Source organism: Suncus etruscus, chromosome 1, assembly GCF_024139225.1.
Source record: "Suncus etruscus isolate mSunEtr1 chromosome 1, mSunEtr1.pri.cur, whole genome shotgun sequence".
NCBI classification, from domain to species: Eukaryota; Metazoa; Chordata; class Mammalia; order Eulipotyphla; family Soricidae; genus Suncus; species Suncus etruscus.
In genome coordinates this window covers 143,866,258-143,938,346 of record NC_064848.1, presented here as the reverse complement: position 1 = coordinate 143,938,346, position 72,089 = coordinate 143,866,258, and the positions used below count along the sequence as shown (strand labels likewise).

Below are 72,089 nucleotides of genomic sequence, written 5' to 3'. Positions count from 1 at the left end.
TGGCTTTAATATATACAAGTTCCAGATTTTCCCAAACACACACACACACACACACACACACACACACACACACACACACACACACACACACACTTGTGGTTTTGAGGGGTAGAGAATCTAAGCTCTCTACTGCCACCCAGTGTCCTGTTAAACTTGGGTGCCACCACATTAATTTGTAAGAGAATGAAAATTTATTTACCACCACTTTATTAGACAACCTATTTTTGTCTCATATTTAATCCTGTGGCAGGTAGGCATTACCTTTGTTGTTGTTGGCTTTTTTACCTTTGTTATTTTGAGCCTCCTATTTAGCTTTCTACGATGATAATAATCCTTTAAAAGAAGAGGATAATAATAGTGACAGTATTACTGTAAAACTTGATCAAGATAGAAGATTAGACTTAATTTGTCAGAGGAGAGTAACCCCCAAGAGGAATTTGTTATACCTATGGGACAATATATTAATCAAAGTTAAATCAAATATTAAATATTTAAGCAATAAATTAAGGTATTAAATAGTTTATAGAGGTCAAAACAATAGTATAGCAGGTAGGGCATTTGCCTTGCAAGCAGTCAACCTAGGTTCAATCCCTGGCATTCCATATGGTCCCCCTAGTATTTCCAAGAGTAATTCCTGAGGTCAGACCCAGGAGTAACTCCTGATCATCACCAGGTGTGGCACTGAAACAAAAATCTAGTATATAATGCATGAGTTCATGTCATGAAATTAATCACTGACATGTCACTTTTACTGTGAATCTAGTCACCAAGCAAGCCCTCTTTCCTGATAATTTTAAATTGATAAAATACTTATATTAAATTTTCTATCTTGATTCTTTTAAGGCATATGGTTTACCAGCATTACAATATATTATATTGTTGGGCAACAGAACTCCAGATATTTTTCATCTTGAAAAACCTAAACTCTATACCCATTTATCATGTCAAATTTCCCCTACTTCTAGCTCTTGGCAACTACTTTTCTTATGTGTATTTTTATGTTTGTTTGTTTATTTTTTACTATTTAGATACTTTATTTGAGTGAATTTATGTAGTATTTATCATTTTGTGACTAGATTATTTTGCTTATCACCACGTTTGTAAGGATATTTATATTGTGGTATGTGACATAAAGACGCCTTTTAGAATATTCCATTCTAAAAAACAAAAGAATGTTCCTTTTTTTTTGAATATACCATATTTTCTTCACCCACTGTTTTTCAGGATATGTTTCAGCTGCTTCTATTTCTTGGATACTGTTAATATCATCACAATAGATATGGTTGTATAAATATCTCTTTAACATTTAGGTTTGGGTTCTTTGGGATATATGTTCAAAGTGGGATTTCTGGTTCATATGGTATTTTCTCAAATTTTTGAAAATCCTCCAAACTTTTCTATAATGTTTGCATACTTTAATATAGTCACATTATTTGTCTACATTCTGTCAGTACTTGCTATTTTCTGGCTTTGTTGTTGTTTTTAATATTAGTGGCTCTCTTAAATGACCATGAGGTGCTGTCTCATTGTAGTTTAGATTTGTCTCTCCTATAACTCATGGTATTGATCATCTTTTCATATATATATATTTTTTGAGGGAATGTCTGTCAGTCTTTTGCTCACATCTAAATTTGGTTATTTGCGGTTTTAGTTGCTGAATTGTAGAGCTTCTTTAAGTATTCAAAATAATAATCTCATCACACATATGTGCTGCAAACATTTTTTCCCATTCCATAGTTATCTTTTTACTTTATTGATGCTCTTTCACAGAAGTTAAAGTGTGGTATAGTATCAGCTATCTATGTTTGTTGCCTGTTTTTAGTAAGTCAAAAAAAAATCATTATCATGGGGCTGGAGTGATAGCACAGCGGTAAGGCATTTGCCTTGCATATGGCCAACACAGGATAGATACGGGTTCGAATCTTGGCATCCCATATGTTCCCCAAGCCTGCCAGGAGTGATTTCTGAGCACAGAGTCAGGAGTATCCCCTGAGTGCTGCCGGGTGTGACCCCCCCCCCCCAAAAAAAAGGCTTACATTAAAAAAAATCATTGTCAAAACTAATGTTCTGAAGATTTCCCATAGGCTTTTTCTAGGAGTTTTATAACTAATCTTTAGATATTTTAGACCATTTTAAGTCAAATTTCTCATATGCCTTTAATATTTCTTATTTTTTACAAGTGTCTTCCAGTTTTTTCAACATTATTCAGTTTCTAAAAAAATGGTCCTTTCCTCATGGTGTTATCTTGACAAGAGTTGTCAAAAAATCATTTGGATATAACAAATATACCTGGATTTAAATCTCAGTTCTTTGTTCTTTTCCCCTGTGACATCAGTTGTAATGTTCAACTTCTGTTTCTTGTTTTAGTTATTGGAATGTCCTTCTCTCTTTTTTTTGTTAGCCTGGGTTAGATCTTGCCAATTCTATTGATCTTTAGAAATTAACAACAGTTGAGTTTGTTTAAAATGTTTTATTCCATAACAATGTCATAAAAATTTTACCAATATAATATCTATCATTCACTTATTTCATCTAACTTTTGGTTCGGCTTATTCTTGTCTTTTTTAGTTCCTTAAATAGTAAAAAATAATGTTGTTGTTGACTTGAGGGTCTTGTTTTATTTTGTCCATACCTGATGGTGCTCAGGGTTTGCTCCTGTCTATGTACTCAGGAGGACCGTCTGTGGTGCTAGGGACCAACCCCAGTTAACTACACACAAAGCAATCTGTACTATTTTGCCAGAATTTTAATATTTTTCATGTAAATATTTCACACTGTAAAATTACTTGTTAGTACTGCTTTCACTATATCATATAAATTTTGTTTTGTCTTTTTCTCTAAATATTTTTAAGTTACATTATGATTTCCTTTGGCATAGGTTGATAAGGGTGGACCATTTATTTCCACATTTAGTGGATGTTACCATATTTTTATTTTGAATACATTTTCAGTTGAATCACCATGAGATAGTTACAAAGTTGTTTATGATTGAATTTCAGTCATACAATGTCCAACATCCATCCATTCACAAATGCACATATTCTACCACCAATGTCCCAGTTTCCCTCTTGCCCTCCCCACTGCCTGCTTCTATGGCAGTTTTCTTTCTGCAACTGATTTCTAGTGTCTTTGAAGGTAGTTGAATAAGATGCTTCAGCATTGATAAGGGCTTGAGTCATTGGACCACTCATCTCTCCTTGAAGACCTGTCCTATGTTTCATACATATCAACATGGCCCAAGTTGGCTTTTGTCAACTTCTCCAATCTCTTCCCATGTTGTTCCACTGCTTATTACTATATTCAAACTACACTGACCTGACCTCTTCTTCTTTTGTTTTGTAGATTGTATTTAGTCATTATAATTTACATTACTTGTTTATCATAAAATTTATGGTTTGGATGTACAGTTACTATACCTCAACACCACCAAAAGTGCCCAAGACCCTTCACTCTTATGTTACTGCTATTCTGCCTCTCCATTCCCCTCCAATCCCTTCAGTTTTTATATATAATCAAATTGTTCTTCACTGTTCATTCCCTGCTTTGTCTTTTTATATACCATAGGTAAATGGGATAAACTAGTATTTGTCCCTCTGACTTATTTTGCTTAACATGACACCTACCACAGGAACTGCAAAATTTTATCTTTTCTGGGGCCGGAGAGATAGCTTGGAGATAAGGCATTTGCCTTACATGCAGAAGGATGGTGGTTTGAATCTTGGCATCCCATATGATCCCCTGAGCCTGCCGGGAGCAATTTCTAAGCATAGAGCCAGGAGTAACCCCTGAGCATTGCCAGGTATGACCCAAAAACCAATATATATATATATATATATATATATATCTTTTTTCTTATAGTTGCATAGTGTTCCACTATGTAAATATGTCATGACTACTTAATCAATTTATCTCTTGTGGTACATTTGGGTGGTTTCCATACCCTGGCTATTAAGTACTACAATAAACATAAGTGTACATATATATTTTTGATGTTTTGTGTTTTGAGGCTGGCTGCAAGAAGTGAAATCTCTGAATCTGAAGCGTTATTACTTATTTGATAAATATACATACTGTTTTCCATAAAGCTGATCTGTTGGTCTTATTCAACATTTTTCTGTCTCAACTCATAGGCACACATACACTGTTTATATCTCTTTTTTCTCTCTCTCACTACAAACCCCATTATTCAAGATATAATATATATAAAATATTTCCTAAAAGACTTCCATAAAATCATTTATATTTGATGGTTTTCATTCATAAACATGACTATATATATATTCATGACAGTTTGTTCTGAATGTATATTGACAGGGTATTGAAACCTAAATTACTTTATAGAGTAGCTTGTTAGTTTAAAATTTTTGAAAGCACAGTTTGATTTACAGACTGAATTTTACAAACATTTGAAATGGCCCAGTCACTGAGCCGCCGCCGAGGACTCAGCAGCCTCCCCCTCGAGCCCCCTCGCTTCCCGGCGCTCCGTCCCCCCGCCCGCCTTCTCCCGCCGCCGCCGCCGTCCGCAGGCCGTTTCCACCGAGGAAAAGGAATCGTATCGTATGTCCGCTATCCAGAACCTCCACTCTTTCGACCCCTTTGCTGATGCAAGTAAGGGTGATGATCTGCTTCCTGCCGGCACTGAGGATTATATCCATATAAGAATTCAACAGAGAAACGGTAGGAAGACCCTTACCACCGTCCAAGGGATCGCTGATGATTACGATAAAAAGAAACTAGTGAAGGCGTTTAAGAAGAAATTTGCCTGCAATGGTACTGTAATTGAGCATCCAGAATATGGAGAAGTAATTCAGCTACAGGGTGACCAGCGCAAGAACATATGCCAGTTCCTTGTGGAGATTGGACTGGCTAAGGACGACCAGCTGAAGGTTCATGGGTTTTAAGTGCTTTTGGCTCTCTGAAGCTTAAGTGAGGATATCATTGCAATGAGTAGAATTTCCCTCCTGTCCCTTGTCACAAGTTTAAAAACCTCACAGCTTGTATGATGTAACCATTTGGGGTCTGCTTTTAACTTGGACTAGTGTAACTTCATGCAATAAACTGAAAAGAGCCATGCTGTCTAGTCTTGAAGTCCCTCATTTAAACAAAGATCAAGCAGTAGGTGTCTGGCGGTGTCCAGCCTGAAACAGCAGTAACATGATGTTTCAGCCAAGTTCAGAGCCCCAAGATCACTCAGCCATGTCTGGCCAGAAGCTCCTCGGCTCTCCTACCCTGAGTGAATGTCACCACAAGAACAGTCCTTCCTGAGCGAAGCCCAGAGGCCAGTATGGGGTAAGGCAGCTTTGGTAACTGGGCCGCTAGAGGGCACCTTGGGAGGTAGAAGAACGCTGCCCTGGTGTCTCCAACCTGGCCAGGCAGGCAGAGCTTCCAAGTGACCATCTTCCCCCTCTAGTAAGGTGACAGGACATCCGGCTTGCCACAAAGGTCTTTGACTAGACGTCATCATTAGTTGGTGTCCAGGCACCAGAACGTGAGGCCAACTTTCTATCAGTTAAACTTTTGACAAGGGAACAAATTTCCAACCAATGTGTCATGTAGCTAGCTGTAGAGCTTGCAACTCCCCAGCGGCAGCTGCCCAATGCCATGTGAAGTTAACAGGCTGGGTTTTGGTTCCCCCTTCAACTTAAATGTTATGTAATGTATTTAAACCCTTATTTAAATAAAACTTGTTTTCAGAAACACCAAAAAAAAGAAAAAAAAAAAAAAAAAAAAAAAAAAAACATTTGAAATGGACCTGGAAGGAGTCTAAATAAACAGAATTGTTCATTATAATAAAAAAAATATTAAAAGAGGGGGCCGGGAAGGTGGCGCTAGAGGTAAGGTGTCTGCCTTACAAGCGCTAGCGTAGGACGGACCGTGGTTCGATCCCCCGGCGTCCCATATGGTCTCCCCAAGCCAGGGGCGATTTCTGAGCTCATAGCCAGGAGTAACCCCTGAGCGTCAAACGAGTGTGGCCCAAAAACCAAAAAAAAAAAAAAAAATATTAAAAGCATATCTTAAACTTTATCCCAATGATGGGATAAAAAGCATTTACCCAGATAACAAGATTGTTTAACATTTATTGAACATTGAGAAAAGTATGCTAAATAATATGCTAAAGTATGGCCTATGCCTCTGAAGACATGTGGAATTGTTCATAAGAAAGAAACAACAGAGACAATTCTCAGAATGGTGAATTGAAGTGACTTTTCTACTTATGTTCGTGGTTACACAGCTACAATGAGTCTCTAAGTAAAAAGCAAGAACACAACTCATTATGTCATTGTTTCCAAACCACAATAGTTGTTTCTAAGGTTGCTATGGGACTAAAGGATACCAGGCCTCCCCTACCTTCCTGTCCCAATAACAGAGTTTCCATTTCACCACAATGCACATGATGACAAACTATATCGACAAAGATAACAATTTAGCTTTCAAGGGGAGGTACATTTGTGGGATTCTGAAGAGTAAGTTTTCCTGACCTGTGGGGCACTCAGCATCATGCAGTGAGGATTTGGTTTTATTGAGGTTTCCTTTTGATTGAAGAGACAAGGGAAGAAGGGACATTCAGGTTGGTACATCCCAGGGATCCAAGAAAACCTAGGAATCCTGATATTAGAGGACAAGAAAGAGCAGCAAATTGCAAAGCAGAGCCTGAAAAAAAGAACGCTGGTGTGTTGACATTCTAAGTGGCAATGCTCAGAAATACCGGTATCACCGAGACAAATGTTCTGGGAAGAAAGAATTGAAGAAGAATAAAGATGAAGTTGAGGAGATCACCTCAAAGACAACTGAAATAAAGAGATGAATGAGGATATGACAGATGAGGGTAGAATCAACAGATCTCACTAAGCTGGAGGGAAGTCCAGGGCAACAGCCAGGATGCTGGCTGAGTATCTGTGTGCACTGGCAGAATATAGAGCTGCTGACAAAGCTCTAGCTACCAACAAGGACTTGGTAATTAAAAATGAGTTTATGTTTTTGGTTAACAACTGTTCGTCTCTCTCCTAGGTTGCATTCACACAGGAAGTCACTCAGTCTGTATTTACACCTTATGTTTATAAATTGGCTGAGCTCTGTAGTTACATAATCAGAGAAAGATATCCTACACTTAATTCCAGGCTCTTTGAGCATGACCTTTTGTAATTAGCCAGAGCTAGGTGTACAGTCAACTCCAGAGGCACTTATGGACCCCAGACTCTAGGGGAAAAAATCCAAGTTAAATAAAATTATTAAACACCAACAAAAAGATTAGAAAATATCAAAATATCTAGAATTTTAGTGGAAAATTATAATGTTACCTGTCATCCAATTCAACATCTTGGGATGCTTCAGGAGTAAAATACTTATAAACTAATATTAACTTAATGTTAATGGTTGCTTGTAGAACATGTTAGAATGTTCCATAGAACAAGTACTGCCATCAATTAATGGCCTCATCATGGTCATGTGAAGGTGATTCTTGTCCTTTGTACTCCACTCCATGATTTAAGCTCAATGTCTCCATTGAAAGAATAGACTTTATACAAACTTTACAATTAATCCAAAAAATACAGACTCCATTTTCAATTTAAATTAAAAATTTTAATTTTAATTTTAAAAGTACAGATTCCCTGGGCCCGGAGAGATAGCACAGCAGCGTTTGCCTTGCAAGCAGCCGATCCAGGACCAAAGGTGGTTGGTTCAAATCCCAGTGTCCCATATGGTCCCCTGTGCCTGACAGGAGCTATTTCTGAGCAGACAGCCAGGAGTAACTCCTGAGCACTGCCGGGTGTGGCCCAAAAACCAAAAAAAAAAAAAAAAAAAAAAAAGTACAGATTTCCTATGAAAGTCAACATGACATCAGATCTAGTTTGCTCTAACAGAAATACAGGACCGTGTGGTCAATGGATCTTCTTCCAATAGCTGGGTGACAAGAATGAATTCATGAGGAATTTTTTGTTTGTTTGTTTTTGGGCCACATCCGTTTGACGCCCAGGGGTTACTCCTGGCTATGCGCTCAGAAATCGCTCCTGGCTTGGGGGACCATATGGGACGCCAGGGGATCGAACCACGGTCCATCCTATGCTAGCGCTTGCAAGGCAGACACCTTACCTCTAGCGCCACCGCAACGGCCCCTAAAATAATCTACCCGCGAATTCTTGAGTAAACTCTGCAGCAACACAACACCAGCAGCTGGAATTGTTTCACTGTAAGAAACAATTCTTTTTGGTCATCAGTCACTGTAGTTCTTTTAGACAGGCAAGTATGTTAGCTCTTAGGGGACTTCCTTATGTCACATTCTGAGCTCTGCTGGAATTTTTACTTATTTTGCTTTTGCAGAGGATTACAGGAGCATGAAAAAGTAATCTTGAAAAAGGTAGAGTTTCCTTCAAGAATATAGAATTTTTTTATAAATCAAAAGTGACGAGACTTTACTGAACTACCACATCATTCATAAAAGTCAATTTCTTTAGTACCTCTAGAATCCATTTGACTTCTGTATGGTGCAATGAGAAGCAGTAATCACATGCTGTTGACACACAGCAGTCCCAGTAGAAGAATGCATGAAAGAGCAGTAAAAGCTACTAGAATCACATGGATTCCAGCTGGGCCATGATACTGAACAGAGTGACATGAGGACACTTGAAAGGTGAATGCTGCCATTTGAAATTCAAGGAAACAGAGGCCCAGACATGTGACATTTAAGAGTCAAATAGTGACTATGGCACAAAGGAAGTAAAATTAACGTTTTACAGTAAGAGAAATAAATGACACACAGCATGGAGACTCTATTACTATTGTACTGCATATTGGAAAGCTGTTCAGAGGAGAGTTTGAAAGTTCTCATCACAAGGAAACAATTGTAAAACTTTGTATAAGACACATGCTAACTAGATCTACAAAAAGATGATCATTCTGTAGTGAAACAAATATTGTTGCTATACTTTATTCTAGAAACTAATGTTTTATGCCAACTATAGTTCAATTCTAGTCCATAAAGAAATAAAATCAGGGGCCAGAGTAATAGCACAGTGGTAGTGCATTTGCTTTGCATGTGGCCAACCCAAGATGGACCCAATTCCCATATAGTCCCCTGAGCCTGCCAGGAACAATTTCCAAACACAGAGCCAGGAGTAACCCTTGAGCACCGCCGAGTGTGGCCCAAAATAAAATAAAATAAAATAAAATTCATGACTATTTGTTCAGTTGACAAGAGGACAGTAGCCATAATCTTGTGGCTAATTTGCTGTATCAACAGACTAGCTAATTGTTAGTCTGATGCATTATCATTTCCCCAAGCATAACACAAATTAAGTATAGGACTCTTTTCTTGGCAATACAGATTTCATCAATTTTCCTCATATTAGAGACCTAAAGAGGACTGATATTTTAGTAAAAAGTTTAGGAACTGAGGTCTTCTCTTCTCTAGAAGAGACATGGTTGTGGTATTTAAGCATATGTCCATACAAAGTTTATTTCATTTCTTCTTTGTCAGTTTCTTTCTCCTTTCACTTTAGTTTTCCTAGTTTTATTTTAAACAATTCTATCCAACAGATAAGCTGAATAAATAACAAATACACTATGAGTCCTTCCTTTGTTCACCACTGATATCATTACTACCATTGCTTTTTGACTCTGGACTTATCCTATATTAAGGTCATTTTGTAGTCTCACTCAACTGTGGGATTTGAGAAAATAAAAGCTTGTACGGTAATAATACCCAGAGACAATAGAGATGAGGGCCGGAAGACCAACCCAAGATATAAAGTTTACCACAAAGATTGGTGAGTGCAGTTAGAGAAATAACTACACTAAGAACTATCATGATAATGGTAGTGAGATAAATAGAATGCCTGTTCAAAGACAGGCAAGGGTTTGGGGAGGAGAGAGATGGGGCTTTGGTAGCAGCAAGGTGGCACTGGTGAAGGGGGGTGTACTTTTTATAATCAAAAGCCAACTACAAATATGTTTGTAACCATGGTGCTTAAAGATATATTTTTTAAAAAGTACATTGTGTTGTAATCATTAAAATGAGCAGCAGTAACCACAACATCCTTTTTCTCAAATTCTTCAGCACCCAAATATCCTTTAGTTTTTTTAGGCAGCTGGTAGAATACTTTAATAGACATTCTGTTGATATTACCTACTTTTGTGAGTATTCATTTATAATTTCTAAATGTATCCCATTCATGGAATATTTTTCTTTACACCAAACCTCCGAAGGATGCAGTTCATACCCAATTTATATTTAAGGAAATATGTATGTATGTAGTATTTACTGAGGATATTATTCTAATACACACACCTATTTTAAGCCTCTTATGGGGTTTTGTAGTTTTTTTAACTAACCACTATGAGGTAGTTAAAAAGCTGTTTATAGATGAGTTTTAACCATACACAGTTCCAACACCCATCCTTTCACCAGTGTACACTTCCCATTACCTATTTTTCTAGTTTCCCTCCCATCCCCTACCTTATCTTCCCCCAGTCTGTCTCTATGGCACACTTTTCTCTTTCTGTCTCTTTCTCTCTCTCCCTTTTTCCTTTCAGGCACAATGGTTTACAATACTATTTCTGAAGGGGCATCACTTAAGAAAAATAAATGATATAACGTGATGCCCGTTTCTAATAAACATATTCAATTAAGATTCAAATGTTGTTGCTCTTATTTGTAAGGGGATATAATTTGGAAATGAGGTTTGGGGGAGGCAGTTAAGATGTAGAAGTTATGAAAGCAATCTTTCTGATGACATTGCTCTTATTAGAGGATGAATGAGATCAGAGTGCCCTTTCATCTCCTCCATGAAGAGACAGCAAGAAGGGGCTTGTATGAAGGCAAGGGAGAGTGAGGGGGTGGGTGAGAGAATGCCTGCCCCAGAAACAGGCAGGGGAGGGTGGGTGGGAAAGAAGAGGGCATCAGGGAGGATGAGAGGGAAACTGGAGACATTGGTGGTGGGAAATGCACATGGGTGAAGGTTGTTGTGCATTGTATGATTGTAGCTCAATCACGAACAACTTTATCTGTGGAAAAACTGTAGTATGAACAACTTTGTAACCATAGTATTTAAATTAAAAAAGTATATATATGAAAAAAGAGATACAAAATCTTGGACTTCTCAGCCTTCAGAACCCTAAAAAAATGCTTTTCTTTTCTTTTTTTTTTTTTTTTGGTTGTTGTTGTTGGAGTGGGCCTGAGTAGACTAGAAAAATGTTCTATAATTCATTATCATTCTTTATTCACATATTTGCCTCAGATTTGATTCTTGAAGTCAGGAAGACTTTTGGTGCATCATCTCTGCATTTTCTTTTCTGACAAGATATTCCAAGATCACTCACTGTATACACTATATGCCCCAAACTTGGATTCAATCATCTCCCCACAAATATCTGATCCTGTGGACAGGTATGTTTATCATTACAAGGTAGTTGTTTTTTTTAGGATTGTTTAGATGCTAGAGCAAGACAAGTGGAATGGGGAAGGAAAGGAGTGGTGTTGGGAAGAGAGGAAAACACACACACACAAGTCCAGTTGAAAACAACTAACAGGGTTCTTCATTATCTTCTCATTTTCTCTCTCCTACAGTGAAAATTTTTATTTATACTATCAGCAATAAATTCACTAATTTTTCAAATCAATAAATTTCTTCCAAAATAGCATAAGGTACATGTTCATCTCTAGATGCTTGAATGAGGTTGAGAATTGTATTTCATGCAATCAAACTAGGTTCAATCCCCAGGATCCCCTATGGCAGGGGTCTTCAAACTTTTTAAAGTGGGGGCCGGATTACGGTCCCTTAGAGAGCTGGAGGGCCGGACTATATGAGCTACTAATTCCTACTCACACTGCACATATCTTATATAAATAAAATGAAAACCATTTATAAATAAACAGGTCATGCACCAGTATTTCAATGGGAACTGTGGGCCTGCTTTTGGCTAATGAGATGGTCAATGTCTGGTTCCATATTTGTCACTGCCAGCTGTAACAAGTGATGCAAGTGGGCATCAGTTAATCTTGATCTGGTTGGAGATTTCAGATGTTTCATTCTTGAAAAAGTCTGTTCACAGGCATAAGTGCTACCAAAGATGGTGACCATTTTGAGTGCATGGTTCCTGATATTTGGATATACACTGAGTGTATATGCTGGCAGGTATCTTGGCAACCAAACAGCGCTCACTGCTGGCGGGCCGGATCAGACTCCTCTGCGGGCCGCATGTGGCCCTCGGGCCATAGTTTGAAGACCGCTGCCCTATGGTCTCCAGAGCACCACCAGGAGTGATTCCTGAGCGCATAGTCAGGAGTAACCACTGAGTACGGTCGGGTGTTAACCAAAAAGTTTAAATGACAGAATTACCAATCAATCAACTCACATTCTTCTACATAATATCAAATATTAACTTTTAAAGTCAGCAAAAGACCTGTTGGTAACAACCAGAAATGGTATAAGCCATATCTAAGCCAAGTCTTGAATGGAATAACAGGAATGGTTGCTATATGGTGATTACAGAGTACCAAAAAGGGTGAAGTTCATATGAAATTACTCATGTATTCATGAGTCATTATAATGACTTGAAGATCATTGAAGCTGTTTTTCTTAGAAAAAAAATCTATCCTACTTGATGTTTGGTTGTAGCTGGCACTATTCCAAGTAATTCAGTTTGGGGTGATAAGGGAGGAAGAAGAGTGAGAAGACTCACATTTTTGCTCCTAAGTTAAAAGTGGGAGGTAAGGGGCCGTTGAGGTGGCACTAGAGGTAAGGTGTCTGCCTCGCAAGCAAAAGCCAAGGAAGGACCGTGGTTGGATCCACCAGCATCCCATATGGTCCCCCCAAGCCAGGGGCAATTTCTGAGCACTTATCCAGGAGTAACCCCTGAGCATCAAACAGGTGTGGCCTGAAAAACCAAAAAAAAAAATTGGGAGGTAAGGTGCTAGAGAGATAGCATGGAGGTAGGGCGTTTGTTTTGCATGCAAAAGGACAGTGATTTGAATCCTGGCATCCCATATGGTCCCCAAGCCTGCCAGGAGCAATTTCTGAGCATAGAGCCAGGAGTAACCCTGGAGCACTGCTGGGTGTGACCCAAAAAACAAACAAAAAAAATGTGGGAGGTGAGTGACAAGTCTTCTTAGTATTGTTTAAATTTTCATCTTCTATGAATACTTGTTTTCATAACAAAAAGTTTATCAAAATATTTTTCTGTCAAATTGGAGTAAGTATAAACTTAAATGTTCAGCCTTATCTTAGAGAAATCTCAGTAAGATGTGGGTCTCAAAGGATGTGGTGACATTCTATCTTACTTTTCAAAAGCTGCATAACAGGTCAGGTTATGGTTCAAAGGGCTGAATATATATATGTTATGTGCAAGAGTCCTGGTTTTGATCCTTCAGAACTATTGAGAGTAACCCTAAGCACAAAGCCAGAAATACTCACTTAGCACTTCCAAATGTGACCCAACTCCTTCCTCTCTCCTCCCCCGCAATTGTTTAGATTCTTTACTATAATTTAAGGTTGTAGGATCTCTGTTTTTTTGGGGGGGCACACCTAGTGATGCTTGTAGAGTATTTTGTATTTATTTTATGTATTGTATTTATTTTGTATTTAGAAATAAAGGAGATTGGAGGGGAGGCCAAAGAAGACAGCTGGACAGAGGCAGTTGGTGAGAGGGAATTGGAGAGAGGCAGTTGGACAGAGGCAGTTGGTGAGAGGGAATTGGAGAGAGGCAGTTGGACAGAGAGGATAAAAGGGGAGAAGAGAGAAACAAGGGGGGACACAGAAACAAAAGGACAGACAGGACACAGAGGAAGACACATATTTGGTAGAGAGATCGAACCAGGGAGGATTAGGCTCTTTTAGCCAAATCTATTGTCCCCCCAAAACCTCTTTGTTTGGATAATTTATTGCAGATGATTATTGCCAAGGTCTCCCTGAGAAGGGGAGTTAGTCTCTCAATTTGGGAGCTATTTGGCGACCCTGAATATATCAGCAGTGGATATTTGGGGACCCTGGATATATCAGCAGTGGACTCAACTTCGTGCCACAATGCTCAGGGGTTATTCCTGGCATGTGATCAGAAATTGCTCCTGGCTTGGGGAACCATATGGGACACCAGGGGATCAAACCTTGGTTCGTCCTAGGCTAGTGCGGGCAAGGCAGACGCCTTACCACTTGTGCCACCGCTCTGGCCCCAATTCTAAGAACTTTTAAAGCTAGACCACAACTAGATTATCTTAAAATAATGGAATCCTCCTGTAAGAATTGAAAACAAAAAGGACTTTAATTCTATCATTTTGCTAAATAACCGTCATTAAAGGAAGATTGGATGACTCAAATATTTAACTTTAATGTCAAGTTTTTTTTGTTTGTTTTTTGTTGTTGTTTTTGGGCCATACCCGGCGGTGCTCAGGGGTTACTCCTGGCTGTCTGCTCAGAAATAGCTCCTGGCAGGCACAGGGGACCATATGGGACACTGGGATTCGAACCAACCACCTTTGGTCCTGGATCGGCTGCTTGACTGTGCTATCTCTCCGGGCCCAAGTTTATTTTTTATTATTTTTATTTAATTTTATATTTGGGAAGTTTGATATTCGCCTCAGATCAGTGGTTTCAATCCCCCTCATAATTAGGGCCCCTGCCATTGCTGGAGATCTGATGAGATGCAAGGGTTAATTAAGTACAACTAGTGTTAGAGAATTGAGCCCAGAGACTAAAAAAAATTATGCATACAAAAGACAAAAACAGGAAAAATCATCAAGATCTGTGACTTGGAGACAATGTTGGTATTTCTGAAAGAACCACCTCTGAAATATATTCCAGTCAAGAGAGAAGCTGAACGAGACTGAGCACTTAGAGAAGCATAAAAGATAAAGACTGAAAGTGACACTGAAATAATAAATCTTCCATCAAGTAAAGAGACTTGCCCTACTCTGCCCTGTCATTGATCAGTAAGGGACCAGAAAAACAAAGAACTACGGGGACATGAAAGAAGTAGGGTGTGGTGGCAGATAGGAAAGAGTAATTGAACTTTGGACTTCCCTTACTTTGTTGGTGGCAAAATGACCAGAAGGAATTCCTAAATGTCTCAACTGATTTTTAATCCAAGATCTCAAAAAACTAATTAAACTGGCCGGAGAGATAGCATAACAGTGTTTGCCTTGCAAGCAGCTGATCCAGAACCTAAGGTGGTTGGTTCGAATCCCGGTGTCCCATATGGTCCCTCGTGCCTTCGAGGGGCTATTTCTGAGCAGACAGCCAGGAGTAACCCCGAGCAGCGCCGGGTGTGGCCCAAAAACCAAACAAACAAACAAACAAAAAAACTAATTAAATCAAATTTCCCTATTAGGAAGCCTACAAGATTCCAATTGATGGATGTGGCTGGAGTATGGGCCAAGAGTCACTTGGAAATGAATATCTAGAAGGTGGACAAGAGCAGGACAAGGCTCCAATTTAGGAACTTCAGGAACATTAAGAAAGGACTAGTTAACCCAACTACAAACATGATTGTACTCATAGTGCTTAAATAAATAGAGTATAATAAAAAAAAAAGAAAGAACTAGTTACCACTTAGACAAGTGTTTAACTGAAGGATGCTAAGGATGCTGAATTGTGGTCATCATAGGTTTGGATTCTAGGAAGAAGTAATAATTGCATTCTTGCTCAATCTATGCATATGAATTCTAAAGACTTAACTAAGCAATGGGACATAAAAAGTGGGGGGAATGGTGTCACTACAGCAGAATTTATCAAAAACATAAAACATTCATATTTCATGTTATTTAGTATCAGATATGTGGATTTGTGAACAAACTGGATTTGTTTCTTCTTCTCAAGTATCTTTATCAGTTAACATTGTAAAGGTGCTGAAATAAGTCTCAAATGGGTTTAAGCAATAGCAAGGGTCTTAGAATCAGTTTCTTTCTAATTCCAGTAACTATCAACTGGATATGAATAAGCCAATCAATAGAAAACTGTGAACCAAATGGTGATGTACATTTTCCCCATGACTCGCTGAAAGTGATGTTACTTTTTGGAAGATAAAGCAATAACTTTAAAAAAGTTAATACTAGGGTGGTGGCACAGTGGTAGGTCACTTGCCTTGCACGCACTGACCTAGGACTGACCGAGGTTCAATCCCCTGGCATCCTATATGGTCCCCCAACCCAGGAGCAATTTCTGAGCGCATAGCCAGGAGTAACCCCTAAGTGGCACCGGGTGTGGCCAAAAAAAAAGTTAATACTTTAGAACTCACCACACATTAAAATTATACTATAGAAAACAGTATCAAGATTGAATAACCAATCCTGTCCATGGCCAGCCCTGAGTACTCAATGTTACATGACCTTCTGTCCTAGGTGGATGCGGTAGTGTAACAAGGCCAATACATCACTTTGGGGTCATGTGAGCAAAACAGACATGCATATGTTCTACCTTCTCCTTGACCCAGCCTTCAATTTGTAGAGAATCAGGAGTGTTCATGTGTTGAAATAAAAACTACTCTGAGTGTTACAAGATTTGAACTGGAGGCCAGTTCAGAGACATTGACATAATATTTACTAAAAAATGGTGACACTTTGGTCATAGAATCTGCAATCACAGAACTTTATTTTCAAACCAATTTTAAGTACTGAAAGATTGAAGTTTTAAGAAAACAAACGAAAAAGAGAATACAGTTAACAGTTCTTTCTAGGCTGTCAACATGGAATCCTACCCAATTGGGTTAAACCAAGGGCCTTGCTCATCACCAGTTGTCTTGGAAGAAACCATCTGTGACTTCTCTCATTCATGGGTTTCTGGTGTTAAATATCAAAGCAGCCCATTTCCTAAAGGAAAATACTGATAATAAATACTAAAGCATAGTGTATAATCTAATATCCCTTACTATCATCCCAGAAAGCCTTAGTACATATAAAAGTGATCCTGCTCTTGAAAGTAAGTAGTACCTATCCGCAGTGACTCAGTGCCCTTGTACAGTACTTGTCACTCTTCCATCCTGGAAGTTCATGACCACAAATAAGTCCCCTGTAGTTGCTAATTTAGTGACTAATTCATACAGAATAGCAGGAGAACTAACACTCGAGGCTTATGACACCATCTTTATTTGGGCCAACATAAAGTTGCTTACTTATCTATGAAAATTCCATCCCAGAGCCTAGCTTTAGAAAAATCTGGTAAAACACGGGAGAAAAAAACAACAACAACAAAACTCTGATAAGCACCCATCACACGTCTCAGTTGCTCCTTCTGAATTATTCCCTGCCAGCAATGGAGAAAGACTTTATTTTTTGGCTTGTTTCACTTTTCCTTGATCTTCTACTTTCTTAATAGCTGCTTGGATGGCCTCTTGATCACCTAGAAACTGGTGCGGCCCAATAGCGTGCAGGTTCTCATCCAGTTCCAAGAGAATGGGGACCCCCGTAGGAAGAGTGATGTTGATAATGTCTTCATCAGAGATACCTGCAGATTAGGAGAGAGAAGGACAATGCATTAGAGGCAGTGCAACAAGTTTTGTTTTTCTGTTTCACTGCACCTTCACTTGGTCTCAAATTTGCTATGTACCTAGAAGCCATGCCAGGTACTGGCTCTAAGGGAGTCCAGCTCTGGTTACTGGAAGCTAAGGCTTCCCAGAAGTTAAAAAGAACAACTGAAAGCTTGGATCGAGATTCACATCCCATCAAAGCTCAGGACAAGTTGATACCTTTGGAGGCAAAATTTGTTCCTGGCTGTTCTTTATCTAAATCTTGAGGGATAAAACTATTCTCCCTGTGCCCATACAAGGTTATTCACATCCCTTATATCCTGAAAAATCTAAAAGTGAACCAGGCATATTTTCTGGGTTTGTTGTTTTGTTCTCCCCTCATCCCCCCCCCCTTTTATAGATCATCTGCAGGCTGGGTTAAGTTTATCTTGGAACCAATCTAGTTCTACTAATTAGAATGTGGTTGTTTTCCCAATACTGAGGAGCTCAGAATGCCCTTGGCAAGATCCAGTCAGGAACAGCAGCCCTGGACACGAAGGAAGTAGGACCCTTTGGGAATCAGGAAAGGACCCACAGAATGACATGTGAAAAGGCTTTATTCTGTTATTCTCCCATAACAGTCCACCTTCAAGAAGAAGAACGTACATATGCATCATGAACAACGTGATTATGTTCTCCTCTTTCTAAAATATAACTGAATTATGGCAGTACAGCTTTGCTTATCAGAGTTTAAGCTGTTGGTAAAAAGTAGTCACGAAAGCACCAGTAATGGTTTCACTTTGTGACTCCTTATAACTATAAACAGTGAACAATGGACTAAATCCATCTTACCTGCCATGTCTAAGGCTCATCTAAGCCCTGTATATGTATTAACTTCTTTGGTCATCGAGGTGACCCTACAAGAATGTGCGCTATCATTTGTCCACAGAACAAGTTCTGGCACAGAGAAATTAAGTGTACAGCTCAAGATCACACAAATAGTAAATCTGACCAAGCCTGGATTCAATCCTCTGACATTTATAATTACTAGTCAATGTAATGGTTTCTCAAAGTTCAAATTGAAAAAAGAAATGGGAGGTAAAAAGATATTAAGGGAAGTATGCTAAAAAGCCATGCAAATAATTATAGTGACGACTTGAGAGCACACCTTTATTACAGTTGTGTATATTCTAACCACGTGCATCTGTGCTACAGTCATAGAAAGGAATTAGGTGGGGCAAGTCCAGAAGACTCCAGGGTGTTGCTTTTACTGGGATGTGATGATGGCAGATTATTAGTTGTTAATTAACAATGCACCTTGTCATCTGAATTCCACATCTTGGTCCACTTGAGCTACTCAGAACTCTTACACACACACTGCACACCCTCTAGCCACTGTGAAATGATGGAAGGAATATTAGCATGGAAGTCAGTGTATCTTCCGCATATACTCACTGCCCAAGCCTTCCTCTACCAGTCCTGACTCAGTACATTAACTACGTAACTTCAGGCAAGTTACCTTTCTGAACCTGCTATCCAAAAAAATGACAAAATAAAAATAAACAATCCCATAACATGCACTCTTGCACCATCAGTACAATGGGAAGGTAGGAGATTATAAATCTAGCACAGAAAGTCATTTGAGCTCAGTAAAAATGAGGACCACAGTAAAAACACTTACAGTGTTCTTTCTCCACTAGGAATTCTCTTTTAGGTCAAAAAGTTCATAAGCAAGCTGAAAACTGAAAATCCTTATGCCCACACTGCAAGTCTCCACAGGATTACCATCCTGCGCTGAAGCTGGCAAGAATAGCTCCTTTTAGACCAGGCAGTCAACTGTTTGGCCAGGAGCTAATTGCCTGGATCCTAAGAACCATCTGGCTCTGTCCCTCACGTCAGCTGGCAGTGGTAGGCATAGCTGGGGAGACAGGCACTGCTGAAAGAGAGGCAGAAGGGGTCCAAGGAGTGAGTAGGGAGCACTGAAGCTTTAGAACCCAGGGACAAGCTCTGGAAGTCACTGAACTAACAAGTTCAACTAACTTAGTCATCCACGCCTCGAGTCTTCTGAACATGCCAGTAACTTGAGCTAAGATTTTTACCCCAGGGGCCGGGCGGTGGCGCTGGAGGTAAGGTGCCTGCCTTACCTGCGCTAGCCTAGGAGACGGACCGCGGTTCGATCCCCCGGCGTCCCATATGGTCCCCCAAGCCAGGAGCGACTTCTGAGCGCATAGCCAGGAGTAACCCCTGAGCGTTACCGGGTGTGGCCCAAAAACCAAAAAAAAAAAAAAAAAAAGATTTTTACCCCAGTCACATTATTTTTTTTTTCTTTTGAGGGGGGAGGGGTCCACACCCAGTGGAACTTATGGGTTACTCCTAGCTCTGTGCTCAGAAATCGCTTCTGGCAGACTCAGGGGACCATATGAGATGCTGGGATTCGTTCGTCCTGGATCGGCCAAATGCAAGGCAAACGCCCTACTGCTCTGCTAACTCTCTGGCCCCAATACATTCTTTATTTCCTAAAAGGAAAAGGTATAGGCTCTTCTAGCATGAGAGTTCTCTTTTTAATTCCTTAATTATCTCTTTAATCCTGAGTGGATAAGAAAAGCAGAGGTATTATAGATACACCTCTATCATTTACATTAATTGATCATGCAAAGACCATGTTTTATCCGTTCTCCGAGACCACAGGTAGTCACTGAATTAGAGAAAAAGATGGAATTAGATGTCTTCAATGAATCACAGTTTTCACTGCAATAATCTATCTCTTTTTTTTTTTTTTTTTTTTTGGTTTTTGGCCACACCCGGCGGTGCTCAGGGGTTACTCCTTGCTGGCTGCTCAGAAATAGCTCCTGGAAGGCAGGCACGTATGGGACACCGGCATTCGAACCAACCACCTTAGGTCCTGGACCGGCTGCTTGCAAGGCAAACACCTCTGTGCTATCTCTCAGGGACCGCAATAATCTATCTCTTGAGGCAAAGTTAGCAGAAATAATGATGTTTAATGGTAGGTAATAAAAACTTCAATATAAGTTTTGTGAACAGCAGAATACCAGCAATTGAGCAGAAGATCAAGGAGCTCCAAGAAGAGATAAAGGAAACTGCTAGGAAATGACAAAAGGTGGAAAATAGTCTATACAGAAATAAAGAGCACATCAGAGAACTATGGGATGAGTTCCTGTAGTATGGAACACTACAGGAATTATCAAAGTCCGCAAAGAATAGGAGGCAAATCTGATGAAGAAACAATAGTTTAAGAAATTGTTATGAAAAAAAATTGTTATGAGAATTTTTCAGTGTTGGGCTGGAGTGATAGTATAGCAGGTAAGGTGCATACCTTGCATGTAGCTGATCTGGGTTCAATCCAATATGGTCCCCCAATCATGACCAGCAGTGATTCCTGAGTGCAGAGCCAGAAGTAACCCTGAGCATTGCCAGGTGTGGCCTGTGGCCCCAAAACAACAATTTCATAGAGTTGAGGAATACAGGCTCTGAGATCCTAGAGATCCAAAGGGTACTATTGAAAATTGACTCAAGTAGGAAAACTTTAAGACCCACTTTATGCAAAATGACAAAATCCAAAGATAGAGACAATATTGAAAGCAACAAGACAATAAATGAAATCAGATACAAAGAAAACCCCATATAAGTTACAATAGGTCTCTCAACTGAAACTCTATGATCCAGGAGAGAATGGAGTGATACAGTCCAAAGACTCAACAAAGTAACACCTCACCAAGAATACTCTTTCCAACCAAATTATCATTAATATTTGAAGAAATGATTCAGAGTATCATGGATAGGCAATTCGTAGCCTTGAAACAAGTTTTGCAAGAAACATTGAAAGAGCTTTTTTAAAGAGTAGGACAAATTTCTCAATATATGACATTGAGTATGGTATTAATAACGGTGCATATGGTTGCCATCTACTAGATTAAGAAAGGTATGATTACTCCTAGCCTGCTAAGGATTTTATAGATTTTTCAGTAATGAATTAATATCTCATTTATATTGTTATGCCAGATCAGTTTTTTCAATCCAGAAATTATTTTTGCAATCTTTTACTTATTAATGCAGACACTGAAGTAGTACCTATATATATTTTCTGAGATAGAAACCAATATTCCCTATCTTAGGATAAAATAGTATTTTTATAGGTCTATTCATATATTCCCATTTAATTTTCTTCACTCTTTTTTGCTATTTATTACTTTTTAATTTTCTTCACTCTTACTCAATTTTACATTAGTAGATTTTGCCTATATTATGGAAACTAAAATATAGTAGTGCAGAAATTTTTTTAAAAAAGCTTTACTTATGGTAGAAAAAACAATAATTACCACAACTCCAAGTACAAAATAAAATTTAATGGAATATATTTTAGATGCCAGAGTTGAAAACTTAGTTATGAAAATGAGAATAGGCAACATGCTATCTTGTATTCATATTTGAATATTATTAAAGAATGAAGAGGAGCCTTTTGTATCATAAGTAGCCTAAAATGGATAAACCTTAGGTAGGAGCTTAGATTTAAAAACACATATAAAACTATATCAATATAAAACTCTTACTATGAAAACATGAGTAAAAATTAAAATTAGGAAATGGTTTCTACATCAGAAACACCACCAATGAAGAAAAATAGATAAACTTGGCCAATAAAATTTAAAGTATTTGTGCCAAGGACACCATCCAGAAAGTGGGAAGGGGAAAAAAAAAAGAAAAGATAACTCAAAGACTGGGAGAAAAATATTGCAAATCAGATATCTGACATGGGACTTGGGTCTAGAACTCATAAAGAATCATTACACTTCAATAATAAATCACTGAAACTGACATGTTTCCAAAGAAGATATTTGAATGGCCAATAGTGTATGAGTAATCTCAACATCTTTAGCTATCAGGAATGTAAATCAAAACCAAGAGATACTTCACCGCCACCAAAATAGCTACAATCAAAAAGTCAGATTGTCAACAAGCATTGTTGAGAATGATGAGACCTACACTCTTATATGTTGTGAAGTTAAGAGTATAAAATGCGGGGCCGCAGGATAGCATGGAGGTAAGGCATTTGTCTTGCATGCAGAAGGATGGTGGTTCAAATCCCAGCATTCCATGTGGTTCCCCGAGCCTGCCAGGTTTCTGAGCATAGAGCCAAGAGTAACCCCTGAGCGCTGCTGGGTGTGACCCAAAAACAAACGAAAGAGAGTATAAATGCTACTGACTACTCTAAGGAAAACATCATGGTGAGTCCTCAAAACATAGTGTGATCATGTGACCAGCAATTTTTTTTTGGTTTTTCGGGCCACACCCATTTGATGCTCAGGGGTTACTTCTGGCTAAGAGCTCAGGAATTGCCCCTGGCTTGGGGGGAACCATATGGGACGTCGGGGGATCAACCGCGGTCGTGATCTTTCCTTGGCTAGCGCTTGCAAGGCAGACACCTTACCTCTAGTGCCACCTCACCGGTCCCGTGACCAGCAATTTTATATCTAACTATATAGCTAAGAGAAATCAAAATGTAAGTCCCCACAAAATCCCATACATTGATGTTTACATGGCAACATAATTTGAAATACCGCATTTTCCAGCATATAAGACGACTTTTGAAACAAAAAAAAGTCAACCGAAAATCGGGGGTCATCTTATACGGGGAGTATATCCTGAGAAATGTTTCAATATGCCACTAAATGAAAATTGTCTGAATATTGCCACAAAACGAATTTTCCAACTCTATCCTGCACCAATCACTGCCAGGCTGCTCGGACGGCCTCTCTAACTCAGCCAATCCAAGCAGGCTTTTCATGCATGCAAATTATACCCAAATCTACACTGTAAAAAGCCTGCTCAGATTGGCCAGAGTCAGAGAGGACATCTATTACAGTATAACCTTTGGACCTTTGCTTGTTGTGATTGGCTCACTGTGGAAGATACAGTTGCAGCACAGGAACATTTTGTCTTATACAGCAAATATAGGCCTAAACCTATGTTTTAACTGTAAAATTAGGGGGTCGTCTTATACGCCCAGTCGTCTTATATACGCTGGAAAATACGGTAACCAAAAAGTCAAAACCATCTAAATGACCATCAACAGATGAAGAGATAAATCAAAAGTATTGTAGCCATACTCTGGAATAGTATTTGGTAAAAAAAAAAAAAAAAAAAAAAAAAAAAAAAAACAAGAAGTAAATGCTAACATCTGCCAAAGATGATGAAACCAGGACAACATTATGCTAAATCAAAGAAGCTGGTTAGATGGACTATATAAATATGACTCCATATTCATATAAATATGACCCTGTACACATGAAATGGCCAAGTTCTAATAATATAGATGGTGCTCAGGGCAGATGGGGGAAATGGGACATGGGAGCTAAGATATATAGGTTTTTTTGAGGTAATGAAAATGTTCTAAAGGGGCCAGATAGTATAGTGACAGGGCATTTGCTCTGAACGCTGCCAACCTAACAGACCCAGGTTCAATCCCCGGCATCCCACATTGTCCCCCCGCCCCAGCCTTCCAGGAGTCATTCTGAGCGCAGAGCCAGTAGTAATCCCTGAGTACTGCAGGGTATGGCCCAAAAAACAGAAGAAAACAAAAAGAAAATGTTCTAAAAAAAAGTCGGTGGTGGGGCCAGAGAGACAGCATGGAGGTAAGGCATTTGCAGAAGGTCGTTGATTCAAATCCCGGCATCCCATATGGTCCCCTGAGTCTGCCAGGAGTGATTTCTGAGCATAGAGCCAGGAGTAACCCCTGAGCTGCTGGGTGTGACCCAAAAACAAACAAACAAAAAAAGATGGTGGTGTTAGATGGACCCATCTGCAAATGTACTAAATGCCATGGAACTGCTCTTTAAATAGAAACACTATATGAAATGTGGATTATATCTCATTAAAAACGAAAATACTAAGCAGATTCAGAAATAATTAATAAAATGGTTCTTGTAGAAGGACTGTTAAGGTAGTAAAGTCTACTGTGTCTTTTATTCCCATATCTCAGAACTTGGATTCTGGCCACCTATCCAATGACTACTGCCATCAGAGACTAAGAGAGGAGAAAATTTGTTCATAGGCATGTTCTGCTTGTGAAGGCACCCAGTGCATGGTCCTGTGTTCTCGGACTGGTGGAGGAAAGAGGCACCCTGAGAACCCCTACAATAACTGACACACTGAAAATATGATGATGAGGGTTAGGGTTCCCACTCTGTGATCTCAGAAGTGTTCTACAAGGGGCCAAGACATGCACAGGGCCCATTTGTCTGACGATGGCCTTGGATCCAGCCAGTTGTAACAGGCCCTCTCTTTAATAGCACCACTCTCAAGCTCATGCCTTTGGTTTAGATAATAATCCATTTGTGTGTGTGTGTGTGTGTGTGTGTGTGTGTGTGTGTGTGTGTGTGTGTGTGTGTGTGTGTGTTGGGTTGGGGGGAGGCAAATGAAAGAGTCAATTAACCAAAAGCCACTATAATATTTCACCTCCCAAAGAAAGAGGACTCCAAACCAGAAATGCTTTCAATAAATAAATGCAAGTTGACATTCCACTTTAATGAGTACTCAAGCCACTTAAAACAGCAGACTAATTACATACACATATTTAAAATACTTAGACTGGTTACTAATCAGTCAATAGACTTAAGTGACTGAAATTGTTAAAGAGCAAATTAGGACAAGAAAAACCACAGGGAAGCCATTACTCATTGCTGAATGTTAGTATAAGCTACATATCTCAGCCTGTAAAAGTCCTCAGGCTAGATTAAATCAGTACTGGATTAAGCCACACAAAATCAATAGATTATATATTACAATTCACTCATTAGACCATCATATGAAAGTTAGGACAAGTGTCCAGACATTACATCCCTGCCTGATAAATGGCTTGGGTATTTTATACCATGGCCCAGAATAGTCTCAAGATAAACATCAGAGAATTCTCACCCTGCATCCACCACTATTCCATCACTTCCCTTCTGTAGCAAGCTCTTCATGAACCTCCAACCTTTGTCCTTATTTTGAGTGCTCAGGGTCACACCAAAAGTGCTCTGTGCCCAGGAGTGACTCCAGTGGTAACCAGGGGACCCATACGTAATGCCAGGGATCAAATTAGAATCAGCAGGATGCAAGGCAAGTAAATGCCTTAATCTCTGTACTCACTTCCTCTGGCCTCAGTCACTTCTCGTACAGGAGCATTGACGTCAACTTAAATGACGAGCATATTTCAAACAAGATATAATAAAAAGCTTAGAAGGGAGTCTAAGAGGGTAATTAGGCCAAAATGAGGGGGAAGTTTAAGTTATTTTTTAAAAATAAATTATTTAAGCACCACAGTTACAAACATATTCGTAATTGGTTTTCAGCCATAAAATGCACAAACCTTTTCACCAGTGCAACTTTCCCACCACCATTGTGTCCCCCTCCCCAATTTCCCTCCTCCCCCCATCCCCTGCCTGTAATTTTAAGTTCTTTATTTCCTGCATACAGGGCTAACTTCAGGAAAACAAATCCATACTTCTGAATCCCTTGTTCCATGTTACTATAAAACAGGAACCAACTATGATTATTAAACTCATTGTCAACATATACAATTGCTCACACTCTGTTTTCTGTTAAAGGTAGCCATGTAAATGTTTACTTCTCCCACAGGATTAGAAATGCCTTGAGGATAGAGACAATTTTTCTCTAAGCCTGTGTCTCCCATGCTCTGAGAACAATATCTGGCCTTCAGCAAGTATTTAGCAAACGTCTGTTCAACTATAAGGAACACTATTATTTGTTGGCTACTAGGACTCAGAAAGTATTTGCTTAAATGATCCATAAAATAACTAGACTTATGTTATATATCTATTATTTATGCAAGATTAAAGATTATAAGGAATAAAACTAACCAAAATTGCAGCTACATAAAGCCTAAAGATTTTGTCAGATACAATCCTGGCAGAGTGTCAGGGTAAAAGAGCAAAAGGTTATGTAAGTCCCACTAAAGCAGGGAGTGGGTGTGTCCATGCTAGAAATTGTATTCTTGTATAAAACAATACCTAAGTTACGGGGTCCTCAACACCTAGGTGAAATGAATGAGTCTGGATTCCTCTAGCTGTCAAGTTAAATTGTCTTTTGGTGGTGACAGTGGGGTAACTTAGTGGGAGAACACATGGTTCACATGTATGAGGCTATGGGTTTCGTTCCCATGTAGTCTAAATTTTGAAAAACTGGTAAACAAATCAATCTAGTCTTATTATAGAAGCCTTGATTAAAAACTGTTTCCTATCGCTTCTCAGCCTTTTGGCTAAGATCAAGTGTAAAAACTGTTTCCTTTATTACCTTAGGGAACTAGTAGGAGGAGAATGTTATAACCTCAAACCAAAGGTTGTTTGCATTTAGTGATAAAGGAAAAAAAATCCAAATTAATCTTATATATAATTGGTTTTCTCCAAATCTGTTTGCTTAAAATGTTGGAATTTTAGAAAATAGGAACTGTTCTGAGGAACAGAAAGAATTTTTGTAGGACAAGAGGAAACTCCAATTTTACAGGTTGAAGGATTAAGAAGCAGAGAACAGTTCTAATCAACTCAATTGTGGAGTGCCATTGACAGCTCCTTGCCCTTTCAATCAAGCCTATCACAATGCAAGCCCTCCAAGTGTGTGATTTGGGGACAATTATTTCACATTCTCTTATCAGTGTAAGAGCTAGCAGAAGACATGCTGAATTTAGGAGATAAGTCACCTCCTCTTTAAGCTTGGAATGCTATATCTGTACTATGTACCAAGTAGAGGCATTCTAAAATTTATTTATTTTAAAAATATTATGACTGAATAACCACCACCAATTATGTAAACCAGAGAAAATATTCCATTATACATTGAATTTGATGCCTAAAATAGTCTACATAGTTTCAAAATGTAGGTTTCATTCCATTTTAAGACAAGAATATGTAGCCATACCAAGCAGACAAGCATTAGCCTTTGCAGAAGAGAAGCTTGAATTCTCCGCTTCTGAAAATATCACACTAAAATGTCAAGGGTGACTGCCTTGCTGGTCCCCAGCCCCACAGCCTGGCCTGTGACCTACCTCCCCCCCCCCCCCCCACAGTCTCTCATTTCATCTCAGCGTTTCTTTGCCTTGTGCATGTAGTTATGTATTAGTGTTTAAGGATCAAGCCTGTCTTTCATGAGATTTCTGCATGCCCCTCTTGATTCTAACTCAAACTGCCTTTCCACGTCCTGAGCTTGAACCCAGACTAAACAATCCACTTCCGCTGGCCAAACACAGGCTCCAACTGATGCTTCAGTCCCATATCTGCTGGCGGGCCAACAGGAAACAAACAGGAAGTGAGCATGCCAGCCACTGAGAAAGAAACACACGCCCGTCTGGAACACCACAGAACAGGATGCTTTGCAATCCCAAGTCTTGGTGCTAGAGTGTTGGTGGTAGTACCATGGAGGGACCATGTTTGAGCCAATGTGTGTGGGGTCGGGGGACTGTTTCATGCTGGGCTGACTCCACAGCACAGACTAATCACACCTGCTGCTATAAAACAAGAAAAGCAATTCCTTAGCAAGAATTGTCTTTAAACAGCATATTCTACATCTGTATATAGTCTTCCTTCTTCAGAAAGTATTCAGAAACACTACCAAATTAAAAGTCAAGCATTCCAAGAAACTTCCATTGCATGTGACTAACTGATAAGGGCTAGATCTCCATCAATGCAGAAGGTGTCCTGAGCCCCATCAGAAGTGAACCTTGATGGGGGCCGGGCGGTGGCGCTCGAGGTAAGGTGCCTGCCTTACCTGCGCTAGCCTAGGAGACGGACCGTGGTTCGATCCCCCGGCGTCCCATATGGTCCCCCAAGCCAGGAGCGACTTCTGAGCGCATAGCCAGGAGTAACCCCTGAGCGTCACCGGGTGTGGCCCAAAAACCAAAAAAAAAAAAAAAAAAAAGAAGTGAACCTTGAGCAGAAAGCCAGAGTAAGCCCTGGAACACTAGTGGGTATGTGTCCCCTACCCACCCCCACCCACAAAAAAACGGTAAAGCAATACTCAAATTAGACTCAAAGATATCATTTGAGAGGGAAGCCATCCTCCTGAGGCAGAAGCCCAGCTTAGCAGAAGTCTGGGTATTTGTGATTCAGAACCTGATTCTGAATGAAGACACTTGCCTCTTGTTTTTTCTCCTGCACTGACTCCAGGGAGTTCTCACTGACCAATTCCTGCACAGTGGTGTGAGAAGGAAAAAGGGCAAGTAGGAGATCAGCATGGGTCACAGGGTTTGGTGGGATGTGAGCAGAGGCAGCTTTGGGATAGGAGAAGAACCAAGAGAGGCGCTCACCATATCTGCAGAGCAGACCACCTAGCCTGGCAGTACTGCCAGAACTCAGGGCCTTATACATGCTACACATGCACTCTGCTACTTGACCTGGCCCTTTCCCTCTTCAAGTTGTTCCTCATTAGAAATAAGAGTTTACAGGGTTGGACCACATCACACACACACACACACACACACACACACACACACACACACACACACACACACCCTCTTCAAGTTGTTCCTCAATGAAGTAAGAGTTTACAGGGTTGGACAGTATCACACACACACACACACACACACACACACACACACACACACACACACACACACACTCACCCGTGATTCCAAATGGTCCTCCAAGCATCCTGTGGTGCCCAATACTGTGAGTGGCCCTGAGAACCCACTCATCAGGGTTTACATAGCTGAACCAAATAGTGCTAACAGTGGCCATAGGGTCTAAGTACTGCTAGGGAGGACCCCTCAAAAACAAACAAACAAACAAACCTTTTTGTTGTTGTTGTTGGTTTTTGGGCCACACCCGTTTGATGCTCAGGAGTTACTCCTGGCTATGAGCTCAGAAGTCGTTCCTGGCTTGGGGGGACCATATGGGACGCTGGGGGATCGAACCACGGTCCATCCTATGCTAGCGCTTGCAAGGCAAACACCTTACCTCTAGCGCCACCTTCCCGGCCCCACAAACTTTATTTTTTAAACTGAAATTCCTTCATGCTATCTATGTGATAATGGGCAGTAGGAGGGATGCCCTTTGAAAGAGTTTAAATAAATACTAAATAAAAGTGAGACCAGAGCCACAGTAATAGCACAGCAGTTGGGTGTTTGCCTTGCACTCGGCTGACCCAGGACAGACCTTGGTCTGATCCCCGGCATCCCACATGGTCCCCCAAGCCAAGAGCGATTTCTGAGTGCATAATCAGGAGTAACACCTGAGAGTCACCGGGTGTGCCCCCCACCCAAAAAAAAGAGTAAAAGTGAGTCCTTACAGCTCCTGCAGTCTTGAGCAAGCTCTCCAAAGTCATGCTCTACAACTTTATTTTCAAGGACAGGAAGTATAGTAACTTTCATTCCAGTCTATAAAGTGACAAAGTGCTCAGGTCTATCATTCGATAAAAGACATGGCCAGGTCATTTCATGGAATTAAAGCAGAGTGGTGTGGATCTACAGTATAACTGGGTAAATTATCCTTCTGAGGGGGCAGAATGGTGCTACCCACACTTAACCTGACTGTGCCTTTCTCTGCAGCCACGTCTTTCTCCATCTGTTCTTGGATCCTGTACTGAAAGTCATAAAAATGGAATTATATAATGTATAATTGTACCATGATTCCTGTTACTGATTTTAAGAAAGAAAATTCCCTTTTCACACAACTCTGGTGCCATGGAGGTGCTATCTTTTCTCCCTGAGGCTGCTCAGAGGACTGTTAGCTCCATGAATCTCTATATGGTTTTGTGCTTCACTATATCTGTGACCAAAATTCCTCCTTGTATCAGGACAAGGATCAGGGCATCCTAATGGCCTTGTTTTGACTTGTCTCTTTTAAAGACCTTTTTCTCCAAATATAGTCACATTCTGAAAGATTAGGGATTAGGAATTAGGACTTCACTTTAAGAATTTACGATGCAGGGGGTGGAGGGAGAACACAGCAGGGAGAAACTTCCCTTGCACAAATCGTTCCCATCCCCTTGGTATCACATATGTTCCCTGAGCCTGCCAACAGTAATCCCTGGGCACAGAGCTATGGGTATGTCCTGAATAATGTCAGGTATTTCCCCCCACGTTAAAATAAAAAAAATACAACAGATAAATAATTTGGTAATCCCAACACTTAGTCCAGTCTCTTTTGCACACATAAATTCTTCTCTATTCAGAATTAGAGTAAATTACTAAAGAATCAGAGCGACATCAAAGTACTCCACGAATTTTAACAATTGTACCAGCAGGGGGTGTTCTAACCCCAAAAGGAACCATGTTGTTCATAGGAAGAGTCTTCCTATTCCGAAAACCCAATCCTAATTCTTATATTCCCAGCTAGGATTTATGCCTAGTGATATGTTTTTTGTTTGTTTGTTTATTTGTTTGTTTGTTTTTGCCAATTATTTCCCCTGAACATTTGTGATCCTCCCTATTTACAAATTACCATTTCTCATTCTCCCACTGACATACCCTCCTTTTTTTTTTTATCTCCTATAGCCTTGCACTGTCTCCACTTTAATGTACCTTCTACTCCAGTCCTGCCTTCCTACATGTTACCTTTCCCAGTAAGAGAGGACTGCTGTTTTAAATCATTCATACCTTCAAATAAGAGCTATTTCTATAAAGCTTGTTCACAGTGAGACCAGATTGCTTCCATTTCATTTATCTCTAAAAAGTAATTTAGTTCCCTATATCCACCTTAAAAAAAAAAAGACTTTCAGAAGAAAAGTTAAATGAAGTTTAAGGAATAATGCTGGCTAATTCCTCAGTAATTCCTGCAAATCCATTTTTGGCCCAGTGGTCGGGTCATATTTTAATTTTCCTTACTTGAAGCCCACTTGTATATCGCTATCCATCCTTTACATAAGTTTACCCAAAACTACTGTTTTTAACATCAAATCCCCTCAGCTTTCCATCCCACTGGATAAATTATGTAATGCGATAATTTGCCTACCATAAATTTAATTCACATGAGTGTACAATTCAGTGGCTTTCAATAACTGCAGAGTTATTTTCCAACAGTTTTGACACCTCAAGAAGAATACTTAGACCCACAGTAATCCCTATTCACTCCAGTCCTAGGAAACAAAATCAAACAAAATCAACTTTGTTTTTAGATATTTGCCTCTTTCATATGAATGGGATCCTACATTGTAACTGGCCTCCTTTGTATAATGATGCCAAAAGTTCAGCAAAGTTCTTAACTCCTCTAACTGCTGAATACTATTACACTATAAGAAGAGTACACATTTCATCTATCCAACCACTCATTAATAGGCATTTGGGTGTATATGTTAGGATGATTATGAGAAATACTGCTATGAAAGACTGTGTACATGTTTTTCTAAGGATGCATGGTTTTATTTCCATTATTATGGGTTGAATTGTATAGGACAGCCTTCCTCTTTTCCCCAACCCCCAAAGGTATGCTGAAGTCCTAACCTCTAGAAACAGAATGAGACCTTATTTGTAAATATGGTAGAATCAAGTAATCAAGTTAAAATAAGGGCATTAGAATAAGCCCCAATGCAAGAAAATCAGTCTCCTGATCAAAGGGGAAAGTTTAGAAAAGACAAAAGAATGTCAGATGAAGATGCAGGCCAAGAATATAATTCCAGGCAATTATCAGAAGCTCTTTAAAGTGAAAAGGATTCTTTCCTAGAGACAGGTGTTGACCTGTTGACAGCATCAACACCTTAATGGAGAACTACAACTGTGAAAGAGTTTGTACTTTTTTTTTAAGTCTGATAGTTTTTGATACTTTATTACAGTTGCACTAGTTATACGGCAATTACATAGGTTTAACCCATTCAGGAACTGCCATATTATTTCCAAAGCAACTGTACAATGAACTCATTCTCCCATCCATTATTAACGGTTCCAAAACCTCTCTCAAATATAGTTAGCTTCTTCTCTATGTGTAAACTATTCATTAGGACATTACTACAGGTAGTTCCCTCATCATCCCCTCCTCGATGATAATTTTCTCTACCCTCACTTGTAAAACCTTCCTATTTCCTTCAAAAAGAAAATATCAGTTACAGAATTAAGTCAGCAATGTGCTAATAAGTGGTTGTGTTGAGAAAGAATGTGGTTAGGCCAGGGGTCTCAAACTCAATTTACCTGGGGGCCATAGGAGGCAAAGTCGGGGTGATCCTTGAGTGCAAAGTCAGTAGTAAGCCTTGAACATTGGGGGGTGTGACCCAAACAACTAAACAAAACAAAACAAAAAAAGATTCCTCTAAGGCAAGGCCACAAAATGTTGTACGAAGGGCTGCAAACGGCCTGCGGGTCATGAGTTTGAGACCCCTGGTTAGGCCTATAAGATGATATTAAAGAGCTCTAAATCTATAGATAAGTGAAGGGAGAGTGAATGGTACAACACAGGAGAAAATTATTTTGGAAGGGCCACACCTAGCAGTGCTCAAAGCTCACTCCTGGCTCTACACTCAAAAAAAGTATTCCTTGTGGGAGCTCAAGGTACCATATGTAATGCAGGGGGGTGGGGGTGGGGACCTGGGTTGGCCATGCACCAACCTAAGCATGTACTCTACCCTTGGTACTATAACTCTAGCCTCAGGAGGAAATATTTTAAAGAGAGATTTTCCTGGCTTAGAATGAATGAAAAGCATTGAGAATCAATATGTTATCCAGCCATGACATTTATCTATCAATCATTGAATCAAGTACCTAAATTCTGAACAAGAGAGTATAGAGTCCTTTATATAACCAAGTCAATAAAGCATAGGCACAAGCACACAAATTAAATGCGACATTTATCATAAAAAGGTTTCACTGGCCAATAAAGTATGCAGAACTCAGATCTCCACACAACTAATGGATGTCAGCTACAAGAGTAGCTGGCCATGTTATAAAAACTGACAGGGAGGCGGGGAAGACAGGCTAAAAGTTTGCATTAAAACCTCATAAAGATCATTTTGTTCTGCCCCCCCCCCCTTTTTTTTTTGGTTGTTGAGTCAGACCCGGCAGCTCTCAGGGGTTACTCCTGGCTCTGCACTCAGAAGTTGCTTCTGGCAGGCTCGGGGACCATTTGGGATGTGGGGCTTCGAACCAGGGTTCGTCCTGTATTAGCTGTGTGCAAGGCAAATGCCTTACCACTGTGTTACCTATCACTCCAGCCCTTGTTTCCTAGTTTTAAGAAACTATTTTTTTTTGTTTTTCAGGTTTTTTTTTTTTTTTTTTTGGTTTTTGGTTTTTGGGCGATACCCGGAGGCACTCAGGGGTTACTCCTGGCTATCTGCTCAGAAATAGCTCCTGGCAGGCACGGGGGACCATATGGGATACCGGGACTCGAACCAACCACCTTCGGTCCTGGATCGGCTGCTTGTAAGGCAAACACTGCTGTGGTATCTCTCTGGCCCCTTAAGAAACTATTTTTAAGAATTTTCACTTATTTCACATACAATGACCAACTCCTCATTTTTCATAGCCTTGCATAGGAAACTAGAGAAGAATGGAAAAGATGAAAAAAAAGCAGCCTAAAATCAGCAAACAATGTGCTATGAGGAAAATTATCACCCACAACAGACTGCTCATAACATATGACCCCCTGGGGATTATTTAGTGAAGAGAAAAGACAATGAGAAATCCCATGGTCTGTCACAATGTCATCCCTGGAGTCCCAAACTGGCAAACTTGAGTCCACAAAGAAAGCCGTTTAGATCATGTTCTTTAAGAGGAAGGTCACAATGTAGTATATTTGAGGACACATCTAAAATAGAAGCTCAAATATTTATTCAAGTAAAATTGAAATTATAGATAATCTTTCAATCCATCTGTACATTTTCTTTCCTTCTCCCCTCATTTTCTTTCCAATCAATGAACCTGATTTGGAAGGAATAAAAAGAATAGTTCAGAAAACCAAAGTCTGAAAACACAGCAACAACTGTAGAGAATTCGAAAGAATATGAGCAAAGTTAGACTACAATGTTACATATAAATTGAAAACTAACATAATTTACTTTGAAAACCATTTCCATAGAAAAATTCCCTCCTCCCTCCTCTCACCAGATTACCACAAAGGTCAAAGAAGTTTTTAAGAGAAATGGCCCTCACAATGGAAAGCTCCAATTGCAATGTCTAAAATGTTTTAGAAATTGAAAAATCTGGGCCAGAGAGATAGCAGAGCAATAGGGCATTTGTTTTACATGAGGCTGACCCAGGATGAAGCCGGGTTCAATTTCCAGCATTCCATATGGACCCCACCCCAGCCCCCAGCCTGCCAGGAGCAATTTCTGAGTAATCACTGAATGCTGCCAGGTGTGGCCCAAAAACAAAAAAAAAAAAGAAAAGAAATTGAAAAATTTGGGACAGGGCTGTTACTTAGAGGCAGAGTGCATGCTTTCCATCTAATTTCAACCCCATATCCTTTGTACAACAAAGAAAGAAGGAAAGAAGGAGGCAGAATTCTCAGGCCATATCCAGGATTTACTGATACACAAACACAAAGGTGGAGACAGCAATCCACAGCAGACTAAGTGATACTGGTGCTTGCTGAGAATCACTGTTTCACATAGAACGAATGTAAAAGATAAGGATATATGATCCACAGAGCAAACTGTTTCTTAAAAGTTTGTGTTGACAAAGAGGGAAAAAATAACAGGCAAACAGTATCCTATTAGTTTAGAAACTTGATCAAGGCCCAGGTGTAACACATGGCAACCTCACATGTGTAGTAGCGTAAAGAAATTACCTTCCAGATGTTTCAGGAGTGCCCTGCTGCTGTTTCCATGAGCAGATATCAGAATATTTTTTCCACTCAACACTTCAGGAGCGATCCTTTCATTCCAATAGGGAAGGAGTCTCTCCAGAACATCTTTTAAACTTTCTGACCGCGGCAGTTGGTCTACTGGTATATCACACACTTTGTACCTCCGGTCATTATAGATTTCGTGGTAGTAAGGATGGGTCTCATCAATGGGTGGTGGAGTCACATTGTAGCTTCTTCTCCAGATCCTCACTTGTTCTTCTCCATGATTCAAAGCCATTTTCTCCCTGTTCAGACCAATCAAAGCTCCATAGTGGCGTTCATTTAGACGCCAGGAGCTTTCTACAGGAACCCACTCCTGCCCCAGCTCTTCTAGGATGAGCCAGGCAGTATGGATGGAGCGGTTAAGGATGGATGTGAACACAAGATCAAACTCCATGTTGAGGGCTTTGAGCTGCTTCCCACAATTCCGGGCTTCCTCCAATCCTTCGCTGTTGAGCTTCTGATCTACCCAGCTACAAAAACGATTCTCCTTATTCCAAGCACCCTCCCCGTGTCTTAACATAATCAGTCTGTACTTAGACATACTGATGGCTAAGCTTTCCCAGAGCTTCCAAATGCGCCAATGTTCAAGGACAACAAAACATCTAAAAAAAAGAGAGAAGAAACAAAAGGGATAAGATGTAGTCTCCATCCAAACAACCACTGAGAAACAGCAGCACAACTTTATCATGGTCAGTTTCTAGAACAAGCTAGAATCCTTTGAACAGATTTGGTGTCCATCAGCAAATAGTCCTGTAGCACAAACATAGATCTTCTATTATGTAATTATTGGTTAACTTAGATGTTATGATGGCTAAATAGTCTGTCAATTGCACTATCTAAAATAACAGAACACTTCATTCTAGGGCATGCTACATTTCCACCAGGAAAAAAGGCAGTTTATGCCTGCAGAAAGAGGATTTAATAGGATAAAATGCAGACAATATAACAAGAGAAGTAAGAGTTACATTCCTAGTTTCTAGCAATTGCCCCAGGTCTACTGCCAGTGGAAAAAGCAACAGGAGCCTTACCTGATCATGAGGGTAATGACATTTGTTAGGTAATAATAGGCTCTTCAATGCCATGGACCCACCCACCCTTGAGAAACACCAGGATTCAAATTCCAACAACACTAAAAGTTAAAGCGACACTAACAACACCTGTGGCACTTACCTTAATAATCTGTAGCCTGTGCCTAGAAAGCACTTTGGACAGAAATAAATCCGGAAACCAAACAAGCTGTCAAGTGTAAGCAGATGAGAGTGCTGTCTGGAGAGGCAGATTACCAGAGCAGATCCACGGGGGTGCAGGGAGCAACTGATAAGCAGGCTCGTCTCTCCTGCCAACCCTTCCACTCTCTGACATGCGTAGACTGCCTAACAGCAAGACAAGGTTCTTGTAAGACAGCTCACCCTAAAGCGCTTCCAAAAGTACTAAACTGAAACTGCTGGCTCTGAGAGCCCAGGTTATGCCCCTTAACCCCTGGAGTCTGCAGTCTTGACCCAATTAATCTATCTGACTGCCTTCATGCCTTGTGGGCTGTGGATTTATCTACATTGGCCCAGCTGTTCAAGTTCCATCCCAGTGTACTCCACCTCCACTAGTGTTTTCCCCAGTGAGAGGACAGATTACTTAAACCCTGAGGCCTGAACTCCTATCAACTGGAGATAGATTCTACTTAAGCTGTGATTCCCCACAATTATATAATGAACAGGGACAAAATTCACTGGAATCTATCTAGGTCTAGTTGCCTCCTTTCTTTAGTAATTTCCTAGAGATTGGGGGTGCAGAAAGGACCCTGGAAGGGAAGCAGCAGGTGAAGGAGTGCTAGCAGGGAGAATGAGGCCTCTTCACCCTTCACCTGGAGGGCCTCGGGTGGCAGAACAGAGAAAATGGGGTTAAAAAGCATCTGAGCAGGGTGCTCGATGATTACAGGGTCTAGAGTAAAATGATCACAAAGCGAAGAGGCAGAAGAAAAGGAGAGTTGAATTTGCATAGACACACACAGACTTGACTATGGTTTCTTCTTCCTTTTGGGGACAGGGACTAGGAAGGCAGTAGATTGGGGGACATGCTCAGCAGTGCTCAGTGCTTAATTCTAGCTCTTTATTGAGAACAGAACCAGGTAAACTCTATGAGAAAGGGCTCTAATATCTTTCTGGTCCCTTATAGGGTTTAGTTTTGTTTTGTTTTTAAAGAGCACTAACCCACGAAGTAGTAGAAGCTTCAGGTCTTACCTGACTGTTGCCGCCCTCACCACCACTGACTGGACTTTGTTGTGACAGATGAGTAGTTGGGCAGAGGGCAGCAGAGAAAAATAAAGTTCTTGCTTGTTGCTCTACCTCCACCCTCAAGTTCATCTTGTCAAGCAAGAAGCAACTCTCCACCCTTCCCCCTTCCAGTGAAGAAGGGCCCTCGTCTAGACCATACTTGTAGGCAGAGGTGTGTCATCATCTTGTTGATGATGAGCTCTGTGAAAAGAGAACCAATGAAGGTCCCAGTGTGCAACATCAGGGACACCCAAGCGCCTTATCACTTGGCTCTGCAGGTGTCTCTTCATTGGTCATCTTAGCTTACTTCATGGCATACCACAATTTTTTTATTTTTTTTATTTTTTTTTTTTTGTCTCCGTCAAAACAGCTAAGCTTTGGTAGAAGAGGAACACATGGAGGGGCCGGGCAGTGGCGCTAAAGGTAAGGTGCCTGCCTTGCCTGTGCTAGCCTTGGATGGACCGTGGTTCGATCCCCCGGTGTCCCATATGGTCCCCCAAGCCAGGAGCAACTTCTGAGCACATAGCCAGGAGTAACCCCTGAGCGTTACTGGGTGTGGCCCAAAAACCAAAAAAAAAAAAAAGAAGAAGAGGAACACAACAGCAACAGGACCTTCACAAACACATGCCTGTGCCCTCCCTCAGATAGGAAGGTAGGACCAAGGGGATGAGTCTTGGAAGGGCATTAGTCTTGGAAACAGCACCAATCCAAACTCTTTCCTCCTAAAGCTGCCAATCAGCTTTCCCCCATTGACTGCTGAATATGGACCTAGGAGCTTGGGGGAATTGAGAGTTTGCCATCTTGATGCTGTGATTCTCCTAGTATTCCGGGTTGATGAGAAAGGGGTCCCACGGAAGGCAGCTTCCTTTCAAGACTTTAGAAGCCAGGGCTTCCAACTCACAGGCACCAAAGAGCTGAAGAGTGTGCAAAGCAGGCTATAGGGAGTGCCAGGCACCTCTGCTGACAGTGGCTGGTGTGGAAATGGAAAACAGACCGGTGTTGGAGATGCAAGACAACATATTATTACCTACATTCTTTGAACTAAGGGAACCGTTTGGAGAACACTAAGGAACTGAAGAAGCTGAGTCTGTGAAACCCAAGACTAAAGAAAGATAATACTTGGAGTCATACCTCAGATCAAGTGTGAATTCTATTTAAGTCTGATTTGTTTTTTTATTTTATAGGGGACATTCCTGGCAGAGCTCAGTTCAGTATGGCCTACTGCTCTGTCTCAGCACTTAGAATATGAAGGAGTAGAATGGGGGTGGGGGTTTTGTGTTCTCCATTTAGCCATCTCCATCTTCTATTTTATTTGAAAGTAACAAAGAAATGCCTTTTTGAAAAGCAATCATTTTTGTTCCCCAAACTTCCTACCAAAAAAAAAAAAAAAGAAAAGAAAATCAAATAAGAGGTCTACTTCTTAGCTTCAGTTCATTTTCCCTGGAAGATGAAAGAACTGGAGACCTTCAGATTTTTAGAATAAAAAATTAAAACCAAAGCCAAAAGTCCAGGAAAGGTTCATTTTCATATGGTTCCTGGTTTAAATCCCAGAAACTAATTTAAACACAAGGCTACAAACTAGACTGAGATCAGCAGTGCCTAATAGGTGATTAAAAGGGTGATCTCTACCAGGCCACAAATTACTGGGGTGGTCATGATCCCTAGGACCCAGAATCCCCCCCCCCCAATCTATCCCTCTGTTTGACTCTGTTACATCCAACACTCTTCCATGGGGCAGTTCATCTAGTTCTAGTTCCAAGAATATCATCCACTCTGTTTGCACACTCTGAGATCGACTATGTTCAGGAGAGGCCCTGATTTCAACTAAAACTCTGACCATCTCATTCCCAACCTGGAGCAACTAAAGTCTGAGTCCCGGTATGAAGATCAAGACTCCCTTGGCTTCACTTTACAAGGGCTTCTCCAGTCACAACTTGTCCTACCTAACCCAGGCAATCATTTCACAAACTGCATACAAACAAGTGGAGCAGAAAGGAAGGCTCAACTCATGACTACAAGGTGCACAGTTGAGTTGGGAAACAGTCACCACTGAGTACAGAGAGATACCATATTGAAACATGTACATCCAAAAAGAAAGAAACATGTACATTCCACTCTCAAATTCTAAACAAATATTTCCAGAACCAACCCAAGCTTTGTTTTTCTCTGCTGGTTTTGCTCAAGCTCACCAGCTTGAGGGTGTTTCCTTGGGCTATTCATTTTTACTTCAGCTCAAGTTACTACCGCCTGAATGATATACTAATTTCAATTTGAGCTTTACTTCATACTCAAGAAAAGGTCACTAGTAATGAAGGACTCCTTCCCTTTTGAAGCATAATATGACTTGGGGCTGAGTGATAGTACAACAGGGAAGGAATGTGCCTTGCCTGTTCTAGGACTAGCACCCCATGTGGTCTCCTGAGCCTGCCAGGGTTATCCCTGAGCACAGAGCCAGTAGTAAGCACTGAGCACCACCAGATGTGGTCCCCATACCAAAACTAAATAAAGCATACTGACTCAAAGACAAGGCCTTTATGTGAATAAAATATCTCTAAACCTCTTTCTTTTAGCTGTTTCCCCTTCCCCTTCCTTCTTGAAGAGGTTTTTGTTTTGTTTTGTTTTGTTTTGTTTTGAGTCTTCTAGAACATCACTATGCCTGGTCCGTAGCCCTAAAATGGTTCCTAAAAAGGCCAGTCAGTAACTTCTGATGGGAGAGCCTCACCTTTTCTCAGCACTCAGAAGCTTTGATTTCTCTGAAGCTAACTACTTCAATCAAGGGGAAATGATTGCTCTAAGATGTGGGACTTATATTTCCCCAGCTCATCCAGCGTAACTTTGTGGACTTCCCATTAACAGTTGTACAATGATGAAGAAAGGACAGAGGGTGCCAGGGGAGCAATCATTCAAGGGACAGGAATACTTGAATCTTCCACAATCTTGGTTTGAAGGAAGTACTATGATTACTGTCATCATACAGATGCAGAAACCCAGGAGAGATTAATCTGCCCATGGTGATGAAGATGGTAACCAGCAGAGCTGGAGTTTGATCTCAGAGAAGCTGCACCCCAAAGTCTACACGGAGAACTTTAACCACACTTTTCTACTTTCAAAGCCACCTTAAACCCTTGGAAACTTATACTTTGTCATTACTGACATTAAAAAGAATTATTTTTATTCCAATACCCTAATGCTCACTATATCCAGTCATATTAGTTTTTTATTTTTCAAGCCCCATTAGGGTGGAGGTGACAGGGCATACTTGGCTGTGCTGAGGTTACTCCTGACTCTGTGAGTTTAGGGGTAATGCTCGAGGAACAAAGTAGTGTTAACGATTAAACCAAGGTTAGAAGCACTTAAGTGTCTAAGTTAGTCTTCTCTCTCTCTCTCTCTGTCTCTGCCTCTCTCTCTCTCTCTCTCTCTCTCTCTCTCTCTCTCTCTCTCTCTCTCTCCCTCTCTCCCTCTCTCCCTCTCTCCCTCTCTCCCTCTCTCCCTCTCTCCCTCCCTCTCCCTGGCTGGTGAGGAATGGAGCGTCAAGCATGAATTCAAGAGGAGATTATTTCAGAGTAATGCTTCATGAAACTGCATTTGGAAACATACTTAAGGTTTTAATTTACAGGAAAGGGGTAAGGAATACTATTAAGGAATACTACATATAGAGAAAGGGGAGGCATCAGAACTGACTAGAGGAAAAGTGACCATTGTTCTGAACACCTATGACAGGCTTGCTTTTGGCCTCTTTCTCAAGAAAGAATTATTATAAGACCCTTTCACATTTAAGTATCACAAGTAAAAATTTACATGATTACCCCATAAGCATAAGGGATAACAAGAGTGTAGGAGGAGATCAGTCGAGAAAGATAAGACAGAATAGTGCCTCCAGAAGGGCCTTGTGCCAAGGAATGTATGTTCTTCTGTAAATAATGGAGCATCATCAAAGGCATAATCATGTTGATCTTACAAGGAATGTGCAGCACTTAAAAATACAGAGAAATTGAGAAAATTAAACAGTCACATGACTACTGTAAGGCTTTTGTAATAATCCTGGTGATGCATAATCAGACCTAAACCAGGCTTAATGGTTGTTAAGGTGGGACTTTGGAATAAGGGTACTCTGATGATGGGCATGATAGAGCAACACCACAGAAAAATATAAAATTAAAAGAACTTTGGTAGAGCGTCTTGAACATATTGGTGCTTGTGAAGATGTTGCAAGTACCTTTGTCTATCAAAACCATGTAACACTGTTGGAACAAGTTACCTACGCTATAAATTAAAAAAATTAAAATGGGACAAAGGAGATGGATGTGTAAGACAGTACAGCTTAGCTCAGGTGCTAGGAATTTTTTCTTTCGAGGATCAAACAGTATATGTTATGCTTGATTGGCTTTATGATCTCTGGTTACTGTTATTCATCTGCCACTGTAGCTAAAAGCAGTTATAAATAATGGGATTGTGTTTCAATAAAACTTCGTGTATGAATGCTGATAGTTGAATATCATGTAATGTTTCTATATACAAACTGCTATAATTATTTGATTTATTGTAACCATTCAAACAAGTAAAACCATTCATAGTATCTTAGCTGTACAGAAAAAAGGTAGCAGTGTCAGTGTAGAAGATTGCCTTAGATTACCAATCCCAGGCCTCACATGATACCATTCTCGTTACTACTCATCACATAAACATTTTGAACTTTTTAAGCACTCTATCCTAGAGTAACCTCAACATTCTTAAATGACCTGATTTTGTTCTTGGCTACAGTTCAAAGTTCCTTGAGTAACAGAATCCCATTCATAATTATTTTGACCCACCACAGAAGATTACATTAAACACCTTTAAATGAGTCAGTATGACTTTGTTTAACTGAACCATTTCATGTGGATTCCAGAGAGAACAACAGGGGAAAATTAGTCACCTTGTTAACCTTTTCAAAAATAAAAAATAAAAAAAGGCCTGCTGTTTTGACATTCACCTCAGAAACTATCATCTCACAATTCAAATGTGTGTACTCTTGTTTGGAAATTGGAGCTATACAATTGCCTTGGTGATAAATAAGGAAAGAAAACAAAAATTTTAAAGAAAGAAATAGGATGGCTTAGAGATAGAGTATAGAACAGGGGTGGTGAACAAGTTAAACTTGTTAAACTTAGTTTTAAACTGTGAGAGTCAGAGAGCCACACCACGCAGTGACCTGCCAAAACAGACAAACACTCACACAAAAGCATATAATTTTAGCAATAATCTATTAAACACATATTGCATCTTGCCATTTTGAGTGAGGGTAAAAATCCTGTCTGCCACCCCCCGGTATAGAGCAGAGCAGGTAGGAGATTTGCCTTTCATGTGGCTAAGATGGGTTCAATCTCTGGAATCCCATATGTGGCACCAGCCAGGTGTGTGTGTGTGTGTGTGTGTGTGTGTGTGTGTGTGTGTGTGTGTGTGTGTGTGTGTATCCCAAGGGGTGTGTGTGTGTGTGTGAATCCCAAGGGGTGTGTGTGTGTGTGTGTGTGTGTGTGTGTGTGTGTGTGTGTGTTTAGGAGAGGGAGCAAGGATTAAAAGAAAAGGCTTTGTAGAGAGGCCGTATTTTCAATCATACAAATGCACAGAAATTCCATCTAAAACAAGAAATGTAATATTGCCACCATAAATTCAAAGTTAGGCTTCCAGGTCAGCATGCTTTTAATAGGCAGAGATGGAGAGTGCGAACAGGGGTGGATGCACACCAGAGTATTTGTTGAATTTCCTTCAACAGAAGTTCTTCTTACTCTGTGTGGTTTCAACAAAGGGAGCCTAGCACTTTCTACTACTGCCCTCATGAAGTCATAGAACTCTCTACCTTCCCCCTCTACCCATAGCTGCCTTCTTAAACGAATACTCAGGGGACATGGCTATCTCCCTTCCTAGGGATACTGAAAGCTAAAGTGCTGAAAACTCCAAAGTGACAACGCATTAGCACTTAGGGTAGGAAGAAGAAATTACAAGATAAAGATAGGCTTTAAATTGCTGTCTTTGGAACTAGAGAGGTATAGTATAGCATGGTGTTTGCTTTGAGTAGAGCCAAGCTCTGTTTGATACCTGAAACTTCATATGCTCAGTCTGTGGAGCACCACATGAGTGATCCCTGAACATAGAGCCAGGGGTAAACCCTTCATAGAATAAAAAGAAATCTCAGCTTTCTATTTCCAAAACATTGAGTAAAAAATGTGGCCAATGTCCTGGTGCTGAAGTGATATAAAACCTGGGCGGGAGTTTTTGATCCAAAGCTTCCCTTTAAATATTGAATATTCAAGTACCGTCCTTGATAGCTGAGAAGCTTTCCTTGGTCTGAGTCCTCTGTGCACAGCCTTGAACTGCTCAAGCAGTGGTTCACTGGGAAACTAATTATATAGAAAATAAGTTGGTTACATTAGAAGACAGAGAAAAAGCGAGCTTAATTATGTCTCTGGTGAATTAAAAGGAAATAGTTGTTAAGGGGAATGAAATCTGGGGCTTAGGACTTCAGAGTCTTAAAAAAATATGCCATCCCCATAATCAAGCTCAATTTTAAGAGCTCAAACAAGATGGTACCTGAAAGTACCTAGTGTTCCATCACCTGTGACTTAAGAAACTTTATAGTCACGCTTCTGTTTCTTTTAAGGGCCACACACAGAAAAGCTCAGCCTTGTGTGTATGTTGAGCAGTTTGGTGCTTGGTCCTAGCAAGGTTTGGAAAGGGCAGTCAGGGTTATGCCTGGCAATGCTGGATAGGCTGGCAACATAGCTGGTGGTATTTGCTGTGTATGTGGTGTTAGAAATTGAACTCTATGTAAACATGTGTTCTACCATATGAACAGATGAACTCCAACCTACTTTTCCATTTTGATTTGCATTTTTAGTACGCATCTTGCCCAGAAGTAAACTTTACTCACAGGTAATGATTGTCCAGGCATAATGGAACATAAGTAAGCCTGAAATGATCATGTTAAAAAGGACCCAAATGAGCCGGAGAGATAGCATGGAGGTAAAGCGTTTGCCTTGCACGCAAAAGGTTGGTGGTTCAAATCCTGGCATCCCATATGGTCCTCCGAGCCTGCCAGGAGCGACTTCTAAACACAGAGCCAGGAGTAACCCCTGAGCTCGGCCGGGTGTGACCCAAGAACCAAAAAAAAAAAAAAAAAAGGACCCAAATGAGAGTAGGAGGCTCCCCCAATTCCAAGGAAGAGCCACATGAAATGAGGTGAGTGCTTGTCTGGGTGTCCCACTTGTTCCAGCCTGCAAGTATCTCTAATGTGCAAAACACCCACACATCCCTGCTAACTTCTTCCCTGAGGGGAGTGTCTGTTGTCACCACAACAGGAGTTTGTTTTTCACCAAATCCCAAGCATTTTTTAAGTCTGAAAATATAGATACTGGTCCAGCTCTGCTACTTTCAGAAAGTGTGATTGTGACCAAGTGATTTATCTAGATCTCCCGTTTCTGTTGCAAAAAGATGCGATATTGACACTATAATTCTCAAAGGGAATTAGAAAGAAAAAAGAAGTTGGTGGGGAATGGTGAGGAAGCTCTCTACCCACGAGGCGGAGGCACTGTGAGTTGAATAGAGCAGATGGTAAGCAAAACTGGCCCTCATCTTAGGCCTCTGAGAATGAGCCTGCTTTGCTACAGGATGAGCAGAAGCAAAAGCTTTGGCAGAATGAGGGCTAAGGATAAGGAGAAAAGGTTAGATGAAGAGTAACAGGAAGATGTACTCAAATGTTTTGAGTACTGCGAAGAAGGAAGCACAGATGATAAGATACAATTCCAGATGTATGCAGAAAAAGCAAAATTCTAGTATCCAAATGCCTGAGTGAAATACAAGCATTTTATTTCCATTTCATAAACGTGTTTCCTCCAAACTTGTGACCATGTTTTGGTGAAAGAGTTGTATTAAGGTGTAACATCTGTAGTCCTGTTTGCCCCTATATCAACTCCTTACACCAGGTTTCTTTCCAAAGATATTCAAGAATCTACCAAATATTTGTATGGCTTCTGGCATCCGGCAACAGACACAAGATGAAGGCATAGGTGTATTCAGAAATATCACTCATGACTTAAAATGAGATGTGCCCCCTTAATCTGAACCAGGGTAGAAGGCAAAGGAGGAAGAAAGTTGGAAGGTCTACCTAAACCTAATAGCAGTTGACTCTGCCCATTGGAATAATTTATATCAATGGTCTTCAAACTACGGCCCGTGGGCCACATATTGTATTTATTCCCATTTTGTTTCTTCACTTCTAAATAAGATATATGCAGTGTGCATAGAAATTTGTTCATAATTTTTGTTTTTACTATAATCTGGCCCTCCAACAGTCTGAAGGACAGTGAACTGGACCCCTGTTTAAAAAGTTTGAGGACCCCTGATTTTATATTCCATTTATGTGTTATTATTATTGCCTTTGCCTGATGAAATACTTATTATCATAAAGTTTAATAAAATAAGTTATTATACTTAGTTTTAATGGTCATTCTAAAAATGACCACTTTTCTACAATGACATGTTGGTTCCGTTTGGTTTCAGTTTGGTTTCAGTATGGACACAAAAGCAACCGGTACTGAAGTTAGAAACTTTTCTAACAAATCATTACAGAATTTATTGCAGTCAAATTCTGTTTACGTACTCGTGGTGGAAAAAAAAGTTTAATCATCTTTAATTTAAAACAGACTTTTAACACAGACATGGGCAGAAGAAACAGTTTAATGAGACATCCGCTTTTTTTTTTTTTTTTTCAAGATGCAAAACCTGAAGAGTCAAAGTGGAAATGATTTGGTTGCGGTCCCACAAATAGCAACAGCTTCATGACACCTAAAACCCCAGTGTCTACTTCCAAGCCACACAGTTGCTTACATTACACTTCTCTAAAGTCCACCATTTAAAGGAGCATCTACTGTGTTCATGATGAGAAAGGAACGAAAAGGTGAGTAAAACCTAGATCCTGAGTCTAGGGGAGGCAGTTTCAAAACAGAAAGACAAATGACCATTTTCTCCTTTCATAATAATAAAAACCTTAGGAACTAACTCGCAGTGAGAAGCAGTATTTCATGTGCTATTTTGGTTTTCAGGAGTCTGCATTCAATGAACATTCTGGTACCCAAGCCTCCAGAATTTGGAAGGAAAGACAGTAGAGAAATGGGAGTAATAATGAGTGACCCACTTCCCTTTCAAAACTTGACTGGGAACTTATTCAGATTTCCATCATGCATTTTATTGTCCTTCTCGAATAAAAGTGCCCCCAGACTCTTGAAAAGAGGAGAAATACATTTCAGTGCATGGTTCTAAGAACCTGTGATTTTTTGCTCCTGATTTGAGCGCTATGTGAAAAGCATTGCATGCAGGATTTCAACCTCCTTCCCTCTTCTCGGCATGCATGCTGTTCTGTCGACTTAGACTTCCAAGGCCAGGTCTGCCAGGACCCTAAATAGAAGGTTCTGGACAGTCTTCAGGGTTTCCCCCTGAAGAATCCCTCATGCCCTCCTGGTGCAGGGGTTCAATCACCCAAGTCCCTGATGTCTAACAGCAATCCATTCATCACTGCCAACAACTCTGTGCATCCCTGCCCTCAAGGCAGAGCACCCTCCTTTCAACAGACAAATCTGCAAACAGCGAGTGGAGCCCGGGGTACAGGTGCGGGTCCCCCTCTAACGGGTCAACGGGTTTCCTCCACTCACGGCACCGGGGTGCCCGGCCACTGGCCTTCTTCCCGCGCTGCAAAGTAACACTTGCAATCACAGGGAAAAGATTTTTTAAAAGCAGCTGAAAATGTTTGCCAAAGCACCCGTCACTCACCTGCCAAGAAGCCACCTGCAGCCCCCGCCTCTCCTCGAAGCCACCAGGCAGCCAGCGCCTCCTAGGACTCATTCCTGCCGCCGGCATCGACTCTCTTTTTCTAGCCCCGGAGTCCGAGTAGGAGGGGAGGTCCTTGGCCTGCGCGTATTGGAAGGCCGGTCTGTCCTTCATTCTAAAGCCCGCCTTTCTCTCGGGGCGACGTCGAGTTCTCTTCCGCTTTAAACAGTCACGTGGTATAAAGGGAGCCTCTAATTGGTCGATCCTCGAGACAAGCATTTACGGAAACCAGTGAAAAGCTGAGTTAGATGTCGGTGGGCGGGCTTATATTTGGGGAAGTAGGAAAAAGCGAAGCCGCCAGCGTTGCCCGGGTTATAGACGACTCGGCGCTTGGCATGAGGACGTTTGGCTTTTTGGCTTTTGTCGAAGGGAAATTAGAGAAGCCTCGGCGGGGATCTTGGAAGTGAGGAGGTGATGTTGCTTTTAACTCTTGGGAAGGCGGCTCAGCCGTGGGCTGCCATCCTCGCTCTGGAGGATGCTGTGGTTTTTCCAGTCTTGAGCCGCGATGAAAGCCAAGGCCTGGCCCGGGTTTTTGGAGCTGGAGCTCTTCTGCCCCTTCTTCTTCTCCTCTGGGTCCTTTTATGGGGCTAGCCCGCGGGCGAGTTCCCTGGCACTCTTGTGCTCCGAGAAGCAAAGTAATAAATGAAAGAGCAGATGAAGGGAAGACGGGTGGAAGGAGGAGAAACGTCAGGGCGGGAGGCCGCAATTACGGTACACGAGCACCCTGTGAAATGCCTCTCAAAGCCTGGCACGGGGCCCTTTGGAGCTAACTAATAAGCAGCCTGGAACTCACACCAGCAACCACCGGGCTTTGAAGCCTGAGCCTCAGAACTTTCGGGTGGGCGAGAAGATAAGGGATGTGTGTTTGCCTGGCCTCATGGGAAAGTCCCCCCCCCCTTTTTTTCTTTCTTTTTTGTTTCTTAGTTCTTTTTTTTATTTTTAAAAATCATTTTATGTAAACAGGTGGTTTACAATGTTGTTCAGAATACATTTTGTTTTCCACAGTTACAAATTCTTTTTTTGTTTTTTGGTCTTAAAAATAAATATCTTTATTCATTTATCTTAATATCTTTATTTAAGCGCCATGATTACAAACATATTTGTAGTTGGGTTTTAGTTATAAAAAAAAAAAAAAAGCAGGGGCCGGAGAGATGGCATGGAGGTAGGGTGTTGGCCTTGCATGCAGAATGACAGTGGTTCGAATCCCGGCATCCCATATGGTCCCCTGAGCCTGCCAGGAGGAACCCCCTGAGTGCTGCCGGGTGTGACCCAAAACCAAAAAGAGAAAAAGGACACACACCCCTTCACAAGTCCCTTTCTTGATCTCTGCAAGTAACACCCCCCCCCCCCCCCCCCCCCCCCCCGTCCATCGTCTTGTCTTTGACACTTTTTCAGCCCGGCTTCATCCTCCTAAAAGGTTGAACTGCGAATGGGCCAGCAGGCTCCGAATAATAAACACAATTCCGAAAAGATCTCCACGATTTTTAAGTCGACTACCACTCAGGAGCATGCTCTCCTTCTACAATGATTGTACGACTTCTTCACTCCTTGGCCTTCATGAGGTGTCAGAATTCCCGCTGGGATCCCTCTGAGCAATCCTTTGCTTCTGAGAAAGTGCCAATCCTCCCCCAAGATTAACTGGAGCATAGGTCAGACAGCTGCAAAAAGGCGCCTTCCCAACCTGCAAAGCCTGAGCTTCAGTTTCCAGGTGCTTTCTATGCTTCCAATCAGGAGAAAGTTTTTCCACTAGTCTGAGCTCTCTAAGCAGCACCCACCATCCATTTTTCTAGCACAGACCTTTCAATAGGGGCTGAAAGTATTATTGCCTACAAATATTTGGTGTGGACTGAGGGTTCAAGCTTCTGTTTGGGTTGTGTTTTATTATTCTGAATGTGCAGGGAATGCTGGCACTTAACACTTCATCAACTCCATCCAACACCAAATTCCTTTAAGGATCATTGCTTGGGCGAGGAAGCAATTGTCTTGCCCACTACTGGTTTGGAGGGCAGAGTAAGATCTCAGATACAGGTATGAATACATAATTCCAGGAACATGCTTTCTATTATCCTACCTCTTCCATCTTCACATCGCTGCCCTTCATTCCCTCTCTCCACTGCACCCTACCAAAAACAGCAGGGTTTTGTTTTTTTTTTATTTTCAAACCCAAGATGACTAAAAGTGAGCTTCTAATTTCATTGTGGTAGAGCAGGCATTACTAATTATAAACTCAGTTCACAACTTTGCTTCACCTTAACTTTTGTAGTAAGCCCCCCCTTTCATTCAACAAGAAAGGAAAAGGCAGGAGAACATAGTGGGCAGCTTGTCTTGCTGTGAGGTGTGGATTCTGAAAAGTTTGTGTGAGCATATAGACCACTGTAAGATCAGGATCAATAGCTGGTTATCTTAATCAGAACCTGAATAAAATAATGTTCTATGATAGCCATGCACATCTGGACAAAATCCTCCCATGCAATGCAGACACAGCCTCTTGTAGGAAAGGTATGCTTGGTCCATTTAAATGTCGAAGCTAAGCATCAACCACAAACCTAAGCCAGTCTGTCGTTTTCTGTTTTGATGGTACATAGGCTCTATCCCTCCAGCAAACTCCAGCATTAATTGGCCCTAAATTCTCTATCTTTTTAAACTGTGGGCTGGCAACTTCATTGTTTTTGTTTGCTTTTGGGCCACATCCAGAGATGCTGAGGGTTTACTCCTGGCAGTGCTCCGGGGACCATACAGGATGCCAGAGATTGAACCCAGATTGGCCACATGCTAAGTGCCTTATCCACTGTACTATCTCTCTGGCCCCACAAAGTTGGCTTTAAAATAAGTTTATGATTTATGATAAATACGTGTCTGATTTAGATATCTTTTTCATAGACCCAGGGTCCTATAAAATTTTCACAAAAGGAACGGCATCACATATGGAAAAAGTAGAAGAAGCCCTGCTGTAGCCCATGTGCAGGACTATTTGTGTCCTTGTCAAAACAGTACCAGAGCATGTCATGGTTTGATTATTTCTGGTTTCTAATCGCCACATCCTACCTGCAGAGCAGATTCACATCTGCTACCCAAAATTTCATGTGGAAGGCCTGTGCTTAACAGTAGCATTGACCCACAAGAGACAGAAATTCCCCAATACAATCCCTCCCTGCACACACAAACCCCCCCACACACTACCATCACCACTGTCACTTATGGAAACCTGAAACTGGAAATACTCTGGGATCAACCACACAGGCTCTCATTATTGCCTTTGCTGCATAATTTGGAATTGGGGTTCCCTTCTGTCCCACAGAGCACTGTAAAGACCAATAGAGGCAATTTGGAAATGACTTTGTAATCTAATCTCTTAAGTCCACACTAGAATTTAAGCACATGCCTTAACCCTTGTCTGTGTCTGTTCTTTATCTGTGACGCAGGGACAATACCTATGTGGCCAGCATGAATGTGAAATGAGATAACACAGTGGATAGCTCATGAACATGGTTCATCTGTGAAATTCTTTTTTTTTTTTTTGATAGACAATTTTTTTATTGTGACTGAAGTTCATTTACATAGAATTATTTATGATACATAGTGACAATGAATGAAGGGCATTCCCACCACCAATGTTATCCTCCCTCCACTGGTTCCCAGCATGTCTCCCACATCTCACTTCTTTACCCCCCAGAATCCTACTGCAAATGGTCGCTGCCTTACAGCTTGTTATAGGTTGGGTATCTATTCTGTTTGGTGTTCCACTCTGGTCATTTTATTTACATGTTCATATGACTGCTCCTGGTATCATTTTTCCCCCGCAATTTATGAGGCTGAATGATTCAAATTATGCTATTCTGTTGGAGGTTAAAAGGTTAAGGAAAAGAGGAGAAAGAATTTGGAATCAACTACTAAAAAAAATCACCGAATAATATCCACAAAAGTGGAAAAGAAAAAAAAAAGTGGAAGAAAAAGGAGAAGGAAGATAATATCAAAAAACAAACAAAAAAATAAAACAAAACAACACCAGAAAAGGTGCTGCAGTGGCAGGGTTTGTGTTACCCCACCTTTTTTTTTTTTTTTTTGGTATAGGCACAGCAAGTATTGGGGAAGGAAGGAAATTCCCGTGGCCTAAGAGATTCAGGATTTCTCCATTCTTGAATCATATTGTCATGGGAACAAATCACTGGCTCCATATCTTCTCATTGCTATATCCCAGGGTTGTTTTTTGTTTGTTTGTTTTTGTTGTTGATTTTTGTTTTTGTGGTGTCAGGAACCTTTCTTCTCTGTTGTGGATGAGAAAATAAGGCCACTATAGCAAGCAATCTTGGTATTTGCGCAGGGCCTAGGAGAGTCTTTAAGGTTCTAGAGGTACTGTTCCACCATTGTTGGTGTGTTCAGTTTTCTGTATCATGTTTTTGCTCGTTCCCTAAGCTGAAGTCTAGGAAATTATGGTTCCAATGGTTCTGCTCAGTCTCTGTTGTCAGAATTGGACCTCTGTACTGAGTAGTCTTGATTTTTGTAAAAGACCTGGGCTATAGCCTAGGGTAGGGTTTTACTTAATGGTCTCCAGGTAGGTTCTGTTCAGCCACAGTTGTCAAAGTCAGGTTTCTGTAGTTAGTGTTCTTATTTTCCATAGTTCAAAGGACGATACTTCTTCTAATTTCCACTTAGTGTTAGGTGATGTGATAGGACCTCCTGGTCTTAGGTCAAGTTTTCATTTCCTTGCTGTCCTCGTTGTCATATTAACACTAGCACAAGTATATCTCCCAATGCAGCTTAGTTCCTGGTGTTGTTGCATGAGTTTGTTTCAGTTCTACGTCTGGGATCTGGGATTTGAGAATGAGCTAACACTGTCCAATCTCGTGGAGATGAGTTGTATCCACATGATATATGTCCAGGATGGGAGGCACCCTTGTATAAAAAGTGTGAGTTCCTATCCTAGAAGATAAGATCTTGTGTCTGAGTCCATGATTTCCCCTTATTTACTGTGCCTATACAAAATGTGTGGTGTCCTTTAGTATTGCTGGTGCTATTCCAGGTAAGGATGACAGACCACACGTACAGTATCTGTGGTGTGGTCTGAGCTTTTATCTCAGACAAGACGTTTCCTTGGTTTTTGACCAAGCAGCACCAAAATTGGTGAGGGTAGAGATAATATGTATATATAAAAAATAGATTATAAAGATAAAATTGATATATATAAAAAAAGGAAATTGAGGGGCTGGGAAGGTGGCGCTAGAGGTAAGGTGTCTGCCTTGCAAGCGCTAGCCAAGGAAGGACCGTGGTTCGAGCCCCCCAGTGTCCCATATGGTCCCCCAAGCCAGGGGCAATGTCTGAGCGCTTAGCCAGGAGTAACCCTTGAGCATCAAACGGGTGTGGCCCGAAAAACCAAAAAAAAAAAAAAAAAAAAAGGAAATTGAGAAAGAAAAAGGGAGAAAAGGTATTTAAAAGAAGAAAGTGATTGGTGAGGCTATCTGTATGTTTAGGAATACATATCTTAAGATACATTTTTACAAAGGTATTAAGTTAACATAGGCAATACAGGCCTCCCAATTAGGTCTTCTGACATATTCTTGTGGGGGGCGAAAGCCAAGGTACTTTTTCATATCACAGACTTTGGTCTAGAGTTTTTAATATATGATTTGCGGCATTTCAGAGTCCTATAGTGTCCTTAAGCTAGGGGTTTTGCTGCAGCTGAATCCAGTATCATGCAACGATCCAGGATTTGAAGAGGATGAGAGGGGTCACAAGCTTGAGACAGGAGGCTTATTGGTTGAGGTTTCTTGCTGAGACAACAGATGAGGGATCAAGAGGGTGTCTTTCATTGAGGAGCTGGATGGTGGTCTGTTGGGAAGGAGGTCAGTCTTGGGGCCTAACGAGTTAAAAACTGAGGGTAAACAGAGTTAAATAAGGGGGAGATAATAAATCCAGGTTGGGATATGGAGGGGTTAGAGAGGTCTCTGGGTGTGGAAAGGCAATAGAGAAGAAGGGCTCTATACATTGTATAAATAAAATGTTTAAGGCTAAGGCTCTGTAGTCAGATAGGACAACTGTATAGAAAGTAATGTTTACTTAGACACTGACTGCAGAAATCTATTTGAGTGCTATTCTCCATACATAGTATATTCCATTTCCTTACCTACAAATAGTCAAGAATAAGAATATTTTTGGACTATGTTAAAAGCCCGCGCGCTTTTAAAAAAGGTTGAGATAAATCTGCTTTGGCTAGCTGTCCAACCCAGTGCTCACCACATGCCAGTGCAAGGGACCAAACTCCTGGCATGCAGCTTCTCCAGGCCCAGCTCTGCCTCTGTTGCTTGCAAATGAATGGATGGGGCGGAGTTTTGCTCCACCCATCCCATCCCCCAAGACCCAGGTTACCAGATCAGGCCTTAAAGCCCCTCTGGCGTGGGGGAGTCTGGGCCCCCGACTGACTAGCAGTCCGGGGGAGGGGTGTGTGTGTGTGTGTGTGAAATTTATTCTTAAGAATCATAGTTATGGGCCGGAGAGATAGCATGGAGGTAGAGCGTTTGCCTTACATGCAGAAGGACATCGGTTCGAATCCCCGCATCCCATATGTTCCCCCCGAGCCTGCCAGGAGCAATTTCTGAGCACAAAGCCAGGAATAACCACTGAGCACTGCCAGGTGTGACCCAAAAACCAAAAAAAAAAAAAGAAAAAAAGAAAAAAGAATCACAGTTATGTTATGGTCCACATTTATAACTGCTTTCAACCAGAAATTCTGGCTCTTACATTTTCCTCCCTTTCAGCAATAGTGGAAAGCTGAATTCCTGCAAAAAAAATTCAGGACAGCAGTTACCCAACTTATTTCCTGCTCCCTAGGAAAGTGAATGCAGAACTAGCTAGCATAGTTAGAACCAATGATATTTAATGCTTACAATTCTTTGTTTGTTTATTTTGGGGCCATACATGACTGAACGTAGGGTACTCCTGGCTCTGTGCTCAAGGAACTTCTGGCAGTGCTTGAGAACACATATGCGGTACAACAGATCAAACCTGGATCAGCTACATGCAAGTACCCTTTCTGCTTTACTATTTCTCCAGCTCATTGTCCACAATTTTTATTTCCTTATCCACTCTACAGATCAGTAATTTTAAAACAACTGGAATATTGATGTGTGTAGCTAATTTGTTATGATTATTTTATGTCATTTCATAATTGTAAGTATCTCATATCACTACGTATTCTGCTTCTGTAAATTATGACTCATAATTTGACCAATCTATACTTGTTTCACTTTTATAAAAAGATGTGGGCCCGGAGAGATAGCACAGCGGTGCTTGCCTTGCAAGCAGCCTATCCAGAACCTAAGGTGGTTGGTTCGAATCCCGGTGTCCCATATGATCCCCCGTGCCTGCCAGGAGCTATTTCTGAGCAGACAGTCAGGAGTAACCCCTGAGCACCGCTGGGTGTGACCCAAAAACCAAAAAAAAAAAAAAGATGCAGGACTACTGTTCATAAATGTCAGGTATGCTGCTGTTGAAGCAGCAGCCAGTACTTAGCCAATGCTGAGAAAGTAACCTAGTGATCTTAGGCATCAGAGTTAGGAAAAGTGAAGCCTGAAAACTCTGGAAGGTTGCCCTGAACCACCCACTCCAAGGTTTCATGTTTTTTAATCAGAAAAGGTACAGGGGCCGGAGAGATAGCATGGAGGTAAGGCGTTTGTCTTTCATGCAGAAGGCCAGTAGTTCGAATTCCAGCATCCCATATGGTCCCCTGAGCCTTCCAGGAGTGATTTCTGAGCAGAGAGCCAGGACTAACCCCTGAGCGCTGCCGGGTGTGACCCAAAAACCAAAAAGAAAAAAGAAAAGAAAAGATACAAAACTTCTGGCTTACGTATCTTCCTTTTACAGATAAGGACAGTAAGGCCTAAAGTTTGTCCCAGCCTGCACATCCGGTTCGAGAATCAAAGTCTGATTCCTAGCATAGGTTCTGAATTTCTATTCTCCAACTGCCCACCAAGTATACATCACTGTTAAAAACTGATGGCTATAACGTCATTCTTTTTTTCTCGTTGGAGAATTTGTTTTCAGTTTTGTAGGAGATTGTTACCCCTCCCAGGGCAAAATTTAATCTTACCTGATGGTCAGACCAGCCCACTGGTGGGAGGGGTCTGAGGTTGGTAATTAAGGCCTGGGGGAGGGGTGAAAAAAGATTCAGCTAGAGATTCAGCAAGAAGAGGCAGGATGGGAAGATGAGAGATGGTTGGGTGTAGAGAGGCTAATTAGCTTAGAAACCACACATGGTGGTTAGAGCCTTATAATAAAGCTTCATGTCTCCTGACTTCTACTGACTGCTTGTGGATCATTTCCTCGACATTACCCTGAACCCTCAGGCCAGCCGGCTGGAAGTGGGTACAGGGGCTGGCCTGGCCGAGAAACGCCTCACCATCCATCCACCATCATCCACCACCATCAAGGACTCATATTAATTTAATTAATACAACAGGAGATGTTTAATATCTACTTTTTTAAAAGGGAAGTCCTCTCCTGATTGTCCAAATATGATTTCTATCTGGGTTTTTTTAATGAGCCAGTTTTTGCCAAAAGAATGTATCCTTGGTCTTTGATAAAAGAATCGGAGTGCCATTTTTTTCCCATTTTTTCTCCCATTTTCTAATATTTGCTTCTCTTCTTTTATTACCTCCTTGTTTACATAAAAAATTCAATCCCACAAAAGGACATTCTTAGAAGCCTTCGTCATTATAGGAACATTGTACTTAGTTTTTTTGGCTGTGGGAGTTTATGAAGTGTGTCTATTATAAGCCTAATTTTCCAGGGTGGCTCATAAACTGGTCTAGATGGAAGTTCTAAAAGAGACTTTAGAGAATTGTTTTGAGCTGTGGAACATCATTGTAATGGGTATGTTCACCTCTTAGTAATACACTTTGTTTTTTCTCTTGTTTGGGGGCTCTACCTGGCAGTGCTCAGGGCTATCCTCACTCCAGACCATATGTAGTGTTAGGGGTGAATCCAGATCAGCAGCACGTAAGACACGTGACTTACTTTGGACACTATCTCTTTTTCCTATCAGTCCCCTGGAGTTTTTGTTGTTTGGCTTGTTTTTAAAAATTTCTTCCCTTTTCTTTGTTGCTACCATTGTTGAGATGATTTGGGGTCATATGTCTGCTTGGCAGTGCTTGAGAATGTAGCTGGGGTGCTTGCTGGGATTCACAGACTTTAGTTGTAGGGCTTGCAAATGGGCTTCCTAGAGTTGCACTCATTTAGTTGTGCTCATACATGCTCTTGTTATAGTGCTTACTGGTGCTCACTGCCAGGCACAATGTCAGGAGGTGGCACTTCTGGCCACAGTGCACTCACATTTTTTTATTTTTAGTTCACTGCTCACTGGTAACTACATACTGTAGTTTGAGTGCTTGCACAGACCTGACTGCTCCAGAGATCACACACTGTTATGGCACTGGGGTTGCAACAGAGGGCTGCAGGCCCTGTTATATCACTGGGAGTCAACTCCTGGCCTCATGCTTGCAATACAAATACTTTTCAGATTTTATTTTTATTTTTTGACCATACCTGGTGTTGCTCAGAATTTATTCCTAGCTCTGTACTCAGGAATGACTCCTGGCAGGGCCCACGAGACCCAGTGAGGTGCTGGAGATCAAACTCAGGTTCACAGAATGCAAGGCAAGCATCTAACCAGCTGTACTGTCTGATCCACTCCATGAGCAGCACATTTTGCCACTAGCCATCCTCCAGGCTCAGTTACACTGCTTTGGAACTCCCACTTGTGAACTCTTTTGTGAAAGTCTCTTTACACAGACGAATCAGAATGTTCCAAAGGTGTGTTTTTAAGTGCCAATTTTTTACCATCTTCCTCATGTATATCCACAGAGTATCAATACCCAGCCCATGCTACCAGTTCTCTTATTGGATTGCTTCATAGCCTACCATAATTCTGAACCAGTTTTTATTCTTTTATACAACCAGGATATGATATCAATGGCATATTGGAATGACATGGCATCATGATGAATACCCTTTCTAGTTATAAACCTGGCATAGTTTCCCACTGCAGTCATATTGACCTCCTTTCTTTTGCCTTCTGGCTCTTAGGCCTTAGCACATACATTTTTTCCTGCCCTGATTACTAGTCCTTTCCTCTCACTCTTCACTCCCCTTCTTGCCCTCTTTGCTCTAACTAACTCCTACTTGTGTTGAATATTAGTTAAGTGATAATCTTCCAAGGAAACTTCAGACCCCATGCCTGGCTTATATCTCCCAGGTTCCTTACATGTTGTTAAGGCACTATTCAGCTCTTTTTAGAAATAAGTTGGTGCCACACAATTGCTGCTCAGGGCTTGCTCATGGCTTTGCACAGAGGGATCACTGCTAGTGGTTCTTGGGGTACCATGGATCTAACCTGTGTGCAAGGCAAGCACCTGTATTATTACCTGTATTATTACTCCTGCCCCCTAAATAGTTCTTTTTGATAGAATTTTACACAGATGTAGTTAAATTATGTCTTTCTACCAGCTCTGGAAGGACATTGTGCTTTGGTTTACCACATTTTTCAGGATTACCCAATGAGTATATGCTAATAATAAATGCACTGAGAAGAGAAATAGGAGACTGAATTCCCTCCACTTTTATTTCTGAATAGTACTTTTTATGTATGCACTCACACAAATATAATTTTTGAAACAAACTTTAAGCATGTAGACCCTAAAAATTTGTTAAGATAAAATGCACGTGTGAACACGTATAATCACTCCTCATATGTCCCTCAGAATAGTTTTAAACTTTACGTGGAAAGTCAGACTAGTGATTTTTGAAAGAAATCCAAGACATTGTATGACTCTACTCCATTATTTTATAGGTAAGAAAAATTGAGTTTTCCAACCTGGATGAGAGAATTGCTTATGGTCACAAAAATAGTTTACATACAAAACTAGACAAGTTTTCTAGCTTCCAGGCTGAATCTCAAATGTTTTTGTAATACTTGGTATTGATTATTATCTAGCAAGGAAAATATGATTTGGAGATTCAGATGAAGCATGTTAATGTATAGGAAAGGGAGGGTTTGGGGGCCTGATTGCATTACAGCCTTACTCTGTGTCAAATTGAATAGTGTATCCCTGGTTAATTTGAACATTCTCTGCTTATAATTAATGGTATCTACCTCATAAAGTTATAAAATTAAAGTCTAGAAAAAGTTTGATGAATTTTAACTTTAAGATGTTTTATTCTGCATAGAGTAAAATCTATCACATCAATTTTTCTTGTTTTCTTCTGGAGAAAACCAGTTACAGCAAGCAAGTGGGAGGTCCTCCTGGGGCAGGAAGACTGGAGCTGTTAGATAAGGTGTCAGGGGCCATGTTATGTTCAGAAAGACACATGATTACTTAGTCAAAACAGGCGCTGGGCCACCGATATGAGTGAGCTGAGATAACATGAAGCCTAGAGAATGCAAAATTATATACTGAGGGGGGAAAGTGAAAGTAGTCTAAAATAGTTTAACAAAATCACAACAGGAGACAAAGACAACCTATTTATAGAAGAAGTCATCTTAGGCTTCTAAACTAGAATCTATTATGTAAAATATCCTTTCCTAGAATGATAAACATTGTGGAGCTACATGACCCTCAACAGTATGCTCTAGAGAGCAGTCATTGCTTTTTTTTTTTTTTTTTTAATTTAGAATTTTAGAAACTTAGAATTTAGAATTTTATAATGGGATTTAGAATTTTAGAAATTTGGAATTTAGAATCTTAGAATTTGGAATTTAGAATTTTAGAATTTTAAATGAAATTTAGAATTTAAGAATTTAGAATTTTAAGAATTTAAAATTTTAAAATTTTATAATTTTGGACTAGAATTTAGTATTTAGAATCTTAGAATTTTAGAATTTTAAATGGAATTTAGAAATTAAGAATTTAGAATTTTAGGATGAGATTTTGAATTTTAGAAATTTAGAATTTAAGAATTTAGAATTTTAGAAATGTAGAATTTAGAATCTTGGACCTTTAGAATTTAGAAATTTAGAATCTTAGAATTTTAGAAATTTAGAATTTAAGACTTTAGAATTTTATAATTTAGAATTGTAGAATAAAACTTAGAATTGTTGAAATTTAGAATCCTAGAATTTTAGAATGGAATTTAGAGTTTTAGAAATTTAGAATTTTAGAACTTTAGAATAGAATTTATAATTTTTAATATTTTTATTTAAAACCATAAAACTGGACTATTGGAACCAGAGAGATAATACAGTGGGTATAGCATTTACCTTTCACTCAACCAGCCTGGGTTTGATCCCTGATATCCCATACGCCTCCCCAGGCATTCCAGTAGTAAGCCCTGAGCATCACTGGGTGTGGTCTCCCCCCCCAAAAAATGAAACAAAACCAGAAAATGGACTGTTAAAATAGACATGAATAGCTAGAGCAGGGGTCTCAAACTCAATTTACCTGGGGGCCACAGGAGGCAAAGTCAGGGTGAGGCAGGGCCGCATAGGGGATTTCACTTACCGAATATTCACAATAAAAAATCGCAAAAAATCACATTAAACATTTGCATACTCCGAATGGAGCTGCTCAGGGTATACGAATGTTTAATGCGATTTTTTTCTTACTAATGTGATTTTTATTGCGATTATTCAGTAAGCGAATAATCGCGAATACTGCGATATTTGAAGGCTGACCGCGGGCCCAAAATGTTGTACGGAGGGCCACAAACAGCTCGCAGGTCGCAAATTTGAGACCCCTGAGCTAGAGCAACCCTTGGGAAAAGGAGTACACTTTTCCCAATTTTAAATTGTATTGCAAAGCTATAGTCATTAAAATAGCATGGTATTAGAATAAAGACAGACCCTCAGATCAGTGGAATAGACTTGAGTATTCAGAAAATGTTCCCCAGACAATCAATTAATCTTTGATAAAGGGGCAAGAAATGCAAAATGGAGTAAGGAAAGCCTCTTCAGCAAGTGATGTTGGCACAACTGGTCAGCCACATGCAAAAAACAAACTCAGACCTCCATCTAACACCATGCACAAAGGTCAAATCCAAATGGATTAAGGACCTGGATATCACACCTGAAACCATAAGGTATATTAAACAACATGTAGATAAAACACTCCATGACATTAGACTAAAGGCATCTTCAAGGCGGAAACAGCACTCTCCATACAAGTGGAAACAGAGATAAACAGATGAGACTATATTAAGCTGGGAAGCTTCTGCACCTCAAAGGAACTAGTGCCTAGAATACAAAAGCCACCCACAGAATGGGAAAAACTATTCACCCAATACCCATCAGACAAGGGGCTAATATCTAGTATATACAAGTTACTGACAGAACTTAACAAGAAGAAAACATCAAAAATGGGGAGAAGAACAATTTCTCAAAGAAGAAATACAAATGGCCAAAAGGCACATGAAAAAATGTTCCACATCACTAATTACCAGGGAGATGCAAATTAAAACACCGATGAGGTACTAACTCACGACACAGAGACTGGCACACATCACAAAAATCAAGAACAATAAGTGCTGCCAGGGATGTGGGGAGAAAAAAAAACTCTCATTCACTGCTGGTGGGAATGCCGTCTAGTCCAGCCCTTATGGAAAACAATATGGAGATTCCTCAAAAAACTAGAAACGGGCCAGAGAGATAGCATGGAGGTAGAACATTTGCCTTGCATGCAGAAGGATGGTGGTTCGAATCCTGGCATCTGATATGGTCACCCGAGCTTACCAGGAGTGATTTCTTAGTGATTTATTTATTTATTTATTTATTTTTTGTGGTTTTTGGGTCCCAGCAGTGCTCAGGGGTTATTCCTGGCTCCATGCTCAGAAATTGCTCCTGGCAGGCACGGGGGACCATATGGGGCGCCGGGATTCAAACCGATGACCTCCTGCATGAAAGGCAAACGACTTACCTCCATGCTATCTCTCTGGCCCCTTAGTGATTTCTTAGTTCCAGGAGGAACCCCTGAGCACTGTGACCCAAAAACAAACAAACAAAAACAAAAAAAAACCTGGAAACAACCAAGATGCCCTTCAACAGATGAATGGCTAAAGAAACTGTGGTACATATACACAATGGAATATTATGCAGCTATCAGGAGAGATGAAGTAATGAAATTTTCCTATACATGGATATACACAGAATCTATTATGCTGAGTGAAATAAGTCAGAGGGAGAGAAATAGATGCAGTATAGTCTTACTCATCTATAGGTTTTAAGAAAAATAAAAACATTTTTGCAATAATTCTCAGAGACAAAAGAGAGGAGGGCTAGAAGGTCAGCTCATGACATGAAGCTCACCACAAAGAGTGGTGAGTACAGTTAGAGAAATAACTACACTGAGAACTATCATAACAAAGTAAATGAATGAATGAATGAATGAATGAGGGGGGATATTGAGGACATTGGTGATAGGAATATAGGAATGTTGCACTGGTGAAGGTGGGTGTTCTTTTTTTTCTTTTTTTTTTTTTTTTGGTTTTTGGTTTTTGGTTTTTGGGCCATACCCGGCGCTGCTCAGGAGTTACTCCTGGCTGTCTGCTCAGAAATAGCTCCTGGCAGGCACGGGGGACCTTATGGAACACCGGGATTCGAACCAACCACCTTTGGTCCTGGATCGGCTGCTTGCAAGGCAAACGCCGCTGTGCTATCTCTCTGGGCCCGAAGGTGGGTGTTCTTTACATGACTGAAACCCAACTACAATCATATTTGTAATCAAGGTGTTTAAATAAAGATATTAATTTAAAAAAAATCCCTGAGCACCACCAGGTGTGGCCCCAAAACAAAAATAAATTGTGGTAATATATACAATGGACTAATACACCACAATAAAATGAAAACATGATTTACTGCATTGTATATAAAATTGTAAATTATGTTAAGCAAAATAAATCAGGAGAAGAACAATTATCAAGTGATTCCACTTTTCTCTAGAATGTGGATAGAGAAACAAACAAGGGTAGGTGGGTGGGTGGGGAGAGAGAGAGAGAGAGAGAGAGAGAGAGAGAGAGAGAGAGAGAGAGAGAGAGAGAGAGAGAGAGAGAGAGAGAGAGAGAGATAAAAGCCTGTGGGGTTTTGTTTTTTTTTTTGCGGGGTTTTGGGTCACACCCGGTGGCACTCAAGGATTACTCCTGCCAGACATGGGGGACCATATGGGATGCCGGAATTCGAAACACCATCCATCTTGGATCAGCTGTGTGCCAGGCAAACACTTTACTTCTGTGCTATCTCTCCAGCCCATAGAAGCCTGTGTTCTTTCTTGAACATTTTGCACACTCTCTCTTCTTTCTTCCCCTCCTCAGAATTTCCAAATAAAACCTGTTATTACTTCAGAAATTTTCATAAACATTAATACTATTTTAATGTTTAGAAAGAGAAATAAGAGACATCATTTTGAGCCGTGAGTCTAGCAGTATGGGGTTCGCAATGCCGGAGGCCTTCTTAACCAGGTCGGGGGGGGGGGGGGGGTGCGGGACTTGGGTAACCCCAACACCCCTCTACCACCTTGCTCCAGATCTCCAGGGCTTCCCCAGGCCACATGCCTGGGCAAGCCGGTGAGTTGGGCCTCTTGGCGGAGCTTGAAGGTACCCTAGGCTTTCCCCCATTATCCATTCAGCTCCTTAGGGAAGGTCTGGGTGGGGCTCCAAACTTCTGGCCTCTCAGCTTCTTGACGCAGTCACTGGTAATCTCTTTCCAGTCTATATTTTCAAAATATATAAGATACATTAATAGTACTCACTATCATTGAATTATGCTTTTATGTATGCAGAATATCCATTTTGTACTCTGCCCTTTTGCACACCTCTACAAAAGATCATTTTTCTCTTTAACTTTCTTAACCCCTATCATCATTACTCCTCATTTACCCTTTCTAACTTAAGTACTGTAGAGTCCTAAGTCACAGACCAAAGTGGTGCCCTGGAGTTAACACCCACCCAACTATTCCAAAAGGCATAAAAAGGACACATATGTCTTTTCAACATTTTATGGGTGTTTTCTTTGATAGCTATAACTTTTGCTGAATATTTTCTTATACAGTGACGATTCCCCCCCTTTTTTATCTTCTCTTTGTGAACTGCTCAATATGGAATTTGGTGTGAAAGAATCCCTCAGTTTAATGCTTATGTTTGAACCCAGTCATGGGTATTGTTAGACGTGTTCTTACGCCCCCATATACTCAGATAACATCACGTGGCTTTATTTCTTGTTTGCTTAGGCACATTAAAACGGGAAAATACTATACATACCAATAAGTTCTTATCTAATAGAGATGGGAACACACAAATCTTGTAGTGCACTGGGACCTTACACCCTGAACATTGACATAAAGACCTGGCACAGGCCTCAGAAGAATGGGCACTCTCCATTCACCCCTGATCTAGAGAAGACATCTACAAAACATCCAAGGTTGTCTATAACATCACCTGGAGGAATTCCTCTACCAGGGAAGACCATAAAGCTGCTCTGACATCGATCTACTCAAAAGAGACTTCCCTTAACACTGAGAAGACTTAACAAGAACAATGACCTGCTTACTGGACAGGGCTTGCTGTATTGCCCCTTAATTGTGAGGTGAAACTAGAGGATACTCCACACCAGCCTGACTTCAATGTAGGATGTGCAGATTCCAGGATCTTTTTTTTTTTTTTTTTTTTTTGGTTTTTGGGCCACACCCTGTGACGCTCAGGGGTTACTCCTGGCTATGCGCTCAGAAGTTGCTCCTGGCTTCTTGGGGGACCAAATGGGACGCCGGGGGATCGAACCTTGGTCCGTCCTAGGCTAGCGCAGGCAAGGCAGGCACCTTACCTCCAGCGCCACCGCCCGGCCCCAGATTCCAGGATCTTTAATACAGAAACCTGATGCCAACAATAGGACTACATGAAAAATAAAACTGTATTGGCACTACAGACAATGACTTGGATTGAATGAACTAGTTTGCCTGGAGCCTAGAGTTGGTCTTATGCCAGGAAACTTCAGGGGTAGGGTCTCCTTGTATTTAGACCAAGGCTATTCCTTTCTATGACCCCCATATTTTGGTGGGCCTATGCAAACAATATTTGCCACTCTAACACCGTTTTTACTGTGCCCTTTTGACTAACCCTTAAAAAAAACCTCTTAAACTTTTGATGTTAACTTAAACTAATATGTATGTGCATGAGTATATAAAAATACTATGCCTTCAAAGTTAAGGAGTCACATAAATCTCATGGCTTTAGGTTGCTTTGTGTACTGCTAAGAAATGTTATAATGTACTACAATCTGGGGACTTGTGGACAAAATAATTGTACATGGGTTCTGCCTTATTTTTCTTAATGTTTTTGTTGACTGTAAGTTCAATATTTAGGCGTCAGCAAGGGGATTTCTTCTGAGAACTCTGTTTATGAGCGATTGTTCTTTCACTGTAACTTTACCTTGTCTTCTTTGCATCATTGTTCTGATAATTAAAATTAAAAATTAAAAAAAAGACATCATTTTCCCTAAATTAAAAAAGCAAAGCAAAATAATGGACTGTTGGTGAAGTATGCTCAATACTGTAAACTTGCTAAAATAACTATGCTAAATTGTATGTTACGCTCATTAAGTAATGTATAAAATGCATATATTATGCTATGTAAATTACATCAACAGTTTTTTGTAAAGATACACAGGGTTTAGAAACACTTGTGTAGTAATTCCCTAATCTGCAGTTGAATACTTGCACCATCTTAGTTGAGTTAATCTCTCTGATCTTCAGGAACCATTTGTCTAATAGTTGTAATGATATCTAGGTTGGGATTTGGGGAAGAATAAATGAATAGTGCATGCTAAGACCCTGCTATGTTTCATGTTAAGCATATTTCCAGATGGATCCTTTCCTCTCCCTGGAACTGGAATATCGAATATTCGTTTCTACTCTCTATCATCACCTCTGTTTCCTAAGTATTTCAGTGGTTTGGGAGCAGCTCTTGCTTCCTGTAATTTTCTTCCACTAGAACTTGAGCCTGATTCCTCCCCTACTTACAGGTACTCACCTATTTCTTTCTTTGTTTCTATGCTATACACTTTCTTCAAGCATCTTACCAGGACATCCGACATGATTTCTCTGGATTTTGCATTTACTGTTTTTACCTCCTGCATGTTTCTTTTCCTTCTTCACTGAACTCACCTTTAATCATTTTTTAATGTTTTAGGATTTGGAGCTGGAGAGATAATACAGTGAAACAGTTCCTTGCATTGCACATGGCAGACCTGGATTCTTTTCATATGGTCCCCAATGCCTTGCTATGACTGATCCTTGAGCACAGAGGTAGGAATAAGTCCTGACCACATCTGGGTGTGGCCCTCAACAAAATAAAACTTAATTTTAGGGATTTTTTAATTATGTACTATTTCAAACACAGAGAAGAGTAAAATAAAAAATAATTATACAAACATTGTACATCCACCACCCAAGTTTATCACAGCCTAACATACTGCTGTAATTATTTCAATTTTTTTTTCCTTTTTGTCTGCCCACACTGTTCTCCAGCCTCCGTAGAACTTTAAGAATTGTGAGTAAGCCCTGTAATCAACATATGACCATTTCTAGGGTAGACTACACATTGGATCATGTCATATTTAAATCCTGGATTGACTTGGGTCAGCATACCCTTATTGTACACAGTAGTCTCCATGTTTTTTCTTAATTCCATTCAAAACACAAATTACATTTTCCACTTGTTCACTGAGGGTAGAAATGGGGGATTTCTATAAAGCTTAAAGTGCCATCCTATGCCCATGAGTTTTAAGCCTCTTACCTTTAAGGTATATTCTCTGTGTCACCTCCTGCCAGGGCATACCTAAGCTTTTAGGGGAGCTCAGCCCACCAGATGTATCCTCAGATTTTCCTGGTGGGTAGAACTAATTTAACCCCCATGGGGTTCCTCAAAAGGCCAACTGTGGACGCCTTTTTTCCCTGCGTGGATGGTTGAGGAATTTCCAAAGAGATGCCTGGCATTACATTTTCAGCCAGCATTTGACTATCTCTCCTTTGTATATATCAGTCAAAATAATGGTCTCTATCAAATAATTTGGCTCAGAAATTCCAGCACCAAAGTTTATTTGAGAACCCCTTTTTCTGGATATAGCCAGCCCTAAAAGCAAAGACAATTTTTCTCTCTTTTTCAAATATGTCCTTGCAGCTGCAGTTTCTGGTAATCAAGGGCGTAACCAGAATGCAGATCTTGATTATTGACCCTCCTTTAGAAATAGGGAAACTCATTTTTGGGGATTTGGCTCCTCCCTTTACTTAACCCCTAAAACAATAGAGTCCAGCCTAGAAAGATCAAGTTTCTAGATATTTCCTACTTCCTCCTAATCCTGATTTTGCATTTGAAGTAAGTTTGCAAAGAGTTACCTTGAGTTGTGACCTTCTCTCTTGTAACTTGGAATTTTTACAGTCACACCCATAGCTTAGGTATTGTTACTGTTGTACTATGCTTTGTGATTATAATTATTCTTTACCTCTGGCTAATTTTACCCCTATAAATTCCCCTGCTCAAAAATTAAACTTGTCACACTCTGCCAAAAGATGTGTGGACCCCACATACTCTGTGTGGTTTCATTATTTCATATTTCATATTCGGCCGCTTGTGTTACCCGTTTTCCTCCTGTGAAAGGACTCCGTCCCACTGGGATTGCTGAGATGCAAGACGCCTGCAGCAACCTCCCCTAGTAAAGTAGGTTTTCTATGGTTTCAATTTTGAAAGAAAAAGTTAATATAGTCAATTTATAAAAAATGACCCAAGCAACCTGCCTGCTATTTTTCAGTTCAATTGCTAAATTATTTTAACTATCAATAAGAAAAAATTTTTGTTAACAAAAGAGCAAAAGAGATCACTCATAATCATCTTTTCTTAATAATAATATCTTTATTTAAGCACCATGATTACAAACATGTTTGTCGTTGGATTTCAGTCATAAAAAAGAACAAATAGAAGGCATAGAGCACTGTAACTTTCTTCAGATTGTGTGTACCTCTATTTGTGATGGTGATTAAAACAAATGTCTGCTGCCCAATTTGAAAATTCTTGTTTGACATCTATATTTTGTTCATTGTGTTTAGTCTTGTCTTGTGGAAAGGAAATAAGCCTCCCCTTTGTTTAGCCTTATGTATCTGGCTCTCTTTATAATCACATGCCCTCCTTCTAAACACAGAACTCATTGTATTACTTTACCACCTAAGTATTGTATTCTTTTGTGTACCTTTCACACCCTGTTGGGTACATCCCCCAATATTGATATATTTTAGAGCTGCCACTTGACCAGGTAACCTAGCACAGCCATGGTTCTAGATAGAGTAAACCTTGTGTTTGGTCCTGATGAACCACCCCAGAGAACCTCCAGAGTCTTATTGGAAATTGTGAGTCTTGTGTCACTTATCCTTTCTATACTCTTCTTAGACATGTTTCTTATATTCAAGAAAGGGAAAAAGAAGGGAAGGGAAGGATAGAAGGGTAAAAAGGACACTTTGGTACTTGATATCTTAAAATCTGGGTGGAAATTCAGATTCTGAAGCAAGTTTTCTTAGGATTCTTTAGATGAGTCACTGATTTCTGTGCCTTCATTTCCATAGCAGGAGAATGGAAATAAGTGTACTCTGTCTTGTAAGCTTCAGAGGATAAAATAGAATGCTCATAGAAAAATAGAATATCACATCAAAAAATTAGACTGTTCAGAGATATGAAAGAAAAAGTATGTTCCTAATGCCAGAAACCTATTGTAGCTCAATATTTGCAGACCGTTTCCAATCCAGTGACTTCTATTTTAGCTCCTTTTCTCAGCCTACACATAGAGAGGAAAACAGTCTTTATCCTTTTGCCTATCACAACAGTTGGTTTGTTGTACTGACAAAATTCAGAGCAGAGTGAATTAATTGGAACATTTTGGAAGTTCTAATTGAACCAGAATTTAAGGGTGCTTCTTACTTAGAACAGACAATGATGAAAGGAAAAAAGACATGTGAAGGTGTGGCAAGAGAGACTTAGGTTCCAAGAATTCACTGGTAATCAGTAAAAGTAAGGGCTGCTACACCTTCCTGTGTTTGCCAGAACCTGTGCTACCTTTTTCCTTGTCTTTATCTCAACTTTCATTCTCCTTACAGTCCTCAAAGATATGTCTTCTTATCCTCAGTTTACAGATAAGTATACAGGAGCTTAGAGCATTGAAATGACTTATGGACACCTAGTGAGTGATGGAAATAATTTCCTTTCCAGGGCAGTCTCAGCTACATCCCACCCTCAGCTTCTAGCCCCACTGTCTGTTGGGACAGGGAAACAAAGTTTGACATGGGCCTTGAAAACATCACTCTTCCAGGATTCCTCCTGAAATTGTTGCCCTCTACACCAATTCCCCCGCCCTAACATTACTGTTCAATTTAGAAAGTAGAATTATTGTCAACTACACAGATAGCATAGTCATGGGATTTTTAGGGGAGATATTAAACCACTTGGATCATCCTGCATAGCATAAAGGATCTAAGAAAAGACAGGAAAAATAAATGAACATACCTCATTTATAAACTTTAAATTTCTTCTAGTTTCATTAGTCCTTTGGAATTTCCTTTTGTCATGTTCTTTGCTGGACCCTAAACTTGCTGCTCCTTTAGACTACACTCTTCTCTAATGGCTAATATGAATATATCACTCTCCAGCCATTCTATATTAACTACCATTTAATTTTCAAAGTAAAGCCTTAACAAAGTATATTTCATAAATGTGTTGTTCTCAATTACATATTTTATTTATAATCTTTCGTAACCATTTCCTTGACAGACTGGTCTACAGTAATGATTCTTGACAAGATGTTGATCTCAGGTTTGTTAGACTTCTTAAGATCAATTGAGAGGGTAAAAATGTCCTTTTCTAATGTTTCAAAGTAATGTATTACTTTGAAATTACAAACATGTTTGTAACTGGGTTTCAGTCATAAAATAAAGAGTACACCTCCTTTCACCAGTGCAACTTTCCTACCACCAATGCCTCCCAATTCCTTCCTCTCCCACCTGCTGCCTGTCTTTGAGACAGTCATTCTATTTCTGTCACTCACTATCATTGTCATGATAGGTTTTGGTGTACTTTTTTCCTCTATCCTCACTCACCAATCTTTGTGATAAACTTCATATGATGGGCTGGTCTTTTCAAACTTCATCTCTATTATCTCTGGGTATTATTACCATACTACCCTTATTTTTCTTCAATCTCACAGATGAGTGAGACTATTCTGTTTCACACGATTTTTAGACTTTTAACCCTACATCCCATCCCTGGTACTTATTTTCTTTTGAGAGAATTTTCTTAATTTATGTCTTATATTATCAATCATTTCATCTTTATTCTCAACTTTATAGCACATAAACTTGATATAACCTCCTTAAACTTCAGGTGAATTTTTGCTATAGTAATTATAATTATTCTATATATATAATCCTTATATTTTTTTTATTTGAGGACCACACCTGGTAGTACTCAGGGCTTATTCCTAGATCTGTGCTCAGGAATCATTCTTAGGAGGACTCGGATAACCATATGTGGTACTGGGATTAAACACAGGTTGTTCATGTTCAAGGCAGATAGATACCTTACCCACTTTACTATATCTCTGTAGCATTTGTTTTGTTTTGCTTTTAATTTGTTATATTTCTTTTTTTCCTTCTTTACCCCCATTTCCACTGTAATTTCTTTTTAATAGCAATAACTTCCTTCCAGTTACTTGCTTTAACTCTTGTCCAGCTACCTTTTATGTATATCTCTCCACAGTTTCCTCTCTGATCCTGATACATTCATCTGTGGTCCCGAGAGAACTATAAACCTTCATTGACAAGTCCCACATACCAAAGGGAAAGTTTCATCCTATCTGATACTGCTAATTTCTAGTACCCCATATTCCATAATGCTATGATCCTACAATCAGTAAAAATGCTAAAGGTCTTATTTTTATAGTGAAAATAATTCAAATAATAAGAGGACTGAGGAGAAGGCTCAAAGGGCTTGACCTCATGTTTTGTATCAGTGAATCAAACACTACTGAGTCTCTAGCATAGCACAGCATCACTAAGAGTAATCCCTAGTCATTGCTGGGCATGCCACACCCCAAAACATAATATGACTTACATCAAAAATATGGGCTTTAGAAAAAATAAAAAATAAATATGGGCTTTCCAAAAATAAACAAGGCTATATATGTAGTTGTCCATTCTATAAATGTTGAGAAGAAGAAAGAACTGACTCAAGCACATTTCCCTTTTTATTTTTTTGGTAGACATGTTATAATATTGAATGATACATTTGCTTGTTTATTGTTTATGGGGTTTTTTTGTGGGTGAGATCATACCTGGCAATGCTTAGGGGTTACTCTTTGCTCTGCACTCAGGAATTAATCCTGAGGGGACTACATCATGTGGCAGGGATTAAACCTGGATCAGCTTCATGTAAGGCAAGTAAGTGCCCTACCTGATGTACTATGGCTCTGGATAAAAATTGAAGATCTTTCATAGCTAAGTAGTTTTTGTCTCAAGAGTATTCAAAAGAGATGTCATTGATATTCTTAAGAAGAAAATCATGGGGCCGGAGAGATAGCATGGAGGTAAGGCGTTTGCCTCTCATGCAGGAGGTCATCGGTTCGAATCCCGGCGTCCCATATATGGTCCTCCCGTGCCTGCCAGGAGCAATTTCTGAGCCTGGAGCCAGGAATAACCCCTGAGCACTGCCGGGTGTGACCCAAAAACCACAAAAAAAAAAAAAAAAAAGAAGAAAATCATGTCATGAACATATCACTTCTAAGTAGATATGACAACTATTAATAAATTTGGATCAAGCCAAATCAAGCTCCTTTTATAACTATTATCTTTTTGATGTCCCCTATTTTAAATCATCAGAAAAATAAACAAGGAATCATCAAGATCCATGAAATCAAATATTGTTGTTGAATATGAACAATATGAACACTTCCATATAATTTACTGTTCAATCCTCATATTCTCTCTTTTCTACAACCTTCAATGATACAGATTGTTATATCTATGTGACTGTATGATAGTACAATGGATAAAACTTTACTTGCGGCTGGGCGGTGGCGCTAAAGGTAAGGTGCCTGCCTTGCCTGCGCTAGCCTTGGACGGACCGCAGTTCGATCCCCCGGTGTCCCATATGGTCCCCCAAGCCAGGAGCAACTTCTGAGCGCATAGCCAGGAGTAACCCCTGAGCATTACCAGGTGTGGCCCAAAAATAAAAAAACAAAAACAAAAAAACAAACAAAAAAAACTTTACTTGCATACAGCAATCCAGGTTCAATTCTCAGCACCCCATATAGTCCCCAGAGCTCCACTAAAAACTAAGCATAAGCCCTGTGGCCCAAACACTAAAAATAATTGTTTCTTATGTTTTTTTCACTGCTAGGATTTTGGTAGAATGATTAAATAGAAGGACTTTACTTCTACAATAAGACTAGAATCTGAAATTTTTCCAAATATAATGTTAACACATTGTTGCCATGCAAGGAGTGAGGGATATTTCCCTCATGAATCCAAGTAGAAACTGTAAACAGCTAAAACTGGAGTAATAAGCAATTTAAACTAATGAAATGACTAGAAGTGGGGGAAGAAAACATCAATTACTAACACTAGGATTAAAAGATTAAGCTTTGGGTTTTCTACTAATTTGAGAATGACACTCATTCATTAAGCCAGGATCTTTGCAGGGACTTAGAGTAGTCCTAGACTAATAGTTGACCTTGCAAAAAGGAGGAAATACA

The 72,089-nt window shown here is 40.3% G+C and overlaps 2 protein-coding genes and 1 pseudogene across 2 annotated transcripts; 2 read left to right on the top strand and 1 right to left on the bottom strand.

Annotated features, from left to right (window-relative positions):
- The first annotated feature begins 4,427 nt into the window (after positions 1–4,427).
- Positions 4,428–5,071, top strand: LOC126012026 (eukaryotic translation initiation factor 1). Its single transcript, XM_049775809.1, has one exon. It carries the CDS (start codon positions 4,560–4,562, stop codon positions 4,899–4,901), a length of 342 nt encoding a protein of 113 aa, XP_049631766.1. The 5' UTR covers positions 4,428–4,559; the 3' UTR covers positions 4,902–5,071.
- Positions 5,072–16,560: 11,489 nt separating this feature from the next.
- Positions 16,561–47,364, bottom strand: BPGM (bisphosphoglycerate mutase). Its single transcript, XM_049775490.1, has 3 exons — positions 47,279–47,364; positions 35,151–35,812; positions 16,561–17,429 (listed from the first exon to the last, which is right to left on the bottom strand). Exons 2-3 carry the CDS (start codon positions 35,749–35,751, stop codon positions 17,251–17,253), a joined length of 780 nt encoding a protein of 259 aa, XP_049631447.1. The 5' UTR covers positions 35,752–35,812; positions 47,279–47,364; the 3' UTR covers positions 16,561–17,250.
- Positions 26,688–26,840, top strand: LOC125994959 (uncharacterized; annotated as a pseudogene).
- Positions 47,365–72,089: the final 24,725 nt, after the last annotated feature.

What these genes read in the sequence shown, in the direction of transcription:
- BPGM (XM_049775490.1), bottom strand. Translation starts at nt 35,751, where the DNA reads ATGTCTAAGTACAGACTGATTATGTTAAGACACGGGGAGGGTGCTTGG. An exon ending in ACTCCTGAAACATCTGGAAG is followed by an intron (nt 17,430 to 35,150) that starts GTAATTTCTTTA and finishes CCTAATCTGCAG; the next exon opens with GTATCTCTGATGAAGACATT.
- LOC126012026 (XM_049775809.1), top strand. Translation starts at nt 4,560, where the DNA reads ATGTCCGCTATCCAGAACCTCCACTCTTTCGACCCCTTTGCTGATGCA.